Raw genomic sequence first — 72,089 nt, forward strand, 5'->3', positions numbered from 1 at the left:
ACCTTCTACTTCCTCTAATTCTTCCTCTCCTCCTTTCTCTTCGCTTGATGGGGTTGGCAAAGCCAAAAATCAAGTTCCTAAGGAGAAGAAGGAAAAGAAGAAGAAAGAGAAGAAGAAGAAGGAGCCAAAGGCGAATGGGGGAAAACGAGTGTCATCTAACGAAAATCCACACACTGCACCGACCAGGCCTAAATCGCCATGTGTCATTTGCAAAGGAGACAACTTTCACAGAGATTGTCCTTGCATCCCTCAGATACTAAGGGACTGGTCTCCTCGTTTGCATAATCCGGTGTCATCAACCTTTGGTGATCATGTTGAAAGCAAACCGTCAACTAGCGAAAGTGAAACCCCAGGACAAAAAGGGAAAGCTAGATTTCCTTGTAAACTGTGCGAAGGCAATCATGTCGTCCACCGTTGTCCCTTCTTAGACGAAGCAAAAAGAGTTTTGGATGATCGTCCAGTTTCACTGTTACGACTTCCTCCTGGAGATAAAAAACTCTTGCCGAGTCCTTCACTTGTTGAGAATCCAGCTGGCCTGCTTAGGTGGTCGGCTGAAGCACCTATCATTGAACATAAACCAACTGAATCCATACCAGACGAAAGTCAAAAGGTCGAGGCGGCAGTTGACCCGGTCTTGCCTTCAGAGGTTTTATCTTCGGATGATACAGTCACTGAAGAGAACAAGGATGACACCGTCCAAATTCTCTTCATCAACACAGACTCCGACGAACATGGGGGCAATCTACCCATTCCCTTACCGCAAGAGGGAAGTCTGTCAGAGCCATACCCAGCCGTCTACTCGGTCCCACCTCCAAGCAGCCTAGTTGTCTCCTTCGACTGGAATCAACTAGGCAGACCCCATTTGCCAGCAAGTGTACCATTCCGAATTATCGTTCAAATATATAGAATGGTCATGGCTGGTACCATCATAGATGAGGGGGCTTCTGTGAGTATCCTTTCCTCTACTGCTTGGAAAGCGCTTGGTTTGCCATCGCTTTTGCCTGAGATGAGAAATATGACAGGCTTTGATAAAGGAACCAGTCGACCTTTAGGGATCCTTCCCAATGTGCCCATAACATTGATAAGGAAGACAGTTCACATGAACGTAATGGTAGTTCAAGGACCCTTAGATTACAATCTACTCCTTGGACGAGACTATATTTATTGCATGGGAGCCATCGTCTCCTCACTCTTTAGAGTAATGTGTTTTCCGCACGAAGGAAGAGTGGTCAAGCTCGTGGACCAGCTTTCATTTCCCGGATCACGCATAGCAAATAGTCATATACCATCCCTAAATGGTCTCTTCATGCAAGAAATGTCTCCATCCCCAGTCCGTCCTCTCGATGAGCACGAGTGATTCGGAGGGATATGACTGAAACCCAGGGGGCATGCGTCCTGGTCTGCTTCGGCAGGAAAACTTCGGGTATAGGGTAGGTTTCCGCGGGACAATATGACTAGTCTGTACCCCGTCCGTCAGTCGAAGAGGGGTTATTCTAGAATAAGATTCTCTTGTCAAAGTTATGTGAGTTTGCAGGCATCATCGCTCACCTTTGTTTATCTCGGTAGACATCGCCGAAGAAGTGTTTTGTTTGCACCGCGAATAGAACAATCTTTGGGTAACCTGTAAGAGGTAGGCCTTTCCTGATAGAACAAATGTTTTGTCTGCAAATTGAGGGGTAACCTTGAAACCATATTTTATACCTGGGGGCATGCAAACCTTTTAGAGTGCAAGTGAGGGGCGGTTATTTATTTTTTAAATTTTTAGGACCTCTAACCCTTTAAACTCGTAGGATTAGTCATCACCTAACTTGCATAAAGAAAGGATGTGGGGCAAAAATCTAAAAATTGCCATTTTTATATGAGACTTTCTTATCATATGAATGGATTAATTGAGCAGTTTTAGCACATAGTTCAAGCTCGTTAAAAAATAAACATAAGACATGAGCAAATGTTTCCACCCGTGTTTAAGCTCGTTAAAAAATGAACTATTCCCCGGTAAGTAACCACCGTGAATGTAGCATTTCAGCCATTAAAGCCTTGGTCGTGTTTGCACTGTCACCTCCACTTTTCCATTGGCCGATCATTCACCTCCATTTGACTGTTTACCCATTTTGAGGAACAGCTGTGAAGAGTGATTTCACTAGCCATCCTTGTGACACTGCCATGATTGGAAAATTCCAAACCTTACCTGGAATCAGCTGCTACCCGTTTTATCACTCGTTCCTCAAAAGACGAGTCTTCTTTAAGCTTTTTTCAACTGACTCATAAAATATGAAAAGATTGCTGAGTTTTGGCCTTCCAGCTCGTTAAAGCGACGGGAAGTGCTATCCCTCCTCTAGATTTTAATCTTTTTGGACTTGAGGGATTATTGCAGAAAAAGATCGAGCGCTTGTTTTGTTCGGCTCGTTAAAACTATCGAAAATTCATACCTTCTGTATTGTTTTATACTTTTTCGGACCTAAGGGATTAGATGACGAAAAAGGAATTTTGGAGTTATCTTTACGTACCTTTTCAGACTCTCTAAAGATGAAAAGGACCGATTTATCTTTGTCGTTAAACTCATTAAAAAGATTAATAGCGACAAACTTGTCTTTAGACGAGAACGAGTTTCACTATCTCTAGGCTCGTTAAAACATAGCGATGGGTTTGCCTGAAGGGAAAATTATAGAACAAGCATATGTTATCCTCCTCAAGCTTGACAAAAATAAAGAGGTACTGGTCAGAAATGACTGGGGAAAAATTGGGAAGAAAACTCAAAGAACCTTTATTGGTAGCAAGTCGCTCTTGAACATGACACTTCCACTCTGTGTCCGAGTCGGGTTGGGCTGTTTCATTCACCGGTCACATCACCATGGTCATGCCATACCATCCACATTTGGGGTAAATTCTACCAATCCATCACATAAGTGTCGCCGACATGTTCAAGAGAAGTCATCCAGAGAAGTCACCTGTGTCCCATCCACTACCATACATTATACTTCATTCTTTCATGACCACCATCCTGAACCATATATCATCAGATTGTTTTCACCTCCATCAAAATCATTTGCTCCGTTCCGTGTCATTGATGTGGGATTCATTAAGGCCCTCCTTTGACGGATCGCTTCTTGTCGACATCAGCTCATTACCCAAGAAGTTGATCTAGGAACACCCCATTCAGTACTTTGAAGCTTGCATGCCTCAATGGCAAGTTTCTCACTTCCGGCGACAGGTATACATCAATGACCTTCGACCGAAAGATTTTGCGTGGTGTTCGATGCCAAGTCCTCTATTCACACCACGTGAATTGTACTACAATACCTTGAGGGTCATCATCATTATCGGTGATTCCTCTCGCGCTTGTTAACAATTTACATCATTGACTGGTAATCAAGCGATGTCTTTCCATGTTCGACTTCAAAACATTTCTCACATGGATCGACTTGTACTTCGAGTGAAGATCGAACAAGATTGAAGACCCCGGATCTAGTTTCATCCATCCGGGCTGCGATATATATTCAAGAAAATAAAGACATTGAATTGTATAGCATTGCAGCACAGATAATCATCCTACCAAAAGGATGATGGCTCTATTCATCAGTCTACCATCAGACGATTGTCTATCCTATGTACATGAAAATAAATTTATAAAGCTGAGCATGGGAATGCCCACCTCAGCTAGATCATGAAAAATAGTACGAAGATAATGTATTGTATTGTATCTTATTACAGGTCTCCTCCCAGCATTGAAAGAACTTCGGATCCTCCTAATAAAGCATTTCACCCGATAAACTGCCTCATACTTTAGGGGGCAACTGTTATAGACATTTTTGTGCCTTACAGCTCTAAGCATGAAATTTCCATAAACCAAGGGATCCTAAGTCCCTAAAAGTGTTGTTTCGACCCCTAAAGGAACAAGGTCAACAAATTACAGCTTCTCCCAGAAGTTCTCCACTAGAAACTGCTCAGAATTAGTCAAATCAGGATCATTTCAGCTGCTCCACTGGCTAGTTGCGTTGCATAGCACCCAAATACACTAGCTAGGTGTGTTGCAACGCACCTAAATGCACTACTAGGGTGCGTTGAGTGGGAAATGACAAATGGCAGTGTCATTCCGCGAGGTGGAAAGGCAATGGAAGCTTCCAGAATCTTCTCCAATGACACTTGCCTCACTGAGTTCGACCAAGGATGAGTAAGAGGCTCTCAGTCTCCATGTGGAAGCAAGAACTGACAGAGAGAAGACACTAGTCAAATCATAAGCTGACTCATCCTCTTTTCATACATCTATATATGGATGCCTCATTCCAGAGATCCAGAGGCTGGAATTTTGTACATTGCAGAGAATTGTTGTTGGTTTTGAGATAGATATCAGAGTATTGGGTGATTTATGCTTTGTTGGAGGTGAAGAGGGGCTTCTTTGCTGGGAGGTTGATGTTGGATCAGGAATCATCGGTTGTAACTCCTCCTGGATCTTCTTGTTATATCAATAAAACTATTTGAGTTTCTCCTACATGCTTGTGTATCATTGATGTTTATTACATTTGTATGTTTAGCTTAAATCTGATCCTAAGCTATTTATGAATATAAATCCATGTCTTTGTGTAGTTTTCTTCTTCTGTGATCTTACAGGAACTTGGTGAAGCTGGGCAAGTAAGGGAGCAGGTAGCTCGAAGCTGTCAAAGAGGAGAGAGATTGGATCAAAGGACTAGCGCAAGACACAGGTTGGTTCATCCTATTCCTCTTCGTTTATAGTTCATAAAGAAGAATACGAAAGTAGTTTTCTCTGTTTGTTTCTAAGGTCACTGTCACACCTTAGTGGGATAGGGTCGTTTTGAATAGACACTTTTCCCGTTAACATGATGGGATCATCTCCTCCAACCAGAGATACCCATCATGTACTAGACACAGTAACTGCCAGATGATAATAATTGTGATGGGCACACGATGGTAGTGGGGTATCCACTAGAGGTGTAGTAACCCAGCCTTCTCCACACCACGTAACCATTTTTTCTGCAATAATCGCTCTGCGGCCAGCTGTGGGAACTTCTCGCTATCCATGAGGTCCCTGTCTTTGAACTTTATATTAGGCACCCGTCCTAGTGGTGGTCCATGAAACCTTATTTCGTTTGGAAGAAGCGGGGTCTAGAGTGCACTCTTCATGGCCTCTAGGTCCTTTGGTATCTTGGTTGTCCCTTTCCATGGGGGGATGTACGAGGGTAACTTTATCACTGAAGGTACTTGGGATACATTCTTTTCCTCATCGTCCTATGCCTCAATTTGGGCAATGAGGGTTTGCAAATCTTCCTCCTCCTCCTCTATTTTAACAGTGACAACTTTTCCCTTCTCTGCCATTGACAATTTACTAACTCGTGGGTTCCGTTGTGATACCTAGAATGACCCCATGGGCTACTTGTTTTTTTGTCGTCGCAGTGTGCATGGGGACTTGGGAACCTTTGGTGTAACAGCTGCCTCTCCAGGATCCTCTTGGGTCACACAGCGTTCTGGGGTTACTTCCGTGAATCACACTTTGGTCCTCGCAGCCATCATTGTTTTTACACTAGATTCATTCAGTAATGTACTCATGGGTGGCAAGGCAGCTTTGTGCTCAATGCTCTGTACTGGCTCAAATCTCAAACAACCAAGTGTTGCCTCAAGGCTACCCCAAGGGATTTTATAGTAACGTTTGAATTTTAATTTTCCCATTCCCTCCACCGTTGAGTCATTAATACCTTCTCGGCAGCAGATCATCTTGATTCTAGTTCTTAATTCCTGTCTTAATGGCCCACTGCCCACTCCTTTCTGCCTTATATTAGACCTCCTATCATGATTAGTGACATCAACGGTCACCTCCCAGCCTTCCCGCACAGTAGTGCATCCCCTTCTGCGCAATCGCGATCCTTATGACATACTGGCCTTGTGCGGAACCTCCTTCCTATGTAGCTCTCCTGTAGACTCGTTTATAGTCCCACGCCTTCTTTCAACTGCTTGGAGCGCTAAGACTATGCTTCCTATAGATAGTCAGGTGGTTGCACCCCTGGTGTGAGGCATCAATTTTCTTGCTAGCCCAAGCTACGGGGACCCTTCAAATACTCTTGTGTCCGGTAGTGTGTCGCGTTCTTCTTTGTATGGTATCGTCCCCTATTTAGTAAGGTGAGGTCACAACCATGGTAGCAGGGTCACAACTCCTTCTAATGCAGTAGTAGGGCTGAATAGACTTGGTCCCATTATGCTTAGTTTCTCACGGCCCTCTTACGTGACTTCGGTTTCCAGTTCGCTGAATTCTTTGTCCAACGTCATGATTTTCTCCCTCAGCCATTCCCACTCTTCATCGAGTGCATGAAGTTTCAAGCTCCCTTCCCGAATGGCTTCTTGTAACCACTTAATTCCTTTACCTAGGTCCTTGCATCTTGTCCCAACTGCAGGAGTTATGATCTGGGGATTCTTCTCTGTTCTCCTAGTTTCATCTCTTCTTGTTAGTCCTCACATCCTGTCCCAACTGCGGGAGCTATGATTTGGGGATTCTTCTTTGTTCTCCTAGTTTCATCTCTTTTTTATAGCGTTTTTACTTATGGACCTATAGACCGATCAAACCGCTGGTACACACAGGTCCCAATCGGTTTAGCTCGTTTGGTGAACATTGTTCATGACTCCACATAGCTTTTTGAATGATCCATCACAGACTGTTTGTGGAGTGCATTGCCTTCCTTGCTACCACGCCAGGTTTTGATTTTTGATCCTTAGTCTGGGAGGTGTTTCGATAGCACATGACTGTAGCCATCAACATAGGTGGGTGCACAAACTGCTTCATCCTGGCTACCCATCTCGTGTTCAACACTAGGGACTTCAAAACTGTAAGAACATCTGTATTCTGCATTCGCGCCAGTTCCCCATAGTCTTGTGATGTGTACTCGACCATCGTGCAGGTGTTGTGTACAACGCCCATTCCAGTGCATCGTACCACTACTATTCCAGTACTACACTTTCAAATTTCTCTAAGAATTCATCCACTCTTATTATCCCATCATATGTTGGAAGTTCCCTTGCTTCGATCATCATGCACCTCAGTGATCTAATCATCATGTTGCAACTCAGCGTTGTCGCTTTGTGCAACTAATTCTCCCAGCGTTTTATCTCTTCATATGAATCCGAAGTATAGGAACTGTCACACTGCCATGAGATTCTCCCATCCACAGTCAGGTTCACCCGATCCTGGTCTTTCACTGTTATCTAGTAAATGCAATCCAACTCATCATCACTGTCATCGTTGCAGACAGGTTCAGTGTAGCATGCACCCTCGGCGGGATCTAGTGGAACTACTATGCAAAGGGGCTTTTTCTCAAATGTCATCTTCCACTTCTTTAGGTTGATGACATGTTTCATATGAGTGGCCCATTCTATTCCTAGCAACGTGGGGTAAGGGTTACTCTCATCAACAATCTCTATCACCTCAAAGTCTGTCTACGTGCTCACGCCTTCGATATCCACTGTTACCCATTGCAATCTCCCCAAGGGTAAAAATTTATGTTGGTTCACCATTTGCAATTCAATGGGGTCCCACTGCAACATGGGTCTACCCATGCATTCCCACGTCTACTTCGGTAACACATTCGCGTCCGAACCCAGGTCTAGGATTACCTGATCCATTTCATATTCACCAATCTGTGTCATTAATCTCATCTCCCTCTTGGTTCGCAATGTATGCTTTCTTAGTTTCTAGACTACATGTTGTTCACCTGACCCTACACACCTAGTTACCAATTCCTGTAGTCCTTTTACTACTTTATTGTCACGTAGAAATTTCCTGCATGTCACTAGAAAGGTAGGAAGCATATAAGGATCCATTCCTAGCTCTGCTTGATCCTTACTGCCTGAGGTAGAGGCCTCAGTGAAGCTCTTCTTAGCTTCCATAAATGTCTCCTTTGCACGTTCCAAGTCAAACTCAGGTTCCATTATAGGGGCCTTGTGAAACCATGTATCTTCTTCGAGTTGCTTCCCCTTATCTTCCCCTATGGTCACACCACTTCTGAGCACCATGTTAACATTGGGGTCTTCCTCACATGGTTCAGACCTCATCATTTGAATATTCTGTGTTGGATAGGCTGAAGTAACCCTTTCTCTCACATCTACATGATCAACGTAGGATAGTCTACTGGTTTGTGATCAAATTGAGCATAGTATGAACAAGATAATCTTGTTGGGTTGGTACAATCGTGGGCGTAGTACACTGATCCTCCACAATTATAATAGATTAATTGTCTGCGGCCCCTTCCTTGCACCATTCCTCCTCGTCCCCGACCTCACCCTTGGAATCGAGTGCATGCCATCCATGCGGCTAGGTCAAGACCTTATGTTTCTCTATGCATTCTATATGTTGGGGTGCACTCCATAATTAACTTTTAGCTGTGACAACTGCACTCATTGTGGCCCATCGATCTATAAAAATTGCAAAATAGTTGCTAGGGAGTCTGTGTATACTTTTGTAACAAATGACAGTTGTCCGTCATGTGATTTCTTCCCACTTGATAGATCATGCACTAGAACACAGGTGTCGTACATGGCTCTGTCTGTGCCTCTGGTCTCAATGGCAATTGTGCCCCTCTTGCCAAGTAGTTTGTGAATACTAGATAGTGGTCTTTATCATGGCCTTGGCCTTTACATTTTATGCACCACACTTCTTCGCGCACCTCTGGCTTGGGTGCCCTATCTTGCTTCAAGCTCTACATTTCCAAGCAGAGAGTCTGAAGCTACGTGTGGATCTGTTGAACTCCCAATCTTGGAACCTGTATCAGTGTTTAATGAAACCTTATTACCATTTCCAACGCTTCTGCCTATGTTGAAAGCTTTTGTTACGACATTGCCATCCTCGGGTGTGGTGTCAAAGATGTGACTAACCACATGCAATGTTGTGCATCTATTACCGTCATATTAGCCTCGCGGATCATACTTTTCAGCTGCTAATCTAGATCCCATGGGGTCTCGCCTGGAAGCATCATGATTTCCTTAAACCTGATGATTGACTACGTCTCTGATTTAGAAAGGCTAAATTTCTTGTTCAATGCGATCTGGATCTCCGCTATTCGTGCATTTGGGTGATCATTCAAGTGCTTGATATACCATGTCAGCGCACAATCCTACAGTGCGCTTACAAATGTATCCTTCTTAATGTTATCATTAGTAACCCCTTGTGCTTCCCACACTTCTCTTACCACGAACTAGAACTGATATGCGTCCTCATTTCCTACTCCTCTGAATACGGGTAGCTTAATCGTGCTTGCCATACTAAACAGCAGGTTTGGTGGCGGTGGTGTAGGAAAAGATGGAGGTGAAGGAGGTGAAGCGAGTGGTGGCAAAGTGTAGATGGTAACTATTAAATGCTCTACCTTATTAAACTGACCGCACTCCTCAGAGGAACCCAAGCACGCTCTTCCTCACTTAGTTGTGGAGGTGAAATTAAAGGACTATTTCCTAACCTTTCGATACCTTTGTAGACCTTCCTGCTCTGCGTCGTTCCAATCATTAATGTATTTGAATCACTCGTTTCTCACATAACAACGTCTTAATCCATGTATTCAAAGATTTGATGTACTTACCTTGCAGTCCTTTGAGAAAACATTTTTCTGCTTCACTGTAGCTTACAGTCGTGTCTATCACAAATTCAGTGATAAAGCCTTCTATTATGCGGTCGAGCCAATGGTCTACAACCCATGCAATCTTATCTTCTGATGCCTCTAGCCTGAACAACTACTTTGAAGTCCACACTATCAGTTTATTGAGCTTATACCTTCTCTAGCTGTTGGCTAACCTTGCAATCCAATCATAAGCTCTGAAGAGAAGGACGCAAAGAAGATCTCATGGATTTCCATATATATATATATATGTAGCAATCTAGCCACCTCTTCTCAGATATCTACAAAGTTCTGTTTTCTTGTGCCACAAACTCGTGAAGTTTCTGATCCAACCACTCTTCAATTTCCTTCTTCGTAGGGTTCTAGTGTTCTGACATCAGACATCCCTTAGGCAGATTCCAGTCCCTGCAACGGAACCATTTGTTAGCTTTTTGGGGCCTGACCTGGGTTCAAAAGTGATTTAGCCAAACAAATCCTGAAACCATCGGCCTTTTCGGCAATAGTCCGCGGTCTACGGACTGAGGTCTCACCCAAGGTAGTATGGGAGGGTGCTGGAACCAGGTTTCCACACCCTAGGGATGTCTTGATGAAGTCTGGGAAGTTCGTGAACCGATACTCCATGGTCACACAGTGCAACTTTCTAACATTCACGTAGCTCTGTAAGGGGCGCGATGAGGCACAGTCTAGTTCCCTTATCCTTACTACATTATTATTATAGATCTCAACTTAATTCTATGGGCCCAATATTCCTTTTAATCATTCAACATTCATAATGAGTGCGTGCAATCATAAACTATAAGGAGATGCATAAACATGTAACAAAAGCATAAACATATAGATCTATGAACAGATGCACAATATTTTAGAATCAACTTAGCTTTTATTACTCTTTTGTTCCATCACAATCCCAACTCTGCCTTGCGCACTTAGCTGCAGGGGTTCACGCACATAGTTGTGGACTCTACCAAGCCTCTGTGCACACAGCTGCAGAGCCTCTTCCTAGTCCTACAACCCAAGACTCAGACTTACGGACTCAGAGCGAATATCACATTCGAAAACCCATAATACTTTTTATCACCTTTAAATTTTCCCTCTACACTTAGAGCTTCACTCTATTTATACATTCCCATGGTCCGTAGACCATGGGTAGGCTGACACATTCTATATTAAATTACAATATTTTAGGGCGAACAACCATAGACTCTCGTGCTCGATGCCCACATTTTTCAAGCTCTTACATTACTTTTGACCAAAATTTGGGCTACAAGGCCCAAAAATCCACTATGGGGGGATCCATTATCGAACACCAGTGTTCAATGTGGACTACCTTCGGCCATACTTTCAACCATTACTAAACACATCTGACATTGGAGAACAGCTCACACCCATAGAGATAAGTCCAGATTGCATGGAACAAGCTATAACTGATAAAATCATGGACACAAAAATCAAGTACACTCGCCATCAGAAGATCCAACTATATTTAGTTGTCAAAGTAGGCCAACTCTTTCATGAGGTCAAGTGGATCACCAAGGACCAAGTTTAGCAGAAGTTTCCTAATCCGATGGAGGAACTCAACGCAATGTGGACCATTGCTTCCTAAGGGGGGTGGAATGATCCAGGTAGATATTGGTGTCCACCCACCAATTCCACTTGGACCCCCACCATTGTTTCTTTTAGTTTTTCAGTTTCATTAATTGTAGCACAATTTACTATTTTTATTAGTTTTTCGGGTCCTAAACTTATGGAGTAGCTTTCAGGCCCTAAATGATGTTTTTTGGGAAAATTGGCAGTAACATGGGTCCATGGACTAATTTTTCTCACTCAAAAGTTATGGTCCTTGGATAGATCTTTCTAGCAAGGGATTTTGCATGTCAAACGAATATTGTATGCCAATGTTGGGACCCCAAGAAGTTGATGTACCAATTTACCCAAACAAGGCGCATAGTTTGGTGCTTCATCTCTTAGGGTTAGGATTTTGGATGCTTAGGGTTTTCCATTGTTTCTCAACAATAAATAGGCCTTCAAGCATCATTTTAAGATAGTTCAGGGGCATGTAGCTACCACATCTCTCCTCAGAGATAAGCTACCATTACAAGAGCTAGTTTATTTCCATTTTTGTTTGTAAGCATATTTCAATATTTTACATTAATGAAATGAAGTATTATTTCTGCCACATCTCAATATTTATGGTTATCTTTGTAATTTGTTGCATTCTTGTTTAAATCTAGATCACAGTCCCTGTGCAATTTTCAACCTATGTCGATAGTTAGTGTGCACTTTCCATTTATAGTCTCTCCTTTTTGGCTACGATCATACTTCTATTTTTGTGAGTTTTTTCAACTTTCACTTTTGCACCTTTCTCTTTCGAACGTGTTGATTTCACGTTTATAACTGTTACCTTTTCTTGCTTTCACTTTAATAAGTGTCATTTTCATGTTATTTCCACTCTCGCATGCATCGTTTTCAATGTCATTCACATTTTGCAAGTGTCATTTGCAACTTTACCCTATCATCACAAAAGTCATATTTTTCATGGAAAGTGTCGCATATCACATAATCATAGTTAGCGTTGATTTCAAGGGGTAGATTTCATACTAATGAGTCATACTTATCATGGATACATGTACTACACTCATTCCCAAAGTTTTATGCACTTTCATAGTTTGACAAAGTCTTCATATTGTCATTGCATGGAGGGTATTATGTTGTTCATGTGTTCTGAGTGATTAATATTGTGTTGTCAATTATTTCAAGTGTGTGATCATGCTCAAGTTATTCCCTTACTCAGTTTGACCTCACTAATCAAACACAACCAAATTATAAAAACACCTTTCCTAAGAAACTTTACTTCACTCAGCCCTCCTGAATTGTGCATTGTGTAGTTTTAGCCATCAATATTAGACCTTACCTCTTAGAACCATGCAATATGAAGTTTCTACCTCCTAAAACTATGCACTACATAGTCTTAGTGTTATACACTAGCTCGTTGAGCTCTAAAAATGTGCATATAAACCTCCCAGACATCTCCTTATGTGCACTACATAGGCTCAAGCCTTAAGCTTCCACCCTGACTCCTTGAACTTCACAACAACACAATGTTTAGGCCTCTCTCCCTCCAAAATTTCATATTGGGTGACTTCAAGCCCCAACCCTGCCTCCCTGAGCCCCTCAACCTCATAGTCACCCTACCCTTGTCTTCCTGAATTATGCATCATGCAGTCTCAGGCCCCATGCCTAGCCCCTAACCTCTTGAGCTACACATATGCTCAGATGGACCTTTTCTTTTAAAGATTCGAAAAGGAATGAAAGTGACTACTCTGGAAAATCTAGATAGAGGGATTACCAAACCAGTCGCAAAACTGCAATATACACATTGGTGATAAATGAAAGAGAAATTACCAAGGACTTATGTATGGCAGTCAATCTTCCCGAATGCTGTGTTCAGTGCATTGCGATCAATAAGGCGACAGACTTAGCTTCTTATGGATAAAGGATTTAAGCCTATTCTGGTCTCCCAATATATACGCTATTGTACAAGGAGCACAAGTCCATGCTAGCACTTGTCATATCAAGGAGGAGGAATCACCCAAACTTCAATGAAAATGATAGCCACTAGTTTTAATGATTCCGGAACACGTCTCTAGCCTAGACTACTAGATATGTTGCGCTAAGTTCCAAAGCATTGTTAGGTTCATTGAAATTTATTTAAAAGTTGATCTTGCTTAGAGTTTGCCTTTCAATGGTTCACCGCATGATCATGATTTGAAATTCCTAATATGCAATCTACAATGATAAACAATATTTTTTTATTTTGAGCAATGAAAATCCTAGCTAGTAGGGAAAGAAGATTACAATTCTTTCAAACAAATAGCAAAGAGCACACATGCATTTTCCTAAATCTTTTTTTGCCCACAATATAAAAAATGCTAAATGCAAATGCATGTATTTGTTTTTGTTCTCCTTAATGTGAAAAATGCCAATAAGGAAAACTAAATGGAGCAAAGATCTGAAATATTTCATTCAAAATGACATTTTTGACAAATTCTTCTTCAAAAGAGCAAGGAAGATTTCACGACACTTTTCAATTTTGAATAAAAATTCTTTCGACACTTCGAATAAAAGCAAATCGAACCAAATACATGAAGAAAAGTTCAATTGACTATCAAAGGAAGGAAGAATTCACGACACTTCTCTTTTCGACACAAAATGACAATTTTGTACCAAAGCGACAGATCGATTTAAACAACCTTTCAACAAAGGATTGTAAATGATGAACAAATACACAAAAACATCTACTAATCCTTACCTAATGGAGGCTGATCTATGTGATGCAAGTAGGCTTCAGTAAGGAGGCATTGTTGATAAGCAACAAAACAACTAAACAAAACTGAAAACAAGGTCAAAATCCCCCAATTTCTAGAATGGAAAAAGGGTTTAGTCAAACATCAAACCTGGGCTTAAAAAAAACAGAGATGCACCGCACTTACTACACTCGAGACGTGTGATGCATAGTAGGTTATAGTGGAAGCCAATGCGATGGTCCAGGGAGCACAACTGAAGTGGGTTTTGGCTTAGATGTGCAGCTATTTTCAATGAGTTAAGCTTAGCTTTGTGGACGGTAAAGAGTAAAGTATAGAGGAATGCCTTGAGAGGTTACTGGGCTACCAAAAGGGCATCTAGATGTGCTTGTAAGTCATGTGTTTAATTCATAAACTAAACTAGAGATTGACTGAAGCAGCATTCGTCTACTATGCAATTGCAGAGCAGGAGTAGTTCGAAGGCTACGTAGCTGACTTTAAGCTTTGTCTATAGTTTATAAAACAAACAATAACAACAAACAAACATCTATTCATTCCCCAGCGGAGTTGCCAATTTGTTATGGGAAAACTAGTGTCTTGTCGAATGACTAGCCCTCTAGGTTTGGCAGCTACCCTAGAAACAATAGTTTAAAGTGATTCAACAATTTATTCTATGTGTAACAGGTAAGAGAAAGATAATGGAACCAACCTGGACCTTCCGCTTAATCCCTTGGTTGATCTCTGTCCCCCTTGTCAGAGCTTGCAACTCCTCCGCGTACATAACCCACTTGGAGAGTACCTGCATAAGTACAGCAACAAAGAATTGTCAAAGCATCATGATCTATTATGACATAAACATTACATAATCAGATATATAATTCACAAATGGTAACATTCACAATTGCACAATCATATGGAAGAAAACTTGAATAACTTTATTAATATAAGGGAGAATTACAACCCAATTGTTTGATCCAGCATCATCCTCCCAGCTTCAATCCCTCTTCACCTCATGAAATAGCAAGATCACAGCAACAATACAATGCTCTTCCCTCAATTACAAACTATCAACACTTCCTTGCAATTCACAATCTTCTAGCCCCTAAATCTCTTAGATGAGGGATCCATTTATATATGTGTGCAAGGGTGTGAGTCATCCATGGGGTTTGATTAGTGTCATTCCACTTGTTACAATTGGATCCATTTGGAGATTTCTCGGATCTCTTACTCATCTTTAGGCGAATTTAGAGAGGCAAGTGTCATAGGAGAAGTTTCTAGAAGATTCCATGAGCAACCACCTAGCAAACTGTCTTGGACATTTGTCCATCCTCGCCCATCACACCCTATAGAAGGCCTATTCAGTATGCATCACACCCTGGCAGTGTAGCACTCAGTATGCATCACACTTTTCTAGTGGATCAGTCAGTATGGTTCAGTTTAGGCCATTTCTGGATGGTTTCTTAAGTGGAACTTTTAGGGAATGATGTAATCAGACGACTATGTTATTTTAGGGTATGAAACAACTTTTTTAGGGGTTTATGATCCCTATTTTATCGACATATAAGTTTGGGGTTGATGTGCCCAAATATGTCTATAACAAAAGGAGAGGTTCATCCTTTTCAATTTCAAAAATTCCATCATTGTTTGATGTTTTAATGAGTCTAGCGAAGGTAAAACTCGACATCTTTTTCATGTTTATATAGTTTTAAAAAGAGGTGAAAATGAAAACTCCAAGTGGCCCTTTTCGTAGAGAGTTGTTCAAGTATAAAAAGGCATAAATAAATACTAAAGAAAACCTATTAGCCATTTTCAACTAAGGTATTCCCTTTTCGTAGATAGTCTATCTCAGTTCGGAAAAGGGTTCAAATTATACTGACTAGATGTCTTTTCATTTACTTTAACGAGTTCACAAAGACAAGTGCTCAAAAATCATTTCATATTTTGGGAGTCTGAAAAGAGCTAAAAGAGAACTCCTCCTAGAGGGACAAGTGGTATAAAGGGTAGAAATTTTTTTCGTTATGATGGAACTACTAAAAAGATGTAGAGGTCAAGAGGCTGGCTAATAATCCCACTCATCGTAACTATTCCTCAATAAAGGGTAAAAGCCAAGTGAAATCATATGATCGATGAAGAAAATGGTGATGATGGAATGAAAAAACCAAGGCTCATATGGAAAAAATAGGTTGATAAAAATGGTAGCGATGAAGGATAAAATCTGAATGGTTTTATTTTTAAAAAATCTTGAAACATGGGAAACTATTCTTGAAGTTTGGTTTAATTTTTATGCAAGCTTGAAGCATGGAAAACTATGCTTGAAATTGGTTTCATTTTTATACAAGCTTGAAATGGAGACAAACTATGCTTGAAATAAGTTCCATGCCCCCAGCATAATGACTCAATTTTAGGTACATGCCCCTCAAGCCGCATTTCATGCACCTAGGTAGACTATTGGGTACTAATAGGTGGATGAAATAAATGTTCATTTACGAGATCAAGTGAAAGACTCGATTGGAAATTTATGGCATCTAATAGAAGACTCGAATTGAAAGGAGATCTATTTCATTTTTTAACAAGCTTCAGAAAATAAAATAACTCTTCTCATAGTAACCTATTTCATTTTTTAATGAGGTTGACATAGTAAAAGAACTATCCTCATAATAGCTTGTCTCATTTTTAATGAGCATGACACATGAAAAGGAACTATACTTCGATACCTTCTTTCATTTTTTAAGTAGCGCGACATAGAAAAGGACCTCTTCCCCATTCCTGATCATGACCTTCAAGAGACCATGGCTTCCAAGAGGTTATCATTAGATGGGAGAATAATGCCTTGCAATGGATATATATATCAAGGGATCCAATGGAAAGATCATGCCTCAATGCCCCCAATAAATGATTCACCATATCACCTACTAGATCATTAGTAGACACGGTCATGCAATAGGTTGCCACAAAATTAATATGTAGTGGGGATGATACTGCTTTCATATAAGGACCATTTAGGGAAGTTGGTTGATTGGGAGTCAAATTAGGACCAACGTAAGAAAGTTAGTCAATAGTCATGATTCTTCCTTCATGCGGGAAGCACATCAGATGAAACAGTGAAGAGATAAGAGATTCATTTACATAAAAATAGTCACTCCCAAGGACTAAATTAAAATTGAAAGGGCCTTTAACTACCATCATATCGATATAGACATTTTTTCCTCCCAAAGTAATGGAAACTTAGGAAGGATCACTGGCACTTCACTGGTTCCTCTTTTAAAAGTGAACATATTCTAGTTAATAGGCACAAGCTGCGGAGAACCTATATCATTCCAAGTATTTGAGGATATAATACTAATATAGGTGCCTTAGTTTATGATTGTGATAGGTATGACCACATTATAATCCTATACGATGATCTGGAAGGGCATGTAAGGAGGAAAATGATATCTTGTTAGTCGACTCCAATCAAAGTAAGTGACCATAATACTGAGAGAGGGTGTCGTAGAATTGGGATAATTTCCCCCTTGTGTTATGGTGATGGGAGAAATTATCTTTAGTTCTTTGGGAATGGGAGATTTCCCCCCTGTGTCATGGGAATGGTAAAATTAGCCACCATTTCATTAGAACCTGGAGAAATAAGAAGAACCTGAGCAGTATGAAGTTCACTCTTTGCAGGAAATTTATTATCAACTGAAGATGGAATCAATTCAACCATTTTTTTAACCAATGGTTGGTTGGTAACAGACTCATGGGATTCACGTTCAAAGAGAATGGGATTGATTATATTTGAATTCTGATCAATTTCTTCATCAGCTAGTGGAGGATTGGGAGAAAGCTTTTGGTAACCAACCAAAAGTTGTGGCTGAGAAGCTGTAAGGTTTTCCAACACTTTCTAGGCTTCTTCCATAGAAGTAAAAAGGTGAATAGGATGTTTCACTTCCAATAACTTACAGGGAAATTTGACTTTACTCTTTTTCCCATAGACCATACTATCGCTAGTTGAGGGTTTGTCCCTAGCATGATCCCTAGAAGCTAATGACAAAGGTGATGTGAGCCTATGGACCACACTTATAATACCTTGGGAATACTTGGACAATCTCTTTGAACTTGGTCATGCTTACATAAAATGCAAGGGAATCTAACTTTACGAGGCTGATTGGAAGATTTTTCCATACTAGTTGCGTTCATAGCAATGGTTGCATGGTTTCCCCCTACTTATTTTAGTTATTCTTCTTCATCCTTTTATTCTTCTTTTTATATTCCTAATTACTTGCATTAAAATGTTCACCAGGCAAAGAGGAAGAAAGGGATGAAGAACCAATAGGTGAAGAAGGTAAAGGGTCAACTTTAGGATCAACATGAGGTTGATGTTGTTTAGGTGTAGGAGATTTTGATTGAGAAGTAGTTTGCACATTTGGAACCATAGGGGTCGAAAATAACCAAATTGGAAAACAAATGGTAAATACAGGAAGGGACAAGGTTGGCATAAAAGGAGCACCAATATTTCAAAAAGAAGGAAATGGAGAAAGATTCCCCTGAAAGGGGTTCCCTTGATCACTAGACTCTCGAAATATTTCCATTAGTATCAATGTAAGATCCACTAAGTATTTTTTCCACGGGGAGGATGTTGTTCCATGGTGAATTAATTGATTTTAGAAATTAAAGACACAAAAAAACAAAGGGGTAACTAGGCATATAACTTAACCAAGCAAGAGTGAATTGCAATATACACCTTGGTGAACTAAGGACTTAACATATGGCAGCCAAACTCCCCAAATATTGTGTTTTATGTGTCACGTTTTATAAGGTAGATGACGTGGTTGCCTATGGATGGATAATAACCTATAGGGGACTCCCAAAATATACTTGACAATATGTGGGAGTGCAGTGCGTAGTAGTGCTATCTAATTTGTAACCATTTGATGAGAGTGTTCCAATATACTTTACGTGCATGGAGCACCATCCAATATAACCAAAGGTACATGGAGAACGATCCTATACACCCACATACATGCAACGAGATTTCATCCCTGGGAGGCAATACTGAAAAACAATGAAAACTCCTAAATTTAACGATGTCATAACACATCTCTAGCCTATACCTCTAAGTGTTTGCGTAATGTTATAAATGATCCTTAGGTTGATTCAAAAATTTTTACTATTTATATTTGATTAAGTTTAATTTTTGGGCTCACCATGAATGTTACTTGAACATCCAAAAATTCAAATATAACATGAGAAAATGAAAATCTCTCTCTCTCAATGAAAATATAGCTAAGGAATGGAAGAAACAATCAATATGCAACATACAACATGCAACAAACACGATGCAAGATGCAACTTCCCTTTCAATATAATTAACCTGATATCAATGCACATACAAAACCCTAAATGTAAATGCCAAATTTTTTCTTTTCAACGTAGTTAATTTTTGAAATGAAGAAAACTAAGATTGAAATGCTTAATCACTTACTTAAATGCACTTTTTAGACCGAGGACTAAGAAAACAATTCATCCAAGTGGTCAATGACCAAACCAAATCAGTTTGCAAGCGACCAAATGATAATAATAAAGAAAAATCAAAACCAAATATTACCAAAGGGAATCCAACAAAAATTAAAGCCAGATGGAGGCTTTAGAGAGCCCAATAGATACTGAAGACTCAGGGAAGGTTAGCTGGAAGTAGGCTAATCAAAGAGACACTGAAAAACAATGGAAAGTTTTCTTCAAAAGCAGGGCCCAGCACTAGTGCAAATGAGGCACCCGTGCTTTGAAACACCAATAGAGTGGTCCTAGATGAGGTGCAATGCTCTGTGAGAGGAACTGGGGGTGCATTGGCCGAGAGATAGAGAATTCAGACAAAAAAATTGCAAAAGAGACTGAATGAAATCGCTTCCTAGCCTGTTATTGGCTGGGTAAAGTAAGAAAGGTTTATCAAAGAGCAAATCAAATACCAAGGGAATACAATGATCCCTAGTGAGATCGCCAATTTTTTATGTGGGATTTATGATTGTGGAGAAAAGTATCTTCCATAAGCTTGGTGGCTGACATACAACAACATAAACAGAAGGAACCCAATGCTTTCCTTAAAGTAAATAGATGATGAAATGAAACCTACCTAGAATTTGTCACAATCTTCATTCCTTCTTTATATTAAATTCTCCAATTCCATCATTGATTGCCAAAATCAGAACTTCCACATTCAGATAACACAAGACAAGAAACTACGATACCTATGCAGTATCATGTAAATACTTTATTCAATAGAACAACATTCTATTGAAATATATGAAATAAAAACATCACATATAGGAAAATAGAGAATTATTTGCATAAATATAAATGGAAGGAGTTACAACCATAAGTAGATGTTGATATTATATAAGAGATCCTCCAGGCTGACTTGTGCTTTCCTTGTGAGGATGTGCACCTCCAATCACCCTAAATGCATGAAATGAAACCTCTCACGACAACCACATAAGGGTAGAATCACTCTCCAAAAGCCAACGTCTTTCATATGGAAGGTCGTAAATATATAGAAGAGTGGGGTAAGTTAGGAGTTCTTATCCAATTAGAAATATAAAGTTTTAGATCCAAATTTGATGGGAGGATGGGATCAAAGAATAAGGGATGGAAACTCCAAAGTAGGGTAGCATAGGATTCGAATGTTTTATCTGAGGTAAATGGTTGCAACACATTCTAGAATATTCTAGAAGAGGAGGCTTCCATAATTTCTCTCTTTTTCCCGAGTTTCTAGAGCCAATGTAGGTGCAAAGGGGAGCAACCTGTAGCTAATCAGCCTAGGCCAAAGTGGAGGAACTAGTAGGTGAGCTTTGTCCAAGAAGAGGCCAAGGAGCCTTAGCCCTAAAACTGGCTCGGGTGATGTGGTTTTAAGTAGAAACTATAAGAAATGAAAGAGGAATGCTTAGGGCTTTGTGCAAGCTGATGACAAGGGGGAATATGATGTTGATTAATCCCATTACGAGGCTCATTCATCGGATGTGAAAAAAAGGACTATAACACTTATATTAAGTCTTTTGAAGTGTTTAGTGAATACTTTTACTACATACCTAATTTCTTCAATATATATTATGCTTGTGCGAGTAGTGGTTGACATGATTTACATCATCTCTTAATCGAATGCATTGTTGAGAATAATTGATTGAATGCATCATAGGGTTCCTTGTGTTCTCAAGTACATGGTGATAACTCTGCATTAAAGTTCCAAATCCAACTCTCGCTGGGGTTCTATTTACAAGCTTAGTAAACCCTTATCCAATATCAAATATTTAGCAATGGATTGAAGTCATGAACATTATGGAACAAGAAGGTGCAGAATCACCATATAAAGAATGTAATACCATAGAATTATATGAAAATATGAGAATGATGGTTTAAAATATTCATTATTATGCATTAAGGGTGTTATATAAATAAAATTTTGTGTTATTTCATTCCTTTATTTAAACCCTTATGTATATATTTAGTTATATTTCAATTCGAATTTTAATAGATTACAATTTATTTTATTTAATTATTGTTACATAGATTATATTATATAAGCTTATTTTGCATCCTTTATATGATTAATACTCAAATGTTTATTCACAAATATAAAGACTGCAAAAAAGCAGCTTAAATTTAACAATTGTTAAGACATAAAGAAGTAACAAATGAATAAGCGCCATTTTATTTATTTCTATGAACAAAATCATTTAAGTGTTTCCTTCTCAAAGAGGGTGATTATTTTAAATCTTATCTCTTGCATTAAAATGAATATTGTAGCCTATTGTTGTATACTGTAGGGTTAGGGTAGCTATTTATTTTTCTTTTATTTTCTCTCTTCCATCAAGTTGTTAGATTTAGGATAGTTCCTTGAGGGCTACAACTTGGACAAGGATGAGGTTGTGTGCTCTTGGATTCTTCCTTTCGGGTAACAATTATCTTGAAAAAGGCGATATTTTTAGGTTACGCCAGCCTTTGTATGAGCTCAATTCTACTCCTGTAGCTTAAAAAAATAGGGAAAAATCTCCCAACACTTCTCTCCAACTACTGAGAAGTCTAAATGTGCTGGTGTCTAGAGTGAACCATTATGAAACATCAACATCTTTCTATGTGACCAAACTAGGGAGTGTTCAGTTTCTCCCTTATGATTTTCATCAATTTCTCCTCAAGTGATGCCCTCGTGTATGACAATCAAAGGGCTTCACTCGAGGAGAAATACCATAACATGTGGGTTCATATTGGCAGATATATTTTGAGGAAATAATGACATAATATATTGGGGAATATAGAGGAGGTAAGGCGATTTTATATTAGTAGGTATTAAAAATGGAGTCAAAGTTAATGAAAACTTCTAAAGTCGTATAAAAAATGTTAACGAAAAAATGGATACCTACAAAATCTAGTGAAAGTAGGGGCTTTTTAAATTGGGAAGGTGTATTTGGTTTATATTTGTAGGGGATAAAATAATGTTATTTTTAGAGGCGTTTTCCAATATGCACTCAAATTAGTGGTATTGTATAATATGCCATGAGTGCACGTGATATGTCAGAGGTTCATTGAGTAAAGCCACCATGGTTTCATAACAACCAAATTCACATCCTAACACTAAAATACCATCTCATTTCCCCTTGTTTGAACAATTTTACATTTAAGGAGGAATCAAGTTAACCTAATTATCATGGGTTTCTTGTGGCTTCTCAACCTTTCTCATGTAATAAAACTCCTTCCTCAATTGATTTAGACCTTCTCAACTCTTTGTTGGATGTTGTTTAAAATGATTGTACTAGTGTATGGTTGAGTCTTGGTTGCAAGGAATATTTTCTTGATGTGTGTAATTATTCATCCTTTTATTTAATTCAAAAGGAAGTTTTTACATTTTATTTAAGAGACTCTTTTTTAATGCAATTAGTAGAATGTGAAGCATTTGAATATCAGGCTTCGAAATTTATGTTTTTTCTCAATTATGAGGTAAAGGATATTTAAGATGATGAAAACATAATATTTTATGTAAGCATTGACCATGGCTTGTATATGTCTTCTTACGCTTCAAGTCTGATATGTGCTCCTATAGTTGTTGGTTGGCACGTTGCGCAAGATGGACAACTAATTTTCTGGCTTCTTGTCAAGCCTTCACAAACACATGATACACGTGATTTTTGGTACAATGTGCACCTTTTTTGGACTAACTGTCTTTGAATCATAAACCTTGCATGAATTATTTGTGATGCATTTATTTATGCACAAATTTTTCTACAATGAGTATGACCATATACCATAAATATTTTCATGTACATAAATAAACAAATAATAAAAACAAAATAACAAAAATACAACACAATTGTTTTTACTATTTCTTTTATTTCTGTGTTATGTAGCTTTGATTCCTTTCGTATTAATTCCATTTTTGAATTTGTCCATCCCTTTTTTCCTCATGTTACAATTTTGTTTTGGTTTTCCATTTGGTCTTCCTCTTTATGGTTCAGTTACCGATCAACTCTGCAATGTTTCACTTTGTCGTCATCAAGATTAGAGGGACTTCAGTGAAGCTTATATGGATAATGGTTATAAGGAATATATTCATGTATTATTTGTCATTGATGTGCTAGTATTTCAGTAAGAATAGAGGATGTAGGGAAAAACTTTAAATGCCATCCATGCCCATGTTTAAAAATTCAGCATGATTAAACTTGGGTTCACTTATGTGGAGCTCATGCCTAAAGGAAATCCTTGTTATGCCCTTATATCATTTTCCTCCCCCTTATTTTTTTCTTTTAAGTGCATTTCCCAACGTATAAATGACACTTGAATACTTTCCTTCACTCGCACTAATGACTCCTTCTCATCCCTAACATTTCATTCTTTTGCCCCTTCCTTCACCCGTTGTACTTTATTGATTTCACACCTTTTCACATCCTTGGTGTCTTTTACTTGTGCAACCCTGGAACTAATGCAAACTTGTTGGTTGCAATTTTTTATGACATTTTTCTTCAATGTTATTGTATGTATACTCAACTATGGTCACTCACCTCACCTCGCCAACTTCTTATGCCTCAATTTTACAACCAACACAAATTTTCACACCTACATTTGGTTGGGCCTATTGGTATAACTAGACTTGTTATGTGATTTCAAAAAATAAATGAAGTGATTGTTCCCTGTTGGGTAGTGGAAGCCCCGTGGAATGAGTATGCGGTGCGAAGCCTATAATTTTCAGTAATAAATTAGGGTAAAAGACTTCGCAGAAAGCGCGGAGCACGAGCTATAGTAGGCTGAGTCAAAGGGTAGTCCACTCGGAAATAATGTAAAGAAATAGTAATAGAGTCAGCCCACTGTGGGATCATAGGACAAGGAAAAGTATAAATAGAGTGACGCCCTAAGAGGGAAAGGTAAGAAAACTTTTGGTTTTTTGTCTGAATATGTAATGGGTGAATAGTCTGAGAGCAGTTTTAAGTCTGAGTCAATGGATTAGGGTGGAAGGTAGAGGCTTTGCAGCTGTGTGTGCAAAGGCCTGGAAAGTCCGTAGCTGTCTGCGCAGAACCCTGTAGCTAAGTGCGCAGGTTGGATTTGGATGTATTGTTGAAGATTGGTAATAAAGATAAGTTTCTTCTGAATTCTTTGCTGATTGCGAATTTACTCTTTTATGATAATTGAACTATTATGATTTCTGCATTTGCTACGGTTGAATACATGTGAACAGGGTTAATCTTGATGCGTGAAGTAACCAAAAGCAATAAATGTTTTCTTAAAGACCATTTTAACTAGATCAAACTGGTAATAACTGCTTCAATTTGTAATAAGGACGATAAGGGTATTCTGATATGCATGGATCTGGTGTAGCGTGAGGCTGCGGAACAATGCGTGAGCCCCATCTCATCCAAGACATCCCCAAGGTGCGGAAAGGGCTGGTAGCTGCTGGATTTGTTTGGCTGAATAATTCTTCTGAGCCTGGGTCAAGCCCATATAAGCCAGCAAATGGTTCCACTGTCGGCACTGAGATCTGCCTAAGAGGTGTCTGGTGTGAAAGGTGTGGGCACTAGAGGAAAGAGTGACGAAGGATCAAGACGGTAGCAATTGCGAGCGCCATCCAGTTACCGATATTCAAGGGAGCAGGAAGTGAAGATCTAGAAAAGTTTTGGTTTGTATTGAATTCAGTATGGAACGTGTAGCAGATCACGGATGATAATATCAAGAAATCCATCTTAGTCAGCACACTACAGGACCGAGTGCTAACATGGTATATGAACTATTCAGGCATCAACCCAACTGTAGGTATAGCGAACATCTACATGGAGTTAAAAAAGGAGTTCAGCTGGCCAAAATCGGAGTTGTAGTCGGTCGTAGGATTCAAAGCAATCATGATGATGCCTGGTGAGACCCCATGGGATCTAGGTCATAGGTTAAAAAGAACTATTCGCAAAGCCAACATGACCCTGACGGATGCACAACACCGCAGTTGGTTTATCGCATCATTAATGCCATATCTAAAATTGGATTTGTCACAACAGAAGATCTCATCCCAATCAGAAGCATTGGAGGTAGCAATGTGGCTGCACGAAACCTTGGTACAAGACCTAGGTTTGGGAGTTCAGCAAATCCAAGCACAGGTTCAAAATTTGTGTTTGGAAATATAGAACTTAAAACAGGACCACACGCTGAAAGTTTGGGAAGAAGTCTGGTGCATCAATTGTAGAGGCCAGGGACATCATAAAGACCATTGTCTAGTTGCAGTGAATCTTGTGATCATAGGGGGACCAACATTGTTGCGACTAGAGGGATAGGCAGGGCTGTGCATGATTGCCCCGCTCTAATGTGCAATCTGTCAAGTAGGAGGAAAACACAACATGGATAATTGCCACCTATTACTGAAATATAATCAGACCCCCCAACAACTCTTTTTCAACTTTTGTAGATTGGTGGGTCACGAGGAAAGGGAATGTCGAATGTTAGTAGATTAGGCATCTACCTACCGAATGCAGACTGAGGGGCAAGGTCAAAACCTAAGTGAAATATTTGCGCGTGGTGGATTCCAATGATGAGGAAGAGGATGGGGACATAGATGACGTCACGGACAGATAACTTGTTATAATTGTGGTGAAAAGGGACACTATGCTCGTGAGTGCACGAACCCAACTAGGATATCATGTCCTTATTATGAACAGTTCGATCACGAATTGGTAGATTTTCCAAACTTGCTTGTCCAATTAAACGAGAAAGGGGTGCTTCAATCTCTGCCAACCTAGAATGTCCAGATGATGCATGCGGAACCCTGCAAAGAGTAAACTAGTATAAATATGGTGCGAAGGAACAACACAATGAAAGGAGTGAACACAGGAGGGGAGCCAGGCAACTCACCTATGGGGAACTGTATTGTTGAACTAAAGCAAGGAAGGGCAGGGAAAAATGAAGATTAGTTGAACTTCGTGAAAGCCACTACCTCAGGTGAGAACGACCAAATGGAAGCCAAAATGGACCCCTCCATGATCACCTCCTTTCTTAACGCATGCATGAAATTGTTGCAGAATCAGAAGGTTGTCCAAGGGCTATAGGAATTGATTACCAAAAGCACCGAATTCAATGAACACTACGTGGTCCGGAGGACAGAACGACATGCTCTATGCATTGGACGAGAAATGAGAATGACGACATAGATAGGAGATTATGAGATGGATCAAATCATCTTGGATTTATGCTCGGATGCAAATATACTACCTAAGAAAACTTGCGAGCATATAGGCAGGCCCATACTACAAGCGTCCCCGATTCAACTACGAATGGCTAACCAGAAAAAAATCTTACCAATGGGCTGATTGCAAGGGATGATGGTGGATATCGATGGTGTAACAACCCAGACCGACTTCAAAGTCATAGAGCTTATCAATGATAGCAATCCTTACCCTACTTTACTTGGGATTTATTGGGCCATCGACATGAAAGGAATCATCAACTTGAAAAGGCACATGATGACTTTCGAAAAGAAGTCACTTCGCATAGTAGCTCCGCTGGACCTAGTGGAAGGGGAGCGCTACACAGAACCCGTCCGCGACGAGGAAAATAATGATGAACTGGATTTCCTTTATCAGATAATGTCGTAGAACCCCTATCAGATGCATTACACCAAAAATAGAAGAACCTCATGGGAACGTGAGAGTATCTGCACTATCGATTCTAAGGAGGAAACAGAGTGTTGGCAGAATCAATTGCAGGGAGTTACAACACTCAACTATAATAGGGTGACTCAGTCGGCACGATGTGAAGAAAGGCACCACCCAAAAGAGCAGGACATGACCACTGAAGACTAGCTCACATGTCTAGTACAGGAACCACCCAGTGCATCAACAGATAGGGTGCGCAGACTGATAGAAGGATCGAGGAAGCTCAGATACACGAGAAAGTTTCAACTCCAAATTGGAAGATATGCACGTCGATTAAGTTGGCACAAAATTATAGCATGAAGAATATGGGTGTATGGCGGACGACCGACACCTTAAACAGACTAGAGTGGACCACAAGATTATCAGGCTAGAGGGAACCTCCCCCATACGACCCAATCAGACACTATAGGAATAACTTCTCTCACCAGAGATGGCATACACAACATGGTTCAATAATTGTGGGCTACCATTTGGCGTGAAAAACGATGACTTGATCAGTTGGAACTAACTAAGGCCCGAATCCATGACCACAGTATGAAGTTGGACAAAGCCATCGAGAAACTTCAATTAGAAGTGGCCGCCCTAGATGACGAAAAGGAATGGCCCAAGGAAACCAACATGGCTAGCTTTCCTACCTTGATATGACTGCACCAGAAGCCATAGGGGTGCACACACCATAATTTCATGATAGAAGTAGGAGGACATCTAGGGTGCTCGCAACCCAGGTCAGTGAGGAACTGGGGGACCCACGAGAAGGGTTCGCCCTTCTGACTATCCATCGAGGGTTCAGTCCCAGCACCCCAAGTAGTTGGAAGAGTGTGCAAGACTATAAAACAGGCTATTGTATAATGGTGCAATATGACCACCGGCCCCCTGCATAAACTGCATCTGTGACCTTGGGGATTCGCTGCTACAAAGGAAAGATGGAAAGTTACCATTAAAGATACTACTCATGGTACGATGGTGCATTTAAAGCACCTTGAAGTAAGCGGCGGGCCATTAAGGCAAAAGCATAACCATCCAAATCACATTTATGAGTTATCACAAGAACAGCCACCAGTTTTCAGGTTCAATCAATATATAAACAATGTAAAGGTCACACAACCACGTCGTAGTGTCTGGCAAGAGAATCAATCTGTATTGCCTACATCATGAGCACCGAGGAAGTTCAAAATAGTTTGTGGTTTCAGGCAGTGCCGCGTCATTACAAACATGTCATCTTGAAAGCTCAAAGGCCCATCGCCGATAGTCCATAGCCAGAGTCGCTGCAGGAAGTAGGACACTCTAAATCCCCATGAACACTGAAGACCAAGAAGAAACCTCCACTCCTGGAATCAGTTTGGCGGTCGCCACGACACTTGCAGGTTTGCAAGTCTACAATGAAGGAAAAAGGTAAAACTGTTATCATCAATAGCAAGGAATAAACAGAAGAGTCTCCCACAAGGATCGAAGAGGACATATCTAAGGAAGACCTTGTACACCACTGCAATGACCCAAGTATATGCCTCCAAGTAAGGGGATGAACAAGGTACCCACAGACCTGGATGAATTTAGCAGTATAATCACTAACCCCTCTCTCTTGAAAGATGTCCCAGTAGAAAATTTGATCGTTTGTTGTGTCACGACGATGAAATTCAATGATTTCGACCTTGCAGATTGAACAAAATTTCTGCATCTAACGACAGATGCCTTAATGGACCACATGATAGAAGGCATGGTGACCACTCTACAGCCAAAGGAGTGGTTGTGAAAGGTGGATGAAGCTGGATTACTTTGTCTCCTGGCAATTCTGCACTTTCTCTCGCCCCCTATTACTGTGTTAGTCATCAAGCAGTTGCTCTGTCTAGTGCACAAAGATACACTGTGGGTCGGTAAACCCATCTGTATCACAGCAAAACTTGTTCACTGGGTCTCGTATCTACCCTGCGCCGGATGGAACCCTTAGGAAATTACAACCAAAAGTAATGATGTAGGAATGATATAACAACTAAAGAAGACATATAAGATCACCAAGGGAACACGATGGTACAACATTGGCAGTATCTCTGACAACGCAGTCGGGGTGGCCACTCAGTTGCTGGCAGGAAAAGTAATGAGGAAATGTCGGAGCTCTGAGGTCTCCACCGTGGTTATTGCACTTGCTGAAGAATGTGCCACTGGTGTACGATTCAATTGGTCACAATTTCTTTGGGAAGAATTTCTAGCCAATTGTCATGAAGTCCAGGAAGAAGGTAATCTATTCTATTATGCGTGGCTGCTACTATCCCTCATGTTTGTCGCTACTGAGCTGCTTGAAGACAACCAATTTCCAGTTTTAACCCCAGAATGGCTGGAAGCCGTGCAGTATGCGTCCCTCTTGGTGACCAAGGATGCAAGCATAATTCACGGGATTAAGATCTTTTGGGTATTGATGGACACAACTATGCGTCAATTGATCAATGCATTACCACGCTTAACAAATGAAGTTTATGAGATTATGAAGCACATTGTGGAATTCAAAGTAGATATGCATCACGTCTACATCCGGGCACGGAAGGAACCAACCTAGGCATGGAACCCTCTCTGGTTCATTGTCACTAATGACGTTGTTCACAAGATTGTCAAGGCTTGGCCCACGGCTTGGCAAGGACCTGTGATAGTGGAACGTGATGAGGCCGCTATTCAGAAGCAAAAAGAGGTAGCCAAGCATGCAGTACAACAAAAGAGCAATGAACAGTATGCTGCAGAGGTTAAGGTATCGTGAGAGGGAAAACTTTCAGCAATGGACAAAATAGTACCAGGTGCACAGACACCAGCAAAGGACAAAGGCACTTAGAGGGAAATTGAGTAGCCAGCCACAACGGGTAACTCACTAAAGCGCTCAACCACACCAGAGTCATTGAAGGCATGAAAGAAAGAAAAAGTATCTAAGACCGACATTGAAGTTACCACCCTAAGGGAAGGAAATCTAAATGACATCGAAAACATCGTTCATGAAGCTACTCGGGAGGTAGTCGATGAGGCTATGTTAGAATAGCACACTGTGTTGGGGAAGCTTCGAACACAGTTATGCGAATTGGGATCAAGAATTGTGCAGGTAGGCTATAGCGTTACTACAAAAGCCTCAGGTATGACAGCTATAGAACCATTGCTCCGAGCCTAAGTTGCTCAGTCTACTCTAATGCCAGCAGGCGTGTTGGTCACCAACCAACTGGAAGAATGAGCAATACTAGAATGCCTTATTGGATTGGGACTTGTTGTGACCAGCAACAACCCCCTCTTCTCATTTAAGTGTTATCCAAAATACTAAATGTGTGGGGACCCTTAGTTAAAATTTAGGAAAAGCAAGAGTAGGGCTTACCTTTCTTTTCCTCAAAATAAAGTTACCATCATAAGCTTAGGAAACTCCTTCGAATACTTAAAACCTAAAGTTTATGATCAGGAAGAAATATTTAAAACGCATCGTATAAATGGTAGTAGGACCCCACCATACAAGTACAATCCCGGCACGTGCGAGATTATGGTATTAAAGCAACTATCGCGTTGCAATAAGAAAACCTCATAAGAAAAACTTCAAAATTTACCGATTTGCGATGACGCCGATCGCAAGATCGCATATTGCAGGAAAACAAGTTAAATAAATTTGTCATACATAAACTTCTGCGATCTGCGATATTGTGATATGTTATATACCTAGGGGGGATAATATGGGGTACCAAGGGAGGTACCCAAGGTAATAATGTAATAATGGGATGGGCCATAGTAATAAATAAGGTGGTTAACCCATGTCATGTAAGGGACCACAAGTAGTTAATAATAATGTAATGGGCCCATGGTATTAGTTGATGGTATGAGGAAACCATGGTAATGATGCATGGTATTGTATGTATGAGGCCTATATAGAGGCTAGAGACTCCACATGGGAGATATGACGAGAAGTATTCTTGTATGAACAGGCATATGGCTTGTGGAGTGTTCTCCTTCCTTAAGGAGTGAATGTATGGTGTTTCCCTACCATAAGGGTTTTGATTAATAAAGAATCATTTATCTATATTTGATCTTGTTATTCCTGGGTTTATTTCTATTATCTTATATTTTCATATTAGATCTATAATATTTCTGGGGTAGATCTACAACAATTGGTATCAAAGCTACAACAAATAATATGGGGTACCTAGGGGGGATAATATGGGGTACCAAGGGAGGTACCCAAGGTAATAATGTAATAATGGGATGGGCCATAGTAATAAATAAGGTGGTTAACCCATGTCATGTAAGGGACCACAAGTAGTTAATAATAATGTAATGGACCCATGGTATTAGTTGATGGTATGAGGAAACCATGGTAATGATGCATGGTATTGTATGTAAGGCCTATATAGAGGTTAGAGACTCCACATGGGGAGATATGAAGAGAAGTATTCTTGTATGAACAGGCATATGGCTTGTGGAGTGTTCTCCTTCCTTAAGGAGTGAATGTATGGTGTTGCCCTACCTTAAGGTTTTGATAATAAAGTGAATCATTTCATATTATTTCTGGGTTATTTCGTATTCTCTATATTTTCATATCAGATCTATAATATCTTGGGTCAGATCCACAACAATTGGTATCAGAGCACTTTGTTGGGCAAACCGTGGAGAATTTTTTTTCATTTTTGCAGGGTTTCTGGGGCGGTGAATTTGCAGATCAAATCTGTACATTTTGGTGCTAGATATGCAGAATCTAATTGCAGATCTGTATTCCTTGTGAAAAAATACCCAAATTCAAAAAAAAAATCAGTTGAATCGGAGTCCGGATGAAGAAGATATCGCTGATTTAAAAATCAGTAGGGTTGCAGACAATTTTTCGGGGCAGCGAATTTGCGGCGCAGATCTAGACCTCTTGGCACCAGATCTGAAAAATCTAATTGTAGATCTGGAATCTTTGAGAGAAAACACCTGATTTCAAAAAAAAAATCAGTCGAATCGGAGTCCGGATGAGGGAGATATCGCTGATTTAAAATCAGCTCTTTTTTCAGAAATTTTGGGTGACGGCGGGAGAGTAGCAGCGCGGATCTGAAATTCCAGTGTCTGAATCAGGATTCCTATCACATGGGCAGATGTAGAATGGTTGTTCCATTTCCAAAAATAGGTTATAATAGAGATTCTAAGCAATATTGACGAAACTGTGACAATTACAAATTTTTGCCAAGTGAGTGAATTTATCTCATGGAGAATTATTATTTTACAGGGAAAGATAATGGTCTTACTATTGAAGAATACATAAAACGAAAAAAGTTAGCAATGGCAAAATATTGGAGGGATTCAGTGTGGTATGGTTTCAAAGATGAGGCTTACAAATGGTATTTCTCACTTGATATCAAACAGTTGACCAAACTCTCAGATGCAGAATTTGAAAAAGTCCTTTTAGACAAATGGTCTCGGGCTAGAAAAAAGGAGAATGAGACACATAAGGGTTTAATTGCTACGGGTGTCTCCTTATTGCAGGTTCATGGATTGATTCAGAAGAAGAAAATCATTGTGTATATAAATCCGAGTTGCAAGAAAAATCTCATAAATATCAACTTGACAAAGAAATTGCAAGTCCCAGCAAAACAAATTGAAAATACACAGGTTGATGATAAGGATGTTCAAATCTATAAGGATTTGAAGCTTTCTATGGAGAAATATGTGTTGCATGGTGATTTTTATGCTTCAGAAATGGATAATATGGATGTTGTTTTGGGATATCCTTGGATGGAATCTGTGGGTACTATCAATATTAATGTGCAGAAGAAATTCCTGAAGCTATGGTATAAAAAGAAGAAAATTACATTACAGGATATTTCCATCCATAAACAGGTAGAGCACATGGAGGCTGAAGCAGAAGATGTTCAAGGGACTGACATATCAGATGATGAGCCTTTGATGATCGACAATCAAACACAAACAGAGGCTGCAGAAGAAAAGGTTACAGGTGATGATACATCAGAGGAGGGCTCAGTGGTTGAAGTCATATTAAAGAAAAAGACACCGTGGGTTAAAACTTCAACATATCATCACCCACATCACCCCTCAAGACAACAACCAAGAAGATGGCAACCAGTTAGCCACAAGGACAACAACCCCCGTATGACGGATAGTGAGGAGCGACGATCCACCTACTACACACAGAAGAGCTGCCACGGTCAACTTCCATCTCAAGCAAGCGAGGCACCAGCGAGATCGAGGGTTCACCTTTCTCTTGGCTGGCTAGATGCACGTGCATGGTACCAGTGGACTACTCTTTTGAGTAGATCTTATTATTTATGTTCTTCCCATGTTTCGGGGACGAAACATGCTTAGGGGGGTGGAATGTTATATACCTAGGGGGGATAATATGGGGTACCAAGGGAGGTACCCAAGGTAATAATGTAATAATGGGATGGGCCATAGTAATAAATAAGGTGGTTAACCCATGTCATGTAAGGGACCACAAGTAGTTAATAATAATGTAATGGGCCCATGGTATTAGTTGATGGTATGAGGAAACCATGGGAATGATGCATGGTATTGTATGTATGAGGCCTATATAGAGGCTAGAGACTCCACATGGGGAGATATGAAGAGAAGTATTCTTGTATGAAGAGGCATATGGCTTGTGGAGTGTTCTCCTTCCTTAAGGAGTGAATGTATGGTGTTACCCTACCTTAAGGGTTTGATTAATAAAGAGAATCATTTCTATCTTGTTATTTCTTGGGTTAATTCTATTATCATATATTCTTGGAACAGACATACAACAGGATATCGCGATATAGTGATGGTTGCAATGTGAAGTCACCCCAGCATTGCGATATTACATTTGTGTGATTTTACGATATTACGATGTTGCGATCTGCGACGTTGCAATCTGCGATGTTGCGATCTGCGATGTTGTGAAGAAAATCGCAAAAATCGCTCCATCGCAGATCTTTCGAGCACAATATTCAAGAAAAGCCACTTGCCATAAGTTGACACATAATTATGTGCTTTAAATGCTAATACAGGAGTTAGTTGCTAGTTATTAATAAAATATGGACGTGTGCTTTTCAAAGAATCACTTCACGTAAGGTGGTGTATTTCGTATTTCTGCGGCATTAAGAACTCTCCCATCACCCATCCAGGTCATTCATTTCCATTTTACTTGTGAATTGTAGGAACGAAGAACGAAGCACGATCCAAGGCAATATGCAGATTGAAATGGGGAAGAAAAACAAGGCTCAGAGCTCTGAAGTGAAGGAAATGGCACCTTTATATACAAACACAGCCTGTAATAGAGACGCAAGAATCTCAATGTGGGAAGGCATGTACAGACTGCTCGAAGAAGAAAATCCCAGAATAATGAAGTTTACTGCTGTCGCGGGCTCACAGGGCTCTTCCGAAGCACCCCTAAAAGAGCTAGCATGTTCATTCCTACATCGGATAGTAGCGAGGCCCAAAATTCTCCCATATATAGACATGATCAAGTGGATACTTGATAGCGCAGAAATGAGAAATATACAGTTCAAGATTCAAGGTCAAGGGCTCATCGGATCATTCGCTGTGTAGGATTTAAAGCTTATGTATCATCTGCCTGAGCCGCACGCAACTTATAATACGCAATTCATAGAAAAATTTGTGGAGGAGAACCTGAACCTGTCGGAGACCACCAAGGATTGGTCCAGAAAAGATGAACCGCTCAAGAAAGATAAACATGGTATGTACAGTACTGGTTCCCTTACCTCCCCATATTGTTTTGTTGCTGCCATGCTCTATAGATTATTTGGAATGCCAGATATCAACAAATTTTCATCTGAATGGTTACCATTACTAGATGCTGCCACAAACACCAGTATTGTAGATTGGGCCAAGATTTTATCTGATAACCTAATCACGGTTATTGTCAGTTACCGGTCCAAATGATCTACGTCTCAATGGATTTATCCTCCTTTTTACCTAGCCGCATATGTTATGGATTCAATATGTTATGTGTCTAAATTCCCTATTATGGGTTGGAAGTGGACAACTCAAGACCCCTTACCTATCCATGTCTATCATAAGATATTGTGGGACACTCAGTTCACTCCACATTTCTACCATATTTGTCATGGACTCATGCTACCTTTGTATAGAATATTGTATGATAAAGAACCCCCGAGGTGCTCACTTGAGGCACAGATAGATATCATCGCCATCGCAAGATGGTTCGAAGAAGAATTGTTTACTTATGTTAGAGTTTTTGGAAGTACTGTACCTCCTCATATTTTACCTTTGTATATCCCTGATAAGCTCCTAGCTCGAGAAATTGCATATCAAACCTGTTGAGAAGGCAGCCTAACTAAAGAACTAAAGGACAAAAAGAGGGCTATATGGCCACAGTTTCCTGTGGCCTGTGGGGCCTTTTCATTGTTCGATGTAGGTCACACTATCACTGAAATAAAGAATATGACGTGTCTACAATTATTTAAATTCCCGAGAAGACCATTTGACCCAAATGAGGTTGCCCAGAATTTCACAACTACAGTCAAGATAAAAGTGTTTTTTGGGAAAAAGGATTTATTTGATGATATATTCCAAAGTAAAAGCTCACTTCAAGAAATTTTGCGGGAAGCCCAATTGCAATTGTCTTCAGAAGACCTTCAAAAATTCATGGTATACAGGGAAAAAAGACTAGCCAGTGTTCCTCTAGAAAAGCTGTGACTGTCTGCCAGAGAACCGACTCCAAGAATTAGCCTCAGTGGGAATTCAAGCACTAATGGATCTAAGTCTAAATCTGTACAATAAATGCCTGAACATTCTAAAAGATCCGGAAACGACCAAGATAGGAGCGAAGAGTCAGCTAAAGACACCGCTTAGTCAATGGAACTTCCACAACAGCAGGTTATCGCCTCCCTGGAAAAAGATCCTCCCCCTCTCGTCATTGAAGCACCACCAGTCAAGACAGAATTAGATAAGGAATGGTAAACCTTCAAAGAACTGATCAATCTTGAAGGACAAGCCCCAAAAACCCCTGTAAGCAATATACAGGTAGTACAGGAAGTGGTCCCAACCATAGTCAACCATGTCTCAGAAACAGAGCATATTCCTATCGCTCTGTCTTCTGAGATCCTACTTAATGTAGAAGAAATTCCCCCTCTGGACATATTTTATAGTCCCCAGCATAAAGCAGTGGTAAGAAGATAGAGAAAGAAGAGGAAGTTAGAAAATACAGTCTCCCAGGATGCTGAGCAATTAGACGTCTTATGGAGAGATCCCGCCAGTAATCCGACTGAAAACCTCACCAAACTATCTCAGATCGCAGGAGCGTATGCCTCTGCGACTATTGAAAAAGCATCAGAAGTACAACAATTTCTAAAAGAGCGAGAAGATCAAATACAGGCACTGCAACTACAATTGCAACAAGGCAATGCTAATAATGAGGCACTCAAATAGCTTGAAAAGTTGCAGAAAGACTTCCAGCAAAAGCAGATAAGTTATGAGAGAAGTTTGGATGAAAAAGGAAAACAGTTACGGGATGTACAAGAAATGCATAGGGATGACCCTAAGCTTACAAAGTTTATTTCAGAATCTATTGCTTTGAATGAACAACTACTGCAGCAGCAAGAAGTGTTGGGACAAAAGATGTCACAATGGAATGATTATTGCGAGATGAGTGATAAGATCACTAATCAAGTGGTCGACTTACGAAGTGAATATGATCTGATGGACAAGCGAGTGACTGAGTACTTGGCTTGGCTAGATGAGGACGAGGGAAAAAGAGAAGGTGCACCCAGGATAAATGAGAATCATAAAGAGCTGCTCTTTAACAAGTGGGATGATCAAATCAAAGAGGCAGAACAAGCGGCAGAAACAGTAGCCAATACAAAAAGCATTCTTATTGACTGTGTAAATGAGAATTTTCACAGAGCTAATTTAATCACAGAAACCACCCCGGGGTATTTACCAAACAAACTGCAACTAGAGGCGGAATGGAAGCAGAGGGCGCAAGAAAAGGGAAAGGCAATTCAAGCACTAAACAGGTTAAATTGGGAATGTTACTGGACATACTTGGTGAAGCCGCATAGTCAGTGGATGACTGTGAAGTGCATCATAAATGCGGCCGAAAAGGTGGTACCAGTACTCATCGATTCTGTTTTCTCAGCCCAACTCAAAGCAGAAGTCAGCCAGCCGACTCTCCTTAAACCAATGCTGAATACATGCAGTTTTAAAGACCAGATACAAAAGTAGTTTAGTTCTGAATTTAATTTTCGCTTTAGATTTTTCTTAGAAAAAGGGCGGTCATTTGAAAACCGCATCCTGAATTTTTGTAAATAAACTATTATTAGAACTAGTTAGTAGTATTTAAACCCTTCTCATGCATTTAGAGAAGGGTCCAGAAATTTATCAAAAACTTGTCCTCAGAACATGCACTTTTGCACCCTTAGAGGAGGTTTTGGTGAATGAATGGATCAATATTTGTTGATGTTTGCATTTGATATCTACTACTGATGTTGCACTTCTGTACTCTTAGTAGATGTTAGAGCAAGGAGAAATAAATAATTGTTGCTTGAAGCTTATGAGTAGGACCAGTCTTAAATGGTACTTTTATCTCTTGACCATTTCTTCTTATATGTTAAAGTGATATACAGTTTTTAGTTGTTTATATGTTATTGCATGAATGCTTGAGTTACCATTTGGCACTTTTGTACGGTGGTAGCTATTTATTTATGTTTAATGTATGAATAACTTATTATGCGATATGCTGTTCACAACTATTTTGCCTAACTTTTTATGCGAAATTGTTGATCTTAATTGATTTCCTTTCTTATAATCGCTGAATGATCTTTATTACCAGTTGTTATTTGAAATATCTTTAGATCGCATAATAAAAGAGTTACATCCTAGGTTAGCATAGATTAGATGTGTTGTTTTTATTAGATTACAATAGCATAGAATTAGATTAAAGTTTGAATTAGAATAGCTTAGATAGTTACTGTTAGATCAGCAACATCCAATTCTACATACACACACCCATATATTGGGAAACTGGTCCCATTATCCCCAGTTGGACCCACTATACCAAACGGATAAGGAGCTTCCAACCAAGGTCCGGACCGGGTGGGTACCCCCCTTGTTGTCGACCCGATTTTCGGGGCTTCAACAGGACTGAACGTGGATGCACTCCCACGCAATAGTTTGCAACAACTCCACAGCAACACCATAATCGAACTTCCCGCAAGGGCCGGCCTCATTGACCAGATAGTCCAAGAGTAGAAAATTAATATTGAATAGCTATGACTCCAACGTGATCAAGTAGGCACACAAAAACAACAGATGGAAAAGGTAGTAGTTGAAGCCTATTTGAGTGCTTAGGCATTAGATATTATAGGGGACTCGCCTATTGATGCACAGATTCGTACGTTGGCTATGAAGTTTCAAAGGACAAAAGAGGAGGCCGCACGACTACAGCTCAAACTCAATGCGTAGATCACTGAGTTGAAATTGCAGGTCCCACCACCAATGCCCCCAGAGGTCGTAGTACAATGCAAGAACATTATTGATATGGGGCATGTGATGCTTGCACGGTCACTCAAAGAATGTTCCGAGTTGCTAACTCAGTCGATTGATATGCTGACTATCCTTCAAGAAGATCCCACACTCTACAGGTTGGAAGTAGAGGCCCCGAAACTTCAGCATGCCTACGAACAACTCTGGGGGACTACACAGACTGTTGCTATCCCATAATGATTGGCTAAGATGAGGGAGGTGCAGGACATGAAAATCCAAGCAGAAGCTGCGAGACAGAAGGAAGTCGTGGTGAAATCTCATATCCAGCCATGGTTGGATGAGGCATTTGCAGTTTCAACTACCATAAAGCATAAGGTAGCACACATGAAGGCTGAATGTGCTAGGATGGAGACAACCGAGACAGGGGCAGAAATATCGGCACCATAGGTGGGATGGATGCAGCGCATGATGGAAGAATTTGTTGCTAGTACCAGCGATGCGCTAAAGTTGTTGACCGACCTCTGCACAAAGATGGACACACCAGCTCAGTGACTCGGGACGAGTAACGATGATTGTGTTGGGGGACTATTGGGTAGCAGAAGCCCCAAGAAACAAGTATGGGGTGTGGAGCCCAGAATTTTGGGTAATATTAGGGTAAAAGACTCCATGGAAAGCGCGGAGAGAGAGCTATAGTAGGTTGAGCCAAAGGGTATTCCGCTGGAAAATAATGCAAAGAAATAGTAATAGAGTCGGCCCATAGTGGGATCACGGGCCAAGGAAAAGTATAAATAGAGCTAGGCTCTATGAGGGAAAGCCAAGAAAACTTTTGGTTTTTGGTCTGAATATGTAATGGGTGAATAGTCTGAGAGTAGTTGTAAGTCTGAGTCAAGGGAGTAGGGTGGAAGGTAGAGGCTCTGCAGCTTTGTGCACAGAGGCCTGGAAAGTCCACAACTGTGTGCACAGACCCCTGCAGCTGAGTGCGCAAGGTGGATCTAGATTTATTGTTGAAGATTGATAATAAAGATAAATTTCTTCTGAATTCTTTATTGATTGTGACTTTACTCTTTTATTGTAAATGATCTATTATGATTTCTGTATTTGCTACGGTTGAATACATGTGAACTGGGTTAATCTTGATGCGTGAAGTAACCAAAAGTAATAAATGTTTTCTTAAAGATTGTTTTAACTAGATCATACCAGTAATAAGTGATTCAATCTGTAATAAGCACGATAAGGGTATTCCGATATGCGCGGATCACACGTAAAGCGAGGCTGTGGAATCGCATGCGAGCCCCATCTCACATCCAAGACATCCCCACGATGTGGAAACCTGGTTCCATCACCCTCCCCTACTACCTCGGGTGAGACCTCAGTCTGTGCTTCGCGGGCTATTGCCGAAAGGGTTGGTAGCTGCAGGATTTGTTTGGCTAAATAATTCTTCCAAACCTGGTTCAAGCCCATATAAGCCAAAATTCCCTTTATTTTGCCTTTGATTTCAAAAATAAATGAATAGTCACACTTCCCTTTATTTTTTTCCCTTCTTTAAAGGAGAAAGGATTCTAATCCCTATCTTTAAAATTTTATGTAGTTCCATGGAGTTCCTTACTCTATCATAGAAATGCATAAGTTTCTCTTGGTCCATTGAGCTCATTATTACATTTTGAGCTCATTAGCATATGTTTTAAGAGAGGGGAAAATTACGAAAATTCAATTTCCATTCTTGATCATGGGCTTATATTTATACATTCACATGTCAAGCCCTCATATTGTATCTCCCTCTGACATTATTATTAAGACATTCTATGCTCTTGAGAATTTTTATTCACTGTTCATTTTTATAAAATTCATATATATGGTCTAGACCTTAATAACACCCAAGAACACTTTGTATGGTCGGAGGTGGAGGCCACAACATGGTTATGCCCCACATGCAAATAACCAAGCAAGTGTCGAGATTAAATAGGTTTGCATTTTCAAATTATTAGGTGGGAAAGTAACAAGTTCTTCATGAGAGATTGGACAACAGATAACCAAATGTTAATATATGTACAAAGCCTCTTGTACTTTACCTAGGCTTGTTCTAAGATTCACACATGGTCCATGTGAAACTAACCTACAAATGGAAACAAGAAAACAAAAGAAAATGCAAAGCAAGAAGCAGAATCAAATGTGTATGCAAAGCGGGTAAGAAAACAAACAAGCAAGCAAGCAAAAACAGAAAGAAAGAAGCAAACATGCATGCAAGCAAACAACTCAAAGAAAATACTACTCCTACTCTTAAGCTAATAGGGCATGGGTCATCTCACGTGAAGGGATACTTCCAATGTAGCCACTACCACATTAGTCAACCCATGTTGGTGAAGGCATGGTTCATCGACATCGCAGTTGCATAAACTAGGAAGCATGAAAGATATAACGATGAAGACGTACACACTCTGAGCTTAGAAGCATCCAATGAACAAAAATGAGTGAAAGTGCATGACATGCAATCTATGGACTTGCCATGGTGCTATGCTACACTACGTGCAGATGTTGAGTGTATGAATTCTCTTGAATGTAACATGCAAGCAAACTTGAGATAGGTAGACCACTTACGTTGTGCAAGTGTGCTTGCTGAGTAAGACTCCTCCAATGCATGAGTGATGGGATCATGTAGTTCGAGTGGAGGAAGTGAAATATGAGTGTTAGATTGATCTTGAATGCAAAGTAGAGAGTGATGAGGAGACTTTCGTGTTCAATAACTTCTCTATTAGAAGCAAAACCAACCTCATGACAATGAGGGCCTGACATAACCATCAGCTCAGGTTGAAGTGCAAAAAAGGTCTGCAGGTTTTGGACTTCATTGACAAATAGACCATCGTAGACTAGTGGCTTGGACGGATTAACAACGAGTGAATGAAAATTGTGATCATATGAAGAAGTAGAGAGATCACGACAACCAAGATCAGAAAATCCAAGATGTTCGTCGACATCCTCATGATTTAATGAATCGAGTAGAGGGGTAGATGAGAATCAAGGATGTTCACCCTCTATGTCTTCATAAATGATAGATGAAAGATTGGATGATTTTTTAGAGGAAGATGTGTCCTTTCTACAATGTGATGATAAAGTGACATTTGATGTCTATTGTGAACGATCGAAAGTAGAAACATCTAGAAATGAGTTTTCACGGGGAAGTAAAGAGTAGCATAATCACAAGGGATGTGAGGATAGAGTGGGTGAGGCACGGATGGAAGGGAGTCATCCTTCACCGTGGGTTATTCTTTAGATTCCCACACACACTCATCATGAATGATGGCACATATTGGATACATAACACTAACTCTGTCAACAACTTGATCCTCATTCACAACAACTGTGGAGTCTAGAATGGAAGAGCATAAGATAGTACAATCCAGAGAATCAAAAGAACGTTGGCATCGAGGTTCAGGAAACAAATCCACGTGACAACCAACAGGCTTATAGGCCAGATCTGCGCAAATATCAAGAGTAGGTGGGGTGGGAGGATGTGATAGTTTAGCAAATTTGTGTGCATGATCTCCCACATCAATATATGGAGGTGGAGCTATTTGATGAGTTGAAGGCAGGCTGTCACTTATGACAACAACTGTGCCTTCCTGTGATTGTGCAACTCCATCACCAAAGTGTGTTGAGTGGGATTCAAATTATTTCAAGAATTACAAATTTTTGGATATGTGAAGAAGATACTCAAATCTTCCATTGAGAAATTCCCAATCACTTTCATCTTTGGTAAATCAGTATGTAAGATTACAAAAGCGTGTGTGAAACTGTCCAATGGATTCATCGGGTGCTTTTCGTAATTTCATAATTCCTTTGTTGAGTGCTTTATAGTTAAAGTGATTGAAACCATAGATTATCTCTGCAACCAAATGAGAAAGAGAATGAATAGATTTTTTTGGCAATGTGGCACACCAACGAATTGGGCTCCATCGAAGAATGAGCCTACAATGCTGACCACGTGCCTAACCAATGCTACGTAGCCTCCACCATCGTATGTTTTATGTGACAAGTTATCTCATAGCTTTTTCGAGTTAATGAAGTCATTTCCATAAGACATACACTCAGGAAGAGAAACTTTGTAGTTAGTAATGACCTGAGGACTCATCTTATCATCTAGCCCTCCTTATAGCACCAAAATGTTGCTAGTGCTGGACCCACCAACATGTCAGGTGATCTCCCCAGTAAGAAGTCCCAACTAGACCTCAAACTATTTTGTGTAGGGTTCCCAGTAGTGGGTCATATGGTATCGCTTTGACTATTGTTTCACATAGAGGCAGGTAAGATGTCCCTATTGGTAGTAAGGGTGTGACATCTGCAGCAAGTCAAGGAAGGTGCATGAGCAACTCTAAGACACAGAGGGTGAGGTGAGTGCGCCCCTTAGAAACCTGTGGAAGCACATAGTTAAGAAGGGAATACACAAGCAAAGATGCATCACAAAATAGAAGGAAAGTGAGCTAGAAATCAAAAGTGATGGTTAAACCAACAAAATGTTTCAATAAGATTCATACATATATATACAAAAAATAGCTACACATGCTTGCATATGCAAATAGATACATATATCATTTAGAGTAAACAAGATAGCTGAAATACAATACGACATATGCATGAAACGTGCTCGCTCTGTTATATTAAGAAGTGAAAGTTATAGTCATACAATAGAACCATGACCACCTAACAGTTCTGAGAGTGGAACGTTACAGTCACTGCCGTCTGCTCCTCCAAAGAGATATACTAGCTCTATAGAGTGAAGAAGCCAAGACTCATTACAATACTCTCCAAGCTTTCTCTAAGATACTCCTATCAGAAGCTTGGCTGACCAAAAAGCTCTACAATGAGTTATGAGGTTCTATTTATAGCAAAGGGTGGAGCGACACTTAACATTCCCATTTGTGACTCTTCATCTACCCTCTTGAATCTTCACCTACTCCATGACTATTACGTCCAACTATCCACACTTTGAATTTCACTGTACATGACGTTACATTACAATGCACATGTATCAATGTGGGACGACAAACTCTTCAAGATCGTCATGGTGGTCAACCGTGGAAAACTAATCCCAATCTTGGTGATACGTGGTGGAGTTTGAGCACTAAATGGTGACATATTGCTGAAAACGAACTCTGGCCTCCGTTGGAGCTGGGTACACTGATATGGATGCTTTGTCAAACTTGTCTCATAGCATGCACATGGTCATTGGGTGGGGATGGACTGGAAAATACTGATGCAAAGTGTCTACATTGATCTCCAAGCATGTGTTGGTCATCGTGCAAATCAACTTGTCAGCATACATGTTCATCTCCAGTCAGACCTGCTTCTTGTCTTTACCTTGGTGATTGTGTCGAAAGGGTGGGATCACATACATGCACACAATGACATGCATGCTACTGAACTCCCTTTCCTGCGATCAACAACACTGCTCACCTTTTCTGCTTCGTTCCAGCTTCTGGGATGGATCTATAACTTGTACGGGCATAGTTTCATCTATTTGTGCATGTTGTGCCCCTATTGTACCTGTTCTTGTTGTAACTCAATCTCTCATCTATGCAGCTCTTGTTTTTCCTTGAGTTGTTGTTTCATCACATGCAACTCCTTCTTTATTTCTCTCTCTACCTTCACGCGATATTTGTGTCGCATCATCACCTCATAACCTCAATCTCCAAAGCTGCTTTCGTCATGAGTGGATCTAATTTGAACTTGCAGCTTTGATCTGCCTCTATGGTATTGACAACCTTCCTCTTGCACCTGTCGCGTGTAGGTGTCTTGCTTTCTGCTACTGTTGATGGTATTGCTCATTGTGATGTCGTTTCCATTAATCTTGATATCCTTTTCCATGAACAACTTAATGTCTTTTTGGATAGGGAAGTTCATAGACACTTGATCGACTGCATCCCTAGTTGTGATCTTAATAGTATCTTTGACTTTGCTCTCCTAGAAGCCATTGTACCTATGTTGCTAGGAGGCAGACGACACCTATGATACTTGGAGACATAACAACACTCATGGAAAGGAATTATTCAGTTGAAAACAAAAGAAAACTAGAGGACTAACATGCAGCATACCTGTGTGACTCTTGATGAAGATTGCACAATTTTCACCACGAAGCTAGGAGATTGACTTCCCAGACTGTGGATGACAACCTGAATTTTGGAACTCTGCAATGGATAGTCCATCTTGGCCTGCTGAGGACTAAAACTCTGCAATGCACAATTTTAGTTAGCAGTGACATGCAACTAGCAAACTACATTGTGCAACTTGTCGGGCTAGCAAGACATTTCCTCCAAGAATTGTGCAATTCTAGCGTGGAGACCAGTGTTGGGCTAGATTTGTGCAATTTCTGGAGGGAAGTCAGAGCCTTCACTTGCAAAATGGTGCATTTCTATCTGGGCAAGGCACAGTCTCGGGCAAGGAAGTTCACCCAGTCAATGGTTGATTGAGAACATGATAAGTCTGAATGCCTGATGAGATGAGTGCAAACAAGATTGGAAGATTATGGATGAAAATAGTAAGTGTAGGATTCAGAAAATGGGATGCATGCATGTGTGTGAAGTGGGTCACCGCGATGACGAATGTCAGTGAAATTTTTTTTCATGCATGTGACAGTAGCGAGATGCAAACAAAAACTAAAACAATGCTTGTACAAGCTAAAATGCATGCAAACGATAGCAAGCATTGATAGAAATCAAGTACACAACAGTCACACAAGCCAAAACACAAAAAGTGACAGAAACACATGGTAAGACATGTGAGGCAGGCTTACCTTGAAATAACTGAGCTGTATGTGCCGACAACTCCTACATGTGATGTGGGATGTCAGAGCTAGAAGATTAATGTGAGGAATGAGCTCTGCAATGTCTGGTTCATAAGTTTTGATAAAATTGAGGTAATGATGGACATGCCTCAAATCTATGAAAAGATACACTTGGCGGGAGGTTTGTGAAATGATCCTTACATGTAACCTCTAGCTGCTAAAAATAGATCACTAAATCTAGCGATTCCTTTGCATGTTACTTTGGGAAAAGAAGTCCATGCATGTAAATCAATTTTTCTCAGTCCCGGAGGGAACCGGTCAACCTGACGGCACATGAAATGGTCTATGAGCCTGGGATTAAAATATGTGCAGTTCCTGCTCTGAGCAGAGTTGGTTATCCCAAAGGGATTGTGCAATTTGTGGGAGCAGCAAGTGATTACTACCCAGAATTGCACAATTTCTAGGCTGAGCATCTATCCTGGGATCAATTGTGCAATTTTTTAGAGGGATATTGTGAGAAAGAATTTTGCAATTCTAGAGCCCAACTAGGTGTCCAACTCGGTTTGTTCAATTTTTGGAGGGAACACTGGTTCCCCTCTAGAATTGCGCAATTCCTAGAGGGAGATGCTCAACCTGCAATTAAAACAAAGTTGGAAAGAAGCTTATGAACAAGGTGGAACAAACTTGCATGCAAAGGCTAACAAGACTCTATGAAACAACTAAAGCCTATGTGATTGACGATGCAAGACATGTTGTTGAGGATGGTTAGTAGGGAGGCTCCAAAACGAAGCTAAGGAAAAATTTTGGAGTGTGCTTGTAGCCACTACAATAGAACGTCAATATATATAACACTTTTAACCACTTGCATGTTGCATGTGGGGCATACATATTTCAAACAAATATAAATTATATGTATGACATTGAAACAAATTCGCAACTAGATGAGTCCCAAGGTCTTCCCTCCTTACTGATTTTTGTTATGGGAAGGTGATATGCATTGATGTACCATGGGAAATCTTATGTAAAAAAAACATTCTTTATTGTCCAGGAAAGTTTCTCACCTTTTTTGGGCCTTTTCGTGTCTATTGCTACCATATACTGACATACACATGTTAGGGTCCTATATTTTATAGGATAAATTGATGATTGTTTGTTGGTTTTTATATGACATATTGTAAATAAGTTTTCATCTTGCTAATTATTTCCAACAAAAAGAAAAAAAAAATTGATAAAGAAAAGAAAAGAAAAGAAAAGAAAGGTGACAAAAATATGTGTGTGTGTGTGTGTGTGTGTGAAAAATGAAAGAAATAAAAAATATATGAGAAAAAATGAAAATACCCTAACAAGTGAGAAAATTTAAATTCCACTGCATTTCAAAAATAAAAAAATATACATGAGAAATACCTTAAGAATGAAGTGCAACTTGTTTAGATGCCACATTAGAGTTGAGTAAGGTAAGTAGGATTGACTGGTTTAATCATACTATTTAGGCTTGATTACACTTGTATAAATAAAGTTAGTTAAGTTTAAATATTTAAGGACCCAATGTAATCATGGTTAAAGTAGAGCTAAATAAAGTAAGTTAGTTAAGTTAAGATTAAATATTTGACTGGGGAGTGTAAATGCACTCAAATTAGTTTTAATTAAGTTAGTAAGTTAAATCACATTGTATAGACCATGGTTATAATACTTAATAAAGTGATTTTTTTGATATGACATTCTTGTCGTTTTTTAATAAACAATGTTCATATGTGAAAGGTCATGATCTAACTTGCTTAGATCAATAACGAGAGATGAGTTCGGACCCCCCGACACTCCGATGGTTAACCAGGGGGGTTTCTGAAAAACAGTTTTCCCACTCACTGCCTTTGCAATGTTTAACCCCCTCGTGCATTTCTGACTCACCCCACCTAAAAAAATTTACCAACCTCCCCCCTCTGAAATCAAATTTCCCTATTCCTACCTACTATGACCATTGACTCTCGTGCACCTTCTCCACTCCCTTCCCTCCAAGTGGCGTCTATGGTCCCCATTTCACTCTTATATGATTTTGTCACATGGTGCTCCCCACTCCACTCCTCTCCTATCATTGTCTGATCCCTTCCCACTCCTCATCAACTCACCCCCACAACATGGCATGTTTGTTGCACCCATTATGTAACTGTTCTCGTGATAATGTACCCACTCCATTAACGACCAAGTCAAAATGGTAAGCTATTTTTGCTTATAAAGTAAGCCAAATCCCATTCATTCGCTGTTCCTTTTGCTGTTTATAGATCTTAGTGATCAGAGTTTACTCCAGTACATAGTCAACATGCCAGCAACTGTTATAGCACCTAGTCAAGGAAGTAGATTGTCACCGCGACTAGTCAACAAGTGAATTACCTTTGTACCTCAGACACCAGTCTTCATCTAGTCTTTCTAGGTGATTCCAAATGCTCCTATTTATTTCTATCTAGTATGGCTCCTAAAGGAAAAACTAAAGTTTCAGAAGAGAACCCACTTCTACTCCCTGTCATTCACTTTGACCATCAACCCCTAGTAGACAAGGAGTATAAAATCCTTCAAACTAGTTGTGAGTTCAACCTCTATGAACTCCACAACTAGTTAAAATAGAAATTCATTGACCTTAGTGATGAATTGGGCCTATGAGACTCCTCCCTATGCCAATTCATTTTCCCTCAGACCTACCACTTCTCAGAGTTCATTTCATGGTGCCAATTCTGATATATTCCAAGTCAGAGGGAAATTGTGGTCCAAAATAATGACATCCTTTTCGTAATCACCTTTGAATCCATCTCCCAAGTGCCCAAAATTCAAAACTTTTCACATCTGAAATGTTTACAGTCTCACAGAATTCTACAAGAACCTTACCTTCCCTCATAGAGCAAAGATTTTTGAAACATTTCCCCTCAGGATGTTGAATTTCCTAAGAAATATCTTCCCTATTCATCCTCTATCATCCTTGAGATGACCAAACAAAATATATCCATTACTTCATGTTTACTCAACTATCAGTGCAATCAGTGGGTTGATGAGGCCATCATAGTTTGTTTGTTAGACATTTCAACATGTGAGAAACCCTCCATCATCTTCAACTAGAGTGACTTTCTAGCAGATGCAATTCATGAGCAGTTCCTAAAACGTTCTACAGAGGGAATATTCAAGTATGCTTCATTCCTAGTCTATTTATTTTTATACCATTAGATAAACAGGATTCAGCTTCACTTACAGAAATTGGATAAGAATGGGAATGCTCAATCAATAATTCATAGAACTTCCTTGGTAAGGAAGCATTCCAATGAATTTACCTTCACTAAGCATGTTGATCAATTCTTATATATGGTATCCTTCCCATTAAATAGTAATATTGGGTCAAGGATAGGGCCTGAAGTCAAACGATTTCTTCATTTAGGTGACCAGACCAAAATGGGTGATTGGTAGTTGTACCAAAATTACACAGAAATCAAGGTATGTGGCTATGAATTTCAACCTTACTAGTTGCCAAAGCTTTTCCTAATGAGAATTTTCTCATTAGAGTACATCAGAGAGATAATTAACATGGATGGGCTGCATTTTTGTGGCAACAAAGAAGAAATCCCAATTTAAGATTAAAACACAAGTGGGCCCTTTCATCTACAATACCAGGGCAATAACTAAATGAGCAAGCATCCTCCTAAAGAAAATAAACTTCAAACTCAGCTTGACCTATTCATATGACCCCTTGGAAGTGATTTCAAAGCTAAGAGTAGAACATAATACTATTCCCTACATTCATACTCTGAGGCCAGAGATTGAAAAATACATGAACCAAGATCAGTGGATGGAAAGAACTTTGCAGGAGGTAGAAGAGTAGGTTCTATCAACAACGATGGAATAAACTCCTATGCCATAGGAGAAGCAAGACAAGATTTCAAGGGAAGACTTCCCCTTCAGTCACAAAAATGTAGGCACAGGAGTTAAAAAATTATAACAAGAGACAAAATACCAGTCAAACAGAAGAATCCTTTCGAGAGTAAAATGTACAATCCACTATTATTGTGACCTGCCCCCATACTTCTACCAAGAATGAAGATATTTTTGCAGGATCTCCATCCTCTTTGGCTTCACAAGAGACACTAGATGCATCTCAGTTAGGGGAATCGATTCATGATCGAGCTAAACCAAATATATTTTTCATGTATAGAGAAATTAAAAAGAAGAATGAGATGATAAAAGCTACAACTTATACAAAGTTCTAGAAGCATACACCATTCTCACATCATAGGCTACTCTCTACATCTGACACAGAGAAAGGGAAAATGCAAATAGCTTCTTAGACATAGAGGTCCCTTTCCCATAAACTCCAGAATATTACAAGAAATCAACCTTTTCCTTCCATACTAATCGAATTCAATTAGTTGATCAAATTTTATTTGCATAGGAAAATATGGGAGATGTTGTCCTCAACCTTGACAACTTTAGAAATGGCTTTTTATAGGTTGTAAGCTCTACTCAACAACATTCAGTCCCAACTCAAATTAGGGAAAACTCTTCTCTAGCTAACAACACAAAAACCAAGTCTTTAGAATATTTAATAATTAAACTTGGATATGATCCCAGCCATGTTAAAGCTGCATAGGAGATTATTAGAAAGACAAATATTGATATTGCAGCATTCAGGAAACAGCTCAAGATTTCGTCCATAGAAGACCCACAAACTGAGGAAATTAGACAATTAGAGAAGCAAAATGAAGACATTTTCAAATTTATTATTGAACAAAGTGAACAGATCAAAAAAATAATGGTTGATATGGAGAGATTGTTAAAGGAGAGAGAACAAACAACACAGTTGCAAACCATTCCATTTACAAGAGCTCCTATTGCATCTACACCAGTAGCAAGAGCATCCACTTCAGCAACCATTGCAGATGAGGCACAATCTATAGATTCTTTAGAATAACTAATCAAAGAAATGGATGACCTCTCAATGAGAGGATAGGAACTTGAGAAGCTGAAAACTCAGCTAAATAATCTCGAGGAGTAGAAGTTCAAAATTGATAATGCGTACCTAGTAGAGCTGCAAAAGACTCATAAATTAACTCATAAAATTTAATAGTTGGAGAATGAGTCTTCAATGGCACAAACAGTTGCACAGGGAAAATAATGCATTTGGATAGAAATAAAAGAGGCCATGACTGAAATATGGCCCTCTATTGAAATCATTTTTGAGGAGGAATTGGTATAGTGATCTAAAAGAGTTAATGAAGAAGTGAAAGAAGATTTAGGACAAAATCTAGGTGAGGCCACTACTCTGATCATGATTTTGAATTCAAAGACCAAAGCGGAATTAGAAGCATTTGAAATTGCATATAATAGAGAGACCATTTTGGAGGTGACGAGGGTCCTTACAAAAAGAAACCTTATGCTTCAGCTGGAAAGAATGTGCCACAACTTAGAGTCTAGCATTGAGAATTCTCACATGAAATTCAATGTGCTAAATCTAAAGGGACTACTAGGTTTGATAGGAATTAGAGAGAAGATGATCAAGTTAGATGATTATCAGAAGAATTTCTATACCATAGCTAGGGATAAGTAAAAGCTTTCCACTATCAAAGGAAGAATCATAGAACATTGTTCATGAAAGTTTTGGATTTTGATATCCAATTGGATCATGGATATTTATGTATTTCATCACCTTATGACTTTGAATCCATTTCCCAATGGCCTTTCCTTGCAGTTTCAACCAAACTCTCAACGTAATAACTAGCATAAAATCCCACAACGACGAATCTAAATATAATTGAGAGATCCCTCTCTAAGTTTAGAAGGAATATCTTCTAATTTTAAAAGTGGTTCTATGGTTACCTCTAGGTTTCTTTCACATCCCTAAGAAATTATGGAGTGATAAAATCCTGGCGACCATACTAGGGAATTCAAAATATTCTGATTTGAATTCAATTTTCCCTCGTCAAAATCTATATTTCATAGCTAAAATCTATTTCTAGCTTTGTGGCTAGGAAATAGATCTAATTAAGTTTGTTTTCCACTTATAAGTTATACATACCTTATACCTATAAATATACTATTGTAGATCTGGCTCCTAAGAATATATATACTAGAGCTAATCCGGATCCTAAACCACCAAAAAATGTAGATAATCTTGAAAAAAATGTCAGAAAGAAGAGTTTAATTGAGAGAGAAGAAAGTAACAATTCTCTCCCAAGAATCAATTCTCTTTCTAAAATTTTACAGACTATCAAGGATCTTGAGTTTGATTTGGCTTTTGCACATAGTCTTTCTCGTACTAAAAGTAACAACATTGTACTTGGATGATTTTTTAGGAAAACATTTTAAAACCTTACATTTCTAAGCATCAAACTGTTAATCCAGACTTTGATGAAGATGCCATCAAACAATTTAATAAGCTTGAAGTGTTGGTATATGAATTAGATTAGGTTGTGTAGAAATATCTTGAATCATCTAGATCTTCAACTTCTTCTTCTTCTATTGCTTCATCCCCAACCCCACCAGTAATTCCATCTAGTACTACTACCCCTCCAAATATTCAACCTATTACTACCATCTCTTTAGAAATTCTCCTTATTTCCACTACACCTCTAGTGATTCCCCCTATCACCATTATACCCATTTCATCTACTATCCCTACCACCACTATACAAACACAGAAAACCACCATCCCACCTCCCTTAATACCTTTCACTTCCAGATCTATTGTACTTACATCTTCCTCTCATATACCTATCATGGTAGGTCATTATGCCCCACTAGTTTTACCTGAACAACTCAATGCCAAGACACACGATTACCATAGTAAAATACCTCAATTTGATGGAACAAGGCCAATCACTCCTCAACAACATATAGACAAAATGAATGATTATTTAGATTTTCAAGAAATTGATGATGATGATGTGAAACTGAGACTATTTACCCAAAGTTTCAGAGGAGAACTTAAGAAATGCTTTGAAGCATTACCAGTTGCCTCTATCCCAAATCTCACATAATTTCATTAGACTTTCCTTACAATATGCGAAGTAAAGAAAAACCCTCTTCAAATATTAGTTAAGTATGAGAGTATCAAAATATCCCCTGGAGAAACAGTCTAGGGCTATTGCACTAGATTTAATAACAATTACAACTATATCCCAACTATTATACAACCCCCACCACGACTAGCTCTGATTAAAGTCCTAGAAAGATTTGATCCATACATGTCTTACCAACTTAGAGAGAGAATCCTTGCTAGCTTTGAGGAAATGTAGAGAGATGCAGCCAATGTAGAAGCCAATATATTGGCAAAGAGAGCTAGACTAAAAGAGGAGAAGAGAGTCACTACTAAGGAAGAACCTTCTTCTTCCTCATCATATGCTAAGTTGAATACATTAGTTAAAAAATGGAGAAATTGATGGAAAGGATAAGTTTAATTGATAGAGCTCCTCCAAGAGAAAATGATGATGGTCCTCAAATTAGAAATCCTGGTTTTAGGAGAAACCCACCTCAAATCAAACCGAAAGAACATAGAGGCCAAACAAATCAGCAACAAATTAGACCTCCTCTCCAAGAGAATTATATAGATTAAGAATCTAAGCTGCGAGAAGATCATGAAGAAAATCAAATAAACTTTTTTTAGTAAAGTGAAATTGACCACATTTTCTTAATTAAAGAGGAACAAGACCTATTCCTGATTTCCCTACCAGAAGTCCACCCTTTAGAGTCAAATTATTATAAACAAGGATACCAAAATGCTATGATGGTTATGCACATAATGTACAATTTGAGAAGTAAAAAGGCTGCTGAAAAACCTCCCAAGAAAATTCAGAATGAAACTCCTTCAGCTAGTCAGTCAAAAGGTGATTCTCAAAAGGAGACTTCTAATAAATATGATCTAAATAGAAAATACATAGATAAAACTCGGGAAACTTTCAACATTGAAAATGAATTGGCCAAAATGAAAATTTCTACTCCTCTCACAAAGTTAATCAATAAAAATGCATATAGACCTTAAGTCATGAAGGTTCTGTTAGCCTCCTGTTGCAACAGGGTTTCATTTTTCATGATTGACATTTTTACTTGCCAAATATGTCATACTTGGCAAGATGCAGTGTTCCATATTTCCAGGAGATACCATGAGAGTGTGCTAGTCCAAATGCCACTGCTGAGGTCCCATTTTGATGAGTTGTTCCAGTTTTGAAGAGTTTTCATTTAAGGTAGGTCCAAACAGTCTAATCTTGGTCTCCCTAGGTTTCAATTTCCTGTTGTAGAATATAGAGAATGCATCTGTCCAAACAGTTTAATCTTGGTCAGATTTGTAGATAGGTAGAGAACCAAAGGGACCAACTGTTTAATCTGGGCCCTAGCAGAAATAAGTGCACATTTAGATAGGAAACATTCAAAAGAAACATTGTAATTCCGGGTCTGCAAGTCTAAGTGCACCCTACTCAGAAAAGAAGAAAAAATTTTAGGACAATAGGCTGGGTAGGTATCTGTTTGGTGGCAGAATGATGACTGATGATAAATTTTGTGTCTCGCAATGTCTTATCTTCTCAGATCACAGTTATCAGGGAGTTTTATGTCAAAGGAGGTACTCAAGCTAGATTTCACTAACCTCCCCTTCTTCTCATTTCCCCCAAGTCACTTACTAACATCCCCCAAGAGGTCAAGATCTCCTTGAGCCTCTCAGTTTCATCATCTCCATGACATTCGCCTTGGTGAGGATCTGCTTCACCCAAGGATTGCTCACTCATCTTCTGTGAGCCTTCTTTTCCCAACAAAGCCTAAGGTCTCATACCTTAGCGCCCTCCGTTCATCTCCATATTAATTACTAATTTTATTATATAACTCCCTATCAGTTTTTCCCTTCCCCTATTAAAATCATGTATATAAAACTCCCTTATGTAAATACTCCCTCCCGGGCATTATAGCCATAATTCTACTGAGTCCGGGAAATCACAGCCCATCTGGGGCTGTCTTTAACCTATCCGAGTCATTAAGGAGCTAGTTTGACATCTGGTCAGCTAGTAACCTCTCACCTAGCCCAAAACCCCATTAAAAACCTTAAAAAAAAAAAAAAAACCATTTTTGCACATGTTCCCTACGTTCTATACATAAAATATTAACCCCGCTTGTCAAGAAACCCATATTCCACCCTTGTCCCTAAGTCCGAATGTAAATATATCAACCCGCGCCTTTTTAACATATAAAAACCCCATTTCTTAAGTTTAAACCCACCCGCACAAAAAATTAAAGGAATATTCCTACGCATATACCGCCCCTTATCCCTCCGTCATATCACACTCCCCGCCAGCCGTTGGATCGCCCGCCCCACAGATCAACGGTGGGCGGGCCGTCCCATCCCCGACCTGCCCGACGTTTAGCGTCCGGGAGATGGGCGGTATTACCGCAGTACCTCCCGCCACGCGTCAAGTGTCGGGCTGTGGCAGAGCCCTCTCCCCCGAAACCACCGTCGTCCATAAGCGGTGCACCCCAAAACCGCTTACTGCCCATGACATCACATCCCACGTCACCCCCGCCCAGTCACTATGTCGAGTCACCTGCCTGTGTGGCCTCCTGCCACGTATCCCTGCCACGTCACCATCCGTACATGATGACATCATGCTGACGTCATCCCGCCACGTCGTTATGTTGACGTCACGCTGACGTCACCCGCCGTACAATGTCACATCAGGCTGATGTCATGCTGACGTCATCAGCACTTTTTGGGCGCAAAGGCGCGAAAATCGCACTTCGGAGCCCCGGAATCCAATTCTGAGGCAGTTTTTGATGAGCGATTTGCGCCTATCGCTCATCGCAGGATTTTTTAGGCCGAAATGGAGAATATTCAGGGAATCTTTCGTTACGCAGTCCCCAGGAAGCCCGAAAGGCCGTAAAATGATCCATTTTCTTCACAGAGCATACCGAAAGGAGAAGAAAACAATTTCAGAGGATACAGACGCCGAAAAATGGCCATCAATGCGTGATTAGACCCACAGAACATCAGAACAGCAGTCCAGATTTTGTCAAAGAGTATCAGAAGGAAGAAAGGACGCCAAAGTGTATCAGCAAAGATTTTTTACGGGCTCGAAGCACCTGTATATTAATGAAGCCCCCAGAAAGTCAAATCAGGCATCATCAACCCATCCTTACCCTCAAATCACCATTAAGGCATTAAAAGCACAGGACATCAAAAAAGCAGAAACCCATACACATTTATTTCAAAAGGTACTGCACCAAGGCACCAAGGAGTACATAAGTTATTCAGTTTTGATACGGCCGCCCCCAGCGCAGCCCGAGTTATTGCATGCATTTATTTTTGGTAGAGTTAGGTCAGTTAATTATGACCTGATTAGGTCAAGATGTAATAAAGAACTCTGCAGAGAGTTTTTGCCCTATATATACCACCCTCTGTAGAGTTTTAAGGGTTGGTCAATTGAGAATTTCACTAGAGACTCGCTGTGTATACCTAAGTTTTTCCATAATCAAAGATTACCGAAAGCTTGGAGAGCAAACTGTCTGTTGTGAATGAATGTGTATGGAGATATGAAGATGGAACTCTTATGCTGCAGCCTGAAGCAATAAGTGCATCTTACCTCTGTTTATTGTTTACCACTATCTAAGTAGCAGGAAGAAAGAATAGCCTAGAATTAGTTTAAATACTCTCTATGCTCAATTTCTTCTATTTCTTTATGTTTTCTTCTGATTGAATTGGTTATGAATATGAATTCCTTCTGGCTCATGTTTACCCCGATTCACCTGTGTTTGCCAATTATCTAGGGATTCTTAACTGCCCCTAGGTAGTGCCCTGTTATCTTCCCTTGTTAAGCATAATTGAGAGATTCTTAATTGCTTCTCATTACTTAGCATTTCTTTCCATCCCTTTAACCTGAAACATTGTTTCATGCTAAGCTATCTTGCTCCATTTTCCCTCAGTGTTATTAAGGAAAAAGCACCAGCAGTTTTTCTCCTCGACTCCACGCCCAATGGTTCAAGACCCTTAGACTATGCTCTGCCTCTCTACCTGAAAAATCAATTTTCCCACCAAAAACAAAACAAAAACCCTGTAAACTCGAGACCTAGCCTAAAATCCTTTTCAACAAAGCTAAATCCTTAAAGAGAGAGCCCTCTCTAATTGCAGGTTGGCTAGAACCTGCAGTCCAAAGTTGGTCTGTGGTTACCTCTGCCATATCCTTTTTGTAGAGCTTAAGGACAACCTGAGTGATAACATAATGGCGACCATACTGGGGATCTTCCTCAGATAGTTTCACAAAGAAGGTAAGAAAGCTCTACCGAGACCATAAATCAAACCTTCCAACTGCTGTTTATCTCTTAAAACTACAGATGAAGCCTAAATGTCAGCCAGGAAGCTTTTGAGACTGTTTCTTGCTTTTCATTAACAGGAGTAAATAAATGTTGCTTCAATCAATCTTCATGCTAGTTTTAAGTTACAAACAAGCTGTACCATATTTTAATTAGTCCCTTGTCAATTATAAAAACATTCCCAGGAAAAATACCCAAAAAAAAACTCGGAAGCTGGCTCCCAAGAAAAATCCACGATATACAAGGTCAAATCCAGACCCCAAACCTCCAGCTGTTTTGGAAAACCCTAACATAATCCCCAAAATCATTAGGAAGCAAGAAAAACAAGAAAATGCTGCTGATTTGAGCCCGGAAACAACATACCCTAGCTGTTTTCCAACTCCTGTCAAGGTTTTGTTCCATTCATCCTCTATTTCCATCAGTTCATCTTCTACCTCCAGTAGTACTCCTTCCACACCTTCATCCACTGTACATACTAACACTGCTATTGTTTCTAGCGTCCCAGTTACTCTTGTTATCCCTGTTACCCCAGTTGTTCCACTTATCCCCGTTGTTCCACTTATACCTGCCAATATGGCCAATAGATATGCACCCCTGCAATTACCTGCCAATGCTGGGGCTTTACCTCAAGAGTACCAATCTAAAATCACATATTTCGACAACACCGGTCCTTTCACAGCCATTCAGCATACCAAAAAGATGCAAGATTATTTTGAAAACTATGAAATAGATGATGATAGTGTAAGAATGAGAATTTTTGTTCAGAGTCTGACAGGTGATGTTAGAACTTGGTTCCGATCACTTGCTGCAAATTCCATAACTACCCCAGATGAGCTCTATCAATCCTTTACCAACATATGGGAGAAAAAGAAAGACCCCTTGCACGTACTAGCCGAATACGATACAATCAAAAGAGGCCCTCAAGAGACTGTTTTGGAGTACTGTGCAAGATTCAATAACGTATATAACACAATACCATAGAACTTAAGACCTCCACCTGACCTTGCTTTGTACAAATTTCCGAATGGTTTTGACCCTGATATGGCATATCAGTTGAAAGAAAGAGCTCCTGCAAATATTGAAGATGCGCAAAAGGTTGTTGTTACCATAGATGCTAACTTAATTGCCAAGAGAAACAGAGTGAGAATGGAAAGAAAAACCACCTTTAAAGAAGAACCCTCAGCCTTTGACCAGAAGCTTGATGCTATTATCAATGGCCTGCAAAGACTAGGAGAAAGAGTAGAAAACATAGAGAGAAAAGCATCATGGGAAGGACAACAGTCCAACACTATAAAAACCCCAAATTTCAGGAAGACACAGAACACAAATGCTGGTAGGCCTAACCAAGACCATGATATAAGACCCCCGTTTCAAGACAACTATGTTGAAGGTTCCACTTCAAGTGAACCTATAGATGACTCTCACATGAACTTAATGGATCTAAAGGGTGAGCATCAAACTTTCCTGACACAAGAAGACCAAAACGAACATGACTATAATCAATTTCAGACTAAATCTGGTGAGTCTTTTGATTTCAAACAGGGTTATGACACTGCTGTGTATGAATTACACAAACAGTATAAGCTCAGAACTGGGACCATTGACATCTCTGAGCCTAGCAAGACAAAGGAAGGCAAACAGCCCAACAAGGTTAAAAACAAAGTTGTTGTAACAGAACCAGCTGATATAACTGTCCTGAACCCACATCAAGTGACTGTAGAAGATATAACAGACACTCAACCTTTTGTTGAGCAGCCTCTGCGACCTACCTCTTCAAAAGAAAATTCAAACAACGTTCCACAAAGAACTCCTGAAAATGTAAAACCGCAAGCAGAAATTTCCCATAACACTGATAAGCGAGACCAGATTGCCGAGAATGCAAATGAAAAAGAAAAAACTGCCATTAGCAACAGCAAAACTCCACTAGAAAAGCCCTTTAACTTAGAGGCAGAAATAGGAAAACTCAAGATAGCCATCCCTCTATCTGAACTTGCAAAACACGATGTATATAGGCAACAAATTCAAAGGTCACTTCAAATCCCAGAAAATAAGGATGATGTAAATGTTTTAGATGACACCCCAGAGCTGCTATTTGGACCAGAGGTTAACGAAAAATCAACCCATGGACCTGTCCCACCCTTTTATATCAGCTTGCACATACAGGATAAAGTTTTACACAATTCTATGTTTGACTCAGGGGCATCGCATAATCTTATGCCCAAAGCAGTTATGGAAAAACTGAATCTTGACGTTACAAGACCTTACAAAGATCTGTACTCATTCGACTCAAGTCAAGTGAAATGTTTAGGCCTCATCAAAGACTTGTGTGTCTCCTTAGTCCAATATCCCAACAAGACCATCCTCATGGATGTAGTGGTTGCTGACATTCCACCAAAGTACGGTATGCTCCTGTCAAGATCATGGGGAGTGTTAACACCCAGGTTGTTCCCTTTGACTCCCAAGGGAATACGACCGGGGTAACCACTAACCAAGCTTTGGATTATAAGTCCTAGCCTACCTATAATCAGAGAGGGCTCTCTCTTTGAGTTTTAGCTTTGTTTTGTGAAAGATTTTAGGCTAGTTGTAAGTTCAGTTTTTTGTTCAAGGTTTTGGTTGAATGATGTCTTTCAGTACCTAGGGTGGAAATCTTCAGACAGTTCTAGTGCATTGGGTAATGGAGTCTATGGCTGTGGGTTGCTTGAAATGCTTGAGTGGGATTGTTTAAACTGCAGGGCCTTTTGAATATTCCATGAAACAAACTTAATATTGTGGAAATGAAATATGATTAGCCAGTGGAAGGCAATTAAGAATTTCCCACTAAACTGGGGTTTGAGGATGAGATATATTGCACAGGAGCAGGCTTGAATTCCTGAACAAAGATCACTATGAAAATTATAGTCTGAAGGTGCAGCAATTAAGAATTACACTATCATAACTATAACTGAAGAAAACATTCATAACAACATAGATTGAGCTCAGGGTATTCTATGAATAAATCCTGAAAAGCTATTCTTTTTCTTTGCTATTAAACTTGTAGAACATAGAACATGAATGGATTATGAAGGAATGAAATACATAACGAAGAGGTTATAGACACTTATTGTATTATGAAATACACAGGAATCCTGCAGCATTCAACAAACACACCATAACGCATCAAACAACTCAGAACTTTCGAAATTCCATCAGCTCTTTGTATTAAACTCTGAATATTTACAGCGTAGGATGTCTTCCAGAGAAAATCAACAACCCCTGTAAGCTTATGCGAGGGGGAATATATACAATCAGTTACACAAAATATCTGAACCGCTGAGTCATTTGAGAAGTAAATATGTTTACCAACTTTACAGAAATAGCAGATAAGAAAGTTATTGCTGCACTTAATACAAAATGAATGCTCTTTAATGTTGTCAGAAGTCTTTTTGACCTTTGGAGGCCACTGAGTCGGTTGAGCATTATGTATTAATGCTTAATGATGTGTCTTTATGGCTTTGTCATGCTGTAGCTTTCTCGGCCCTGTCACTTGTAGCTGTCAGTATTACTTTGGTGGCCAAATTTTTCTGCTAAGTTGGCTCAGTCCACTCTTCTTCATACATATTGAATGCATAAAATTTTCCTGTATAGGATAACTTATGTTTTTTAATGAAAAAAAAAACTTGATGAGAGGCTCTAGTTCACAGGATCAATTGTATCATTTTGGTCCACCATTCCTGTGTGGAAAATTGATGTCTCAAAATTGCATCTAAGGTCTCATCTGCCTCTGTGTATTTGTAGAAGTTTGGAGGCACTTCAAACAAATGTTTGATCTCATTCATAATGAAAAATAAGTTCTCTACTCTGTCATAGAGATTTTGCCTAGATGCTGGCCCTGTTACCTCTGAGGTACCTGATCATTGAGTGATCTGATTAGTAGCAAATGTATTGACCCTTTTAGCGTAGTTCTCATGTGAAAGTAGTTTCCCTACACTGTTCAGTAAGCCAGGGAGACCTCTGCTTTGTAATGCTGCAAACTTGTCCATAAATCTGTTTACTTTTGTCTGCATGTCCTGGCTTCTTCTTTCCAGTGTTTGCACCAGGCTTCTCAATGTGAGGACCCTCTTTATCAGCTGGATGGTTTCAGCTCTGTTGGAGATCCCTATTGCTACCAGCTGAGGACCTGTGCGGTTATTGAGAACGTTGATCATTCTGTTTGCTATCTCAGGCATATTTCCTAGAGATGCCCTTGATCTTTGCACTTCCTTGTGTGCTTTGCCTATGAGCTCCACTTGCTCATGAATGGTCTCTATATACTGCCACTGATCTGTGATTGATTGGCCAATGTTGGCCCATAAAACTGTCTTGAGCTCCGCCACCACTTTGTCAAGGGTGAGCTCTTTCTCCAGCTCCTTTATCTTCTCTTTGAGAGCCTTGACTTCTCTTCCCTTTTCAGCTATGCTTTGCTTTGACTTGTCATATTTTTCATTGAGCTTAGCCAAATTCTCCCTGGCTTCATTTAACTCTGCCATTTGGGCTTCTAAGGCCTGAATTTCATTCTTCAGCTTCTGCATATCAAGGCTTGGAGCCTGCTCTATTGTTGGTGCTAGTGCTGATGTAGATGGTGCCGTTTGAGCCGTCTGTTCTGTAGGAGGAGTAGTAGTCCGAGGAGTTTCCTCAAGGTTGATTATTTGTGGAGGGGGCTGTGATGTTTGGCCTCCTTCGTTCTATTGTAGGGCTGCCTGCAGCGCAACCTCTGACTCTCCCAATTTCTCCTGTGTCTGGATCAGCTATTTGTATAATGATACCAGCATTGCTGCTGCATCTTGGTCATGCCTTAGCTGGGCAACCTCTTCTGTCTGAGGATGAAGAGTTGCTGGGATCTTGATCATTTTTCTCAATGCTGCCATATCTGCATCTCTTAATTTCAACAGCGCTTGTACAACCTTGATGTCCTTGGGATCATGCCCAAGCTCTATGATGATATCCTCCAATGCTTTGATTCGGTTGTCTTTTGCGTGGGAGGATGCTTTCTCCAACTCAAGTTGGGCAGCTATGTTATTTAGGCTATTTTCTAGCCTATAATTCACCAATGTTTTGTCTGCAAGAGTGGCATATACCATCTCACCCGTTTGCTTGTGAAATTCAATCTGATCCATGGGGTGGATGTCTTTTGCAAGGACCTCAAGGTTGGTCCTTATGTAGTCTGCAGCTGACTGTGCCTGCAACATGGTTGGCATGAAATGACTCATTACCATTTTGCCCTCATGTACATCGTATGCAAACATTAATCTCTGCTGGTTTGTAGGAGCCATCTTTAATAAGTGGTTGTAGAGCTACACCTTGAGGGGCTCATTCCTCTTTTTGATATCAATAAATTGTTGTTTGATGCCTGTTTCAGCTCCCCTTTGGTGGCTTGAGGAGCTGACTTCTCCTCCAACTGTCCTTTCTTGTTCCTGCTGAAAGGAACTTGCAGATGCTTCCATGCTTGGTGGGCCCATGCCCAAAGATTGCCCAATAGGCATTTCTTCTTCTGAAAGGGGATTTAGCCTCTGTCTTTTCTCCCCTGTCTAGAAATCACAACATTCATGCACACAGCCTAGCCACCTTTGCTAGTACATGCAAGCTTCCCTTTGACCCAAACCATCACTTCACAGCTAAAATAAAACATAGGCCCACAGTCCCAAATAACATTAAAGACTGGGAAGTATTCGAAAATGATGCCTAGATTAATAATTTCCTCACCCTTGAGCATGAGTTTTCGAGTATGGACATTGACATGGATGCCATGACAGACCCAGAACAACAAACAAATGAAAATCAGCAGGCTGTAACAATTGCAACAGCCAAACAGATCTTGAAACCAACTATTTTTGACAATGAAAACATAGAACAACTGAAACAAACACAAGTAGAAGAAATAGACAAAACAGAGGCAGAAATCATTGAGCTAAAAGACAATTTTTTGCCTGTGGGTCTAACCCCGCTAGAAGACATGTTTGATTCTAATGACGTTCCCAGAAAACCAAAATTGTAGCCCATAAACACTGAGATAGAAGAACACAACATCGAGACACCAAAAAATCCGAAAATGATCAAACTGTCCAAAAATCTACCACCTGATCAAAAACCCAAGTACATTGATTTATTCAAAGAATTCCAAGATGTATTTGCTTGGAGCTATGAGGATTTAAAATCCTATGATACATCAGTGATTTAGCACACCATTCCTTTAAAACCAAACCAGAAACCCTTCAATCAGAAACTTAGAAGAATTAACCCCATGCTTCTTCCCCCGATTGAGAAAGAAGTAAAGAGGATGTTTGAAGCAGGCATTATAGCACCCATCAGATTCTCCGAATGAGTATCTAATCTTGTCCCTACAAGAAAAAAGACAGGTGAAATCAGACTTTGTGTAGACCTTAGAAACTTAAACCAAGTCTCCTTAAAAGACCACTATCCTTTGCCCAAAATGGTCCACATATTGCAGAGAGTAGTGGGATCATCTAGAATCTCTTTACTAGATGGTTTTTTAGGTTTCAACCAAATACTTGTTCACCAAGATGACCAAGACAAAACAACTTTTACCACACCCTCGGGAACATTTAAGTATGTAAAGATGCCATTCAGACTTAAAAACGTTGGTGCTACCTTTCAACGTGCAATGGATATTGCTTTCTCCAAAGAAATACATGACTTCCTAATTGTCTACCTTGATGACTTAACCCCATTTTCCAAATCTAATGAAGAACACCTCAAGCATCTCAGGCAAATTTTCATGACATGTAGGAAATATGGCATTTCCTTGAACCCCAAGAAGTCTCTATTTGGCCTTGAAGAAGGAAAATTACTTGGCCACATTATATCAAAGGATGGGATCAGAATTGATCCTGAGAGAATACAGGCCATCCTCCAAATTCCATACCCCAGAAACATAAAAGAGCTACAAGCATTCCTAGGAAAAGTCAACTTTTTGAGAAGATTCGTTCCAAATCTGGCTGAATTAATAAGACTGTTAAGCAACATGTTAAAGAAGGATGCCAAGGTAAGATGGTCCCTGGAAGCCAAGCAAGCATTTGAGAGTATCAAATCTGCCTTAACCGAAGCCCCTGTCCTAACTAGTCCACAATTTGACAAAGATTTTATCATATTTTAGTTTGCATCAGAGCATACAATAGCCGCTGTCCTTTTGCAAAAGGATGAGCAGGGAGCTGAAAAACCAATCGCTTTTTTCAGTAGAGCTTTAAGAGACGCCCCGTTGAAATACCCAATCACGGAAAAACAAGCCTACGCACTTGTTAAGGCCATCAAGGATTTCAGTGTGTACATTTTATATTCACACATGATTGCCTATGTCCCACACGCTGCTGTAAAAGAAATTTTGGCCCAAGACCGACTAGAAGGCAAAAGAGGTAAGTGGATTGCAAACATCCTCGAATATGACATAGAACTAAAACCAACCAAGCTGATAAAAGGACAAGGTTTAGCTAAACTAATGTCCGAAACAAACTTTCAGGCCTTAGACATAAACCAGCTGGACAATGAACCGGAGCTGGCGACTCCACAGATCAGTGAAATCTTTTTACAATCCCCATGGTACGCTGATATATGCTTTGTATTGTCAAACCTGTGTGCTCCCCTAGGATTGTCCAGAACCAAGAAAAGATTTTTGAGAATGAAGGCTTTAAAGTTTTGTGTTATAGATGGTGCTTTATTTTGGAAAAATCATGAAGGTATATTGCTTAATTGTTTAACCATGAATGAAACTAACAATATCATGAAAGAATTCCATGCAGGTGATTGTGGAGGACATCTCTACTGGAAATCCACTGCTGATAAAATTCTAAGAGCTGGTTTCTATTGGCCCACTCTTTTCGTAGATGTAAAAAAGTTTTCTATATCATGTCACAAATGCCAAATTTTTGAAGGTAAGAGAAAATTGTTGCCCCTACCCCTTAAACCAATCTCCACCGAAAAACCTTTTCAACAATGGGGTCTTGACTTCATTGGAGAAATCCATCCCTCTTCCTCAGGCCAACACAAATGGATCCTAACAGCCACTGACTATTTCACTAAGTGGGTTGAAGCCATTCCCTGTAGACAAGCCAATGACACCATCATTATCCAATTCCTTGAGTGCAATATCCTTTCCAGATTTGGCTGCCCTAAGAAAATCATCACTGACAATGCCGCTGCCTTTAAATCCAAAAATATGATCAATTTTTGCCACAGATTTCATATAACCTTGGGCCACTACACAGCTTATTACCCTCAAGGTAATGGATTGGCAGAATCTTCAAACAAGAGCCTCATTAACATCATAAAGAAGGTGCTAGAAGAGAACAAGAAGAACTGGCACAAAAAGCTGGTAAATGGCCTATGGGCAGATAGACTTTCAAGCAAAAGATCCATTGGGATGAGCCCTTATGAGCTATTATATGGCATGGAGGCTAGATTTCCTTCATCCCTGGGCATTCCTACTATCAAGTTGTTACAAGAGATTCAGGCTGAACCAAATGACATTCAAAGAAGGATTAATCAGACAGTTCACCTTCAGCAAACCAGAGAACAAGTTTATGACAGAGCTCAAATTTTGCAAGAGAAGCTCAAAAAGATGTTTGATAAGAGGGCTAAAGCTGAAGATTTCAGTATTGGTGACAAAGTTCTGAAATGGGACTCAAGAAGAGAAGACAAGGGCAAACATGCCAAGTTTGATTCTCTATGGAAAGGTCCATTGGTAATTTCCGCTGTTCAGGGAAACAACACTTATTTTCTCAGATCTATGGAGGACAGCACTGCTGAAGAAGGCCCTGTGAATGGCAGGATGTTGAAACATTATCATGATCCTTGTTGTTGAAACAATGCAAATTCTGTAAATATCTTTGTACAATATTATTTTTAAATACCAGCACTCAGTTTTTATTTTGTATAAACCGACCGATCATTTGAGGAATAACAGTAAATTCGGTGAGGACGCGGCCAATGCAAATTTTCCAGTCTTAAGAGTATCAAAACATAGAAAAATTTTCAGTTCATACCAGCACCTTGCTCTAAGCAAAAGCAAGGCAAACACAGCAGTTTGATCCGTGTCCCTAAACTGTTTTAAAAGGCATGTTCCAGCAGCATTATACCTAAGAGATCAAGCACGCAGAAGAAAGCAGGCAATGCTATACAATTCACAGTAACTCAGTTGGGGAGGAGGTTTTCTATAATTCAAAGTTTTACGTTTTTTTCAACAGCCAGAACAAAGAAGAATTTCTCGGTCCACAGCAACAAACAAAAGATCAAGGCAGTCTGACCTGTTGTTCTTGACTTTTCACAAGGAAAAGCCATCCCCAAGTGGAGCCACTTTTAGCCTCCTGTTGCAACAAGGTTTCTTTTTTCATGATTGACATTTTTACATGCCAAATATTTCATACTTGGCAAGCTGCAGTGTTCCATATTTCCAGAAGATACCATGAGAGTGTGCTAGTCCAAATGCCACTGCTGAGGTCCCATTTTGATGAGTTGTTCCAGTTTTGAAGGGTTTTCATTTAAGGGTGGTCCAAACAGTCTAATCTTGGTCTCCCTAGGTTTCATTTTCCTGTTGTAGAATATAGAGAATGCATCTGTCCAAATAGTTTAATCTTGGTCAGATTTGTAGATAGGTAGAGAACCAAAGGGACCCAACTGTTTAATCTGGGCCCTGGCAGAAATAAGTGCAGATTTAGATAGGAAACATTCAAAAGAAAAATTGTAATTCCGGGTCTGCAAGTCTAAGTTCACTCTACTCAGAAAAGAAGAAAAAATGTTAGGACAATAGGTTGGGTAGTTAGTTGTTTGGTGGCAGAATGATGACTGATGATAAATTTTGTGTCTCGCAATGTCTTATCTTTTCAGATCACAGTTATCAAACAGTTTTATTTCAAAGGAGGTACTCAAGCTGGATTTCACTAACCTCCCCTTCTTCTCATTTCCCCCAAGTCACTTACTAACATCCCCCAAGAGGTCAAGATCTCCTTGAGCCTCTCAGTTTCATCATCTCCATGACATTCGCCTTGGTGAGGATCTGCTTCACCCAAGGATTGCTCACTCATCTTCTGTGAGCCTTATTTTCCCAACAAAGCCTAAGGTCTCATACCTTAGCACCCTTTGTTCATCTCCATATTAACTACTAACTTTATTATATAACTCCCTATCAGTTTTTCCCTTCCCCTATTAAAATCATGTATATAAAACTCCCTTATGTAAATACTCCCTCCCGAGCGTTATAGCCATAATTCTACTGAGTCCGGGAAATCACAGTCCATCGGGGGCTGTCTTTAGCCTATCCGTGTCATTAAGGAGCTAGTTTGACATCTGGTCAGCTAGTAACCTCTCCCCTAGCCCAAAAACCCATTAAAAACCTTAAAAAAAAAAACCCATTTTGGCACCTATTCCCTACGTTATGTACATAAAATATTAACCCTGCTTGTCAGGAAACCCATATTCCACCCTTGTCGTTAAGTCCGAATGTAAATATATCAACCCACGCCTTTTTAACACATAAAAACCCCATTTCTTAAGTTTAAACCCACCGCGCAAAAAATTAAAGGAATATTCCTGCGCATATGCCGCCCTTTATCCCTCCATCATATCACACTCCCCGCCAGCCGTTGGATCACCCAACCCACAGATCAACGGTGGGCGGGTCGTCGCATCCCCGACTTGCCCGACGTTTAGCGTTCGGGAGATGGGCGGTATTACCGTAGTACCTCCCGCCACGCGTCAAGCGTCGGGCTGTGGCGGAGCCCTCTCCCCCGAAACCACCGTCGTCCATAAGCGGTGCGCCCCAAAACCGCTTACCACCCATGACATCACATCCCACGACATCCCTGCCCAATCACTATGTCGAGTCACCTGCCTGCGTGGCCTCTTGCCACGTCACTACCACGTATCCCTGCCACCATACCTGCCACGTCACCATCCGTACATAATGACATCATGCTGACATCATCCCACCACGTCGTTCTACTAACGTCACGTTGACGTCACCCGCCGTACAATGTCACATCATGCTGACGTCATGCTGATGTCATCAGCATTTTTTGGGCGCAAAGTCGCGAAAATCGCACTTCGGGGCTCCAGAATCCGATTCTAAGATGTAATAAAGAACTCTGCAGAGAGTTTTTGCCCTATATATACCACCCTCTGTATAGTTTTAAGGGTTGGTCAATTGAGAATTTCACTAGAGACTCGCTGTGTATACCTAAGTTTTTCCATAATCAAAGATTGTCGAAAGCTTGGAGAGCAAACTGTCTGTTGTGAATGAATGTTTATGGAGATATGAAGATGGAATTCTTGTGCTGCAGCCTAAAGCAATAAGTGCATCTTACCTCTGTTTATTGTTTACCACTATCTAAGTAGCAGGAAGAAAGAATAGCCTAGAATTAGTTTAAATACTCTCTATGCTCAATTTCTGCTATTTCTTTATGTTTTCTTCTGATTGAATTGGTTATGAATATGAATTCCTTCTGGCTCATGTTTACCCCGATTCACCTATGTTTGCTAATTATCTAGGGATTCTTAACTGCCCCTAGGTAGCACCCTGTTATCTTCCCCTGTTAAGCATAATTGAGAGATTCTTAATTGCTTCTCATTACTTAGCATTTCTGTCCATCCCTTTGACCTGAAACATTGTTTCATGCTCAGCTATCTTGCTCCATTTTCCCTCATTGTTATTAAGGAAAAAGCACCAACAATTTTTCTCCTCGACTCCACGCCCAATGGTTCGAAACCCTTAGACTATGCTCTGCCTGTCTACCTGAAAAATCAATTTTCCCACCAAAAACAAAACAAAAACCCTCTGAACTCGAGACCTAGCCTAAAATCCTTTTCAACAAAGCTAAATCCTTAAAGAGAGAGCCCTCTCTGATTGCAGGTTAGCTAGAACCTGCAGTCCAAAGTTGGTTTGTGGTTACCTTGGCCGTATCCTTTTTGTAGAGCTTAAGGACAACCTGAGTGGTAACAGGTTCTAAAGATATGGGAAAGGACAGACACAGTCAGCTTAATAGACAACCAACCTGAGTTTTTGTTTGGACCTAAAGTTGAAAGGAAGTCTCAGTAAGGTAGTTTTTCACCTTCCTATAATAGTTTAAACATTCATGACAAAATTCTACACAATGCAATGGTTGACTCTAGTTCCTCACACAACCATATGCCTATAGCCATCATGGAGAAGTTAGGATTAGACATTACAAGACCTTACAAAGACTTATATTCTTTTTACTCCAAAAAAGTGAGATGCTTAGGCCTCATTAAAGACTTATGTGTCACACTAGTCTAAATACCAGCAGAGATTCTAGTCATTGACCTTCTAGTAGTAGACATACCTCCTAAGCATGGAATGTGACAATCACGATCATGGGGAGCCAAGTTACAGGGTACATTGCAAATGGATCTGACGAATGCTACCATCTTGTTTTTGGTCAGCAGAGAAGATTATATACGGATACATTAATGAAGTACATGGTTATTTGTAAAGAAAACCAAATAATCACCCCATGTACTATGTGCATTCAGATTTAGATTCTTTTATTTTGTATAATGATCAATCTATAGGGGAGGAACTTTCACATCTAGAACCTGAGCTAAGAAAGACAAAGGAAATTAAATTGGAACCTGCAAAACCAGAGGAAGAGAGTGAAGCATTATGGAATATGCACTTTAATGGGGCTGTAAGGAAGGAGCAGAGGCAGGCATTCAGATTTTAAACTCACAAATAGGGATAACTAAAGGACACTCTTACAAGGTAAAATTTCAAAGTGAAAACAATATAGGTGAAAATAAAGAATTAATCTTAGGACTACAAATTTTAAAGAGGTTAGGGGAAAAAATAATTTATTTTCATGGAGATTCAAACCTCATCATTAATCTGATTAAAGGTGAGTACACAAATAAACACCCTAGATTAAGAGCTTATAGAAATGTAGTTTTAGATTTTCTTCAATGCTTTCCTAAATATCAGTTGCCTCTTATTCATAGAGGCCAGAATATTTTAGTAGATGCTTTAGCCACTTCATCTAGTACCTGTAAAATATCATTCCATCTAAATAGAAAATATGCGGTGGAAGTAAAACACAGGCCAGTTGTTCCAGATAATGTAAGATATTGGTAAGTTTTTTACACTGATAAGAAAGTAGAATTTCTTTTAGTTGATAGATGGATTTGAGTGTGTACATATTCACACAGATAATGATGTAGATGAGAATGAAAAGGAGATAATGTTAAATGAAATTTATGACAATCAAGAAGAACTTGAGGTTCTACAACTAAAAGAAAATGTGTTTCGAAGAGGATTGGTACCATTGGAAGATCTTTTTGATTTCAACGATGTAGCCAAGAAGCTAAAAATAAAACTAATAGGAGCCAAGGTAGAGGACTGTAATATAGGAAATGAAAACAATCCTAAAATTTTGAAATTTTCCAAATCCTTACCTCCTAAAGAAAAACAAAAATACATTGAGTTGTTTAAAGAATTATTTTATGTGTTTGCTTGGAGCTGTGAATCTTTAAAATTATATGATATTAGTGTCATACAACACACCATTCCCATTAGAGAAGATAAAATTCCCTTCAAACAAAATTTTAGGAAACTTAATCTAGTCTTATTACCTTTGATAGAAAACGAAGTCATTTTTTTTTAATGCAAAGATCATTGTAGCCCTCATATTTTTGAAATGGGTCTCTAATATAGTACCTATGAGAAAGAAAACAGGTGAAATTAGGCTCTGTGTATATTTTATGAATATAAAGAAAGTCTCCCTCAAAGACAACTACCTTCTACCTAAAATGGATCACATCCTGCTAAAAGTAGTTGATTCAAGTAGGATTTCTTTGCTCGATGGCTTCTTAGGATATAACCAGATTCTGGTTCATCCTGATGATCAATAGAAAACAACCTTTACCACACCTTGGGGAAATTTTATATATGTAAAAATTCCCTTTGGCCTAATGAATTTTGGGGCCAGTTTCTAGAGAGCAATGGACATTTCATTTGCTAACGAGATAGATAGGTTCATTGTAATTTACCTAGATGATATTATTATCTTTTCAAAAACAGATGAAACCTTTTGTTACACTCGAGAAAACTTTTTGAAAAATGCAGAAAGTATGGTATCTCCTTGAACCCCAAGAAATCTCTTTTTGGATTAGTGGAGGGAAAACTTATAGGTCATATTATTTCGAAGAAAGGCATAAGAATAGATCCTAAAAGAGTTGAAGCCATACTGAAAATTGACCCTCCTAGAAATTCAATCCTTCATTGGTTGGATAAATTTTCTCAACAGATTTATTCCAAAACTAGCAGAGATATTGAAAGCCATTACAAACATGCTAAATAAAGATATTGAAATAAAATGGAATACTGAAGCCAAGAAATCTTTTAGTGAAGTAAAGCTAGTTTTAACCACTGTTGTTGTTTTGATAAGCCCTAACTTTACAAAGGATTTTATGGTTTTTTCTTTTGCATCTGAACATACTATTGCAACTGTTTTGTAACAACCCATATAATTTTTCAATAGATCTTTAGGGGATGGATCATTAAAGTATAACATCACGGAGAAGCAAACCTTTGCTTTGTTGAAAGCATTAAAAGACTATAGAGTGTACATCCTACATTCGCATATCATTTCATTTGTCCTAAGTGTTGTGCTAAACGGTATTCTTACACAAACTAACCCAAATGGTAGAACAAGAAAGTAGATTGTAGTGATCCTAGAATATTACATTGAGATAGGACCTACCAGGGTCATTAAAGGTCAAGGATTGCCTGAGCTAATGGCTGAGTCCAATTTTCATACACTGGATGTTAATTTTATTGTTTCACTTGATGAACATGAAGATAAAGTGATTCCATAGGTATCAAAAGCATTTTCTACCTCTCCTTGGTATGAAAATATTATCTTTGTATTGAAAAATTTACAATCTCCTCCTGGTTTAACCAAATCAAAACTAGATTTCTCAAGTTAAAAGCTATGAAATTTTTCATCTTATAGGACATGCTATATTGGAAATATGTTGGAGATATTTTTCTAAACTGCTTGTTGAGAGATGAAGTAGACATGGCTATGGAAGAATTTCATCAAGGAGATTGTGGAGGCCATTTATACTGGAATACCACAACCAAAAAAATAACGAGAGTTGGTTTTTACTAGCCTACCTTGTTTGAAAATGTACATAAGAAAGTTACAACATGCCACTAGTCCCAAATATTTGAAGGCAAGAGAAATCTTTTGCCAGTACCTTTGAAACCAATTTCAGCTGAGGTTCCTTTTCAGCAGTTGGGTTACCATTTATTGGGGAAATTCATCCAAGATCTTCATGTTAACATAGATGGATCTTGGCAGTCAATGCATACTTCACCAAGTGGATTGAGGCTATTCCAACAATAGAGGCAACATATGCTGTAATCATTCAACTTTTAGAAGGTAATATTCTATCTAGGTTTGGATATCCCAATAAGATCATCAATGATAATGTTGTTGTGTTCAAGTCAAAGAGAACGACTGATTTT

The sequence above is a fragment of the Pinus tabuliformis genome, chromosome X, assembly GCF_031772625.1.
Source record: "Pinus tabuliformis cultivar Carrire ecotype Pingquan chromosome X, CPIR1, whole genome shotgun sequence".
NCBI lineage: Eukaryota > Viridiplantae > Streptophyta > Pinopsida > Pinales > Pinaceae > Pinus > Pinus tabuliformis.